This window comes from Abrus precatorius, unplaced genomic scaffold (assembly GCF_003935025.1).
Source record: "Abrus precatorius isolate BTA unplaced genomic scaffold, Abrus_2018 Scaffold3, whole genome shotgun sequence".
NCBI lineage: Eukaryota > Viridiplantae > Streptophyta > Magnoliopsida > Fabales > Fabaceae > Abrus > Abrus precatorius.
Genome location: NW_020874373.1, coordinates 12344311 through 12416399, shown reverse-complemented (window position 1 = coordinate 12416399; position 72089 = coordinate 12344311). Strand labels below are relative to the sequence as shown.

The window sequence follows — 72089 nt, the reverse complement described above, 5'->3', positions numbered from 1 at the left end:
CCTTGCCAATCTCAGTTGCCTGTCAAAGTTAAATTTTCATAATTAGAAGACTCGCTAAAAAGGGCATTGGACAGGCAAGACCAAATTGCCCAAAAGACAGAAGAGATGGTAGGAACATCGAGTGAGTGAGTAGTAACAAGGAAAGATTCAATTCAAACCTTTAGAATGTCCACGGTGAGTTCCATCAGCTGAAGCATCCTCAATGAATCAAATAACGCAGACTCAGACTGTTGCAACATGAAACAGAACAACATGATCAAGAACCATAGGAAACAAAACAACTCAAATCATCAAACAAAAATCAAAATGCCATCCAACAAAAATCACATTTCTTTCTAACAAAGCACCTCATAAAGTCAAAAACCTTCCCTTTTAAAACCCTCCATTAAATATTAAAGTAAATTGCAACACCAAGTACAGAGAGAGAGAGAGAGAGAGAGAGGATATACCGCATCTTCACGGTTACGCAGAATTTCTCTGATCCTCAAAATCTCTTCAAAATACTGAGACTGTTCTTCAATCTCATCAGTCAATGCTTCAGCTTCCCCAAAGCTATAATTGCTAACACGGTTCACGCCCATATCTCCACAACTATTAGCCTTGCTTTCTTTGCTTGCCCCTGCTTCAAATTCAGCCCCATGTCTTTCAAAACCACTCTTGCAACCTCCATCGTCATCACCATCATCATCATCACCATTTACATTCTGGCAATCCCCAGACACAGCCAACTCCACACGGTCACACCCCAAACAACGAGTCAACCTACAAGAGAACAACCTCTCCGCAATCGCATCCCTTCTCACTCTAAACTCCTTGGGGCAATCCGAAGCTGCCACCATGATGGCATGGTCAATTATGTCAAATATATCGCAATTCGCTGACCCAAAGTAATTCCTCCACTGATCTAGTGACCCCAACTTCATGGTCATCTCCACAAAACAACACACCCAGATCCCAAAATAGAACCAAACACCGAATCCAGCAATCACCCACGACTCAAAATCGGGTTTTATTCATGTGATCGTGGTAGACAGCACTGTGTTGAGACCAATGTCAACGGCACAATATCTTGATGCTTCTTTCTCAGAAATCACTTAGATGCTGTTGCCTTGATCCCTGAACACAGCAATGATGAAGGGGTGAAAAGGGTGATTTTTTATGCAAGATTATCAAGAATCAAATATTATAGATTTAAAAGTTTGTAAATTTATTATTATTCTTTTATGGGGTGTCCCATTTTGGCAAGGTTGGATTGGGTTAATATTCGGCAGGGAAGAGGATATGCTTGGGATTGGGAGGGGTACGGTAACAACAGAAACCAGAAACCAACACATAAGCACACGTTCGTGAATGACAACAAACGTCCTATGTTTGTATTCTTGTGTTGGTGTTTCAGATTCTGGCGTTATAGACCAAAACCTCAGAAAGAACCCTTTTTCTCCCTCTGATCTTTTTTTCTCTAAACAAAAAAGAACAGAAAAAAAAAGGCGATATTTATGGAAATTTGGACCTCCGCAAATTAATCAGAAAAAATAGCAGATTCTATGTGACAAAATCTTAATCTACCTATGTAGTTCGTAGTAGTGTCTACGTAATGTTGCACTGTGATGACAGATACCGGGTGCTTAAGAAACTTGGTTCTTGCACAAAAACCACTCTCTTGGAAGAGAGCGAAGGAGAAAGGGATTTCTTTTTGGGTGTGTTTTGACTTCGATCAGAAAGACGCAATGGTTTAAGGAAAGTTTAGATGAATCGTAGAAAAAGAGAAGTGAGTGTTTGCGTCTATGTGCTCTTTTTCTTCCTGAAATCTTTTATTTTAATTTTAAATTTAACAAATTATAAAGATGATAAGAGTGGAGCATGAAATTATAAAAATATAAAAGTAGGTAGTGAATGTGGCACGCTATAGATAATAAGATTAGATACGATCGATGAAGCGGTTCTGAGAGGGAGAGAGTTATGTGGGGCCCTCGACTCAGCGTTGGGAGCAATATGAGAGTTTTTTTATTCAAATCTTTTTATCCTAAAAATCATAATATCACAAGATAAGTAGTTTTACTGTTAGTTTTAAATTTAAATTTTGTCTTCGTAAAATTTTCTGATTGTTAGGTGTTTTTTTTTAAAAAATTCAAGAATAACTTTTATATGAGATAATATTTTTTTAAAATAGAAATATCTGCAACATTTTTAGGCGGTATTTGATATAAGAAATATGGTCATTCTCAATTAAACTATCCCCTTTTATCTTTTAGAAAAAGAAATATATTATTTTAAGAATAAGATTCTCAATAATGTTTTAAAAAAATTATAAAAACATTTAAACACTATTTAAAATTTTTTAATATGATAATTACATTCAATTATAAGAAAATCTTTCTTCCGAAATTAAGGAGAGAAAATTTTATTGTCACTTATAAATATTTTTCAGAATCTTTTACTTTTGAAAAACATTTTATTTTATTTTTGTTAAAATGAAAAGTTTTATTCCCACCTTAATTGTTTAAGAACATTAAAAAATTGTAATATATGTAATAAAATAATTTTATTATAAATATAATTAAATACACTGACAATATAAGTAATTTTTACACTAGCATCTCATTATAGATTACTATATCAGTAAAAATCATTTAGTTTTATCATAATTGATATAAAATTTATATCACACTATTATAATTAATTATCAATTATTCAGAGTCCATGAAAAGAAAACTCTTTCATTGTATGGAATAATTGAAATTAAATTTTCAAAAAAATAATATTAAAAATATTTATTATGATAATCTTGGAGGTAACAAGTAATAATGAATTTCTGAGGTGTAATATTGAGATCGAAATATGGATAGAAAAGGTTTCGCCATGCATTGCTGAGGCTGTCTCGTGAGAGTTGTTATCTATTTTGGTGAGTTGAATTTAGCAGTTTGAGGTCAAAATAAAAACATTAAAGAAAAGATTTTGGTGAGACACCATTTACTTATCATTGTCGATGTTGTATTAGGGCACGCGGTTCAATTCAGTTTTAGACGTAAGATCCTCATTCTTGTCCATGTTACTGTTTTTCTCCTTCTTGATAAAACAGTTATGACTTAGTTAAGAATAAAAACAATATTTCAATTTTGTATTTTATCCCTTTTGATGAAAAACGGTGATAATTTAAATGGGATAAAAATAAACTCAAATTTATATTTTAAATTTTACTTTCCAAAATTTGAATGAAGATTTTGGGGTGGAAAGTGAAACGCTTTGGGAGACACGTAGAAATGGGTAGGTGGTGGCCAAGAAGTGGACGTGTTGTTATTTGGAGGTGACTGAGCAATTAGCGAGGGCATGTGGCGGTGCTAGCGATTAACCAATCCCAATATTTATTTTTCAAACACCTTTTTAACTTTTTCAAAATTTTAAGTAATTTTAAAAAAATTAAAAAGATAATTTACTTTAATAATTTGTATTGTTTAATTAAATATCTTGTGAAAAATAGCAGGAAGAGAGTAGAATGAAATGCGTTGCTGGACCTTTTCTGATTAGGACTTCGTCGCTGCTCTAGATAAAAAACAAATAAAAACACAAATTCTTCTGCTTATTATTATTATTATTATTATTTGCATGGTTAGCTTCATTTCTTTAATATTTTATTACATTAAATAAAATAAATTAAGCAATAATTTCTAAATTTTTTTAAAAATATGATGAATTGAAATTAACAAAATCTTTTTCAATCTTTATAGTATGGCGTGTTTAAATTAAAAATTAAAAAAAAAAGATTGATTAAGATTACTACATTAATTATGGAAAAATTATTCACACATGCGAGTTAATATCTGCTATGGATAAAAATGATGTACCCATAATATCTGCATGTTTAATAAATAAATTTCTTTTTGTCTACTTATTAATGAAACTGGTACGAGCATTAAGGTACACGTATACATTAAAGCTATTAAAATATTCATATGTATATTCAAGTGAACATATTCGTAACTTTGTTCATAACTTTAATATGTTCTTAAATTGGTTATTATTTTTTAAAAAAATATTGTACTATTTGTTTTATTTAAATGTTTTGTTTTTTTAATTATATATATAATATTAAAAAAGTATACGCGCCTTGTTTACATCCTTAATAATAATTTGAAAATTTATTTTATCTAAAAAGGAATCATGTCTTTAATTTTATATAGTGTATATCAAGACTTAAATTTTAAATTAAATTAAATTTGAAATTCAACAAAAAATATGTTTAAAGGAAATGAAAATCATATAGCCAAAAAAAAAAAAAAGGAAATGAAAATCATAAGCCTACTACATATTTGTTTTGAGTTAACATGAATTGATATTAGGTATTAAATTTCAAAAAATTATACTTTCTATAATATTTGGTACATGTAGAAAAAATTAAGTGTTATCAAGACTCTTCTTATGACCCATCAAAACTCCTCAAAATATAGCCTTCTTTTAAAAAAAAAATAAAAAATGAGGCTCTCCTCACCGTTCTCATAAAAACGTGTTGAATAGAAGTTCTTTTGACAATATTTTAAGTTTTAACTTTTTTTATTAGTTCATGACTCGTCAGGGTATAGAAACCTAGGGTTCTCTTTGATTTTAGTCGAGAGATGTATCCATATCATCAATCTTTAGAGTGTGTTTTTCCTCAAAAAGACATAGTTTATTTCCTATCACAAAAGTTTAGTAAAAACCTTTGTAACTTAAAGAAAAAAAATTCTTTTTCCTCAACCAACAATGTTATTAATACCAACATAATATGTAGAAGCTATAAATGGTAAGCTTACTAAAATTTAGACAATTTTCATAGTTGAAGTTATGATTTTTTATTTTTTTTTAGAATTCTCTCTCCCTCTCTAAAGTATCAAGGTTTAATTTTAAGAAATTAAGTAGCAAATTCATCAAATCCTAATAAAGTATTTTCTTTTTTTATTTTTTCTTTTCTTTTACCATATGTAATTAATTATTTAGGTTAGAGAATGATGTATCCAATTTAAATTTCTTGTAAATTGTATTCTTACATGTTAATTCAAATTTTTTATTTCAATTAAATGTTCATTTCTAATTTTAATGTTTTTATACATTGTTCTGCTTATTGATATTAGACTTACTTTTATGATTAGAAATTTAGTTAATTGATTAGATTTTAGTGTAATTTATCATATTAGTTAATGTTTTAGTGATAAAAATTAATAATTAAACATGTTTTATAAATTATTGAATTTAATGCTTATTTTAATTAAGAAATTTTAAAAAAAATAATTTTAAGACGAAAGAAATGAGTTAGATATTAAGAAATTGAAATTAGTTGAATATAGTAAATATGCTCTTTGAAGGTTGAAAATTGTGTTAAAGAGATATTTGATTGTCTAAAGTAAAATATGAGATTATGAGTTAACAGTTAAGTCCAATTCCTTACTTATATTTTTTTTATTACCTAGAGCTGAATGAAAAAATTTATGAACAGTTATGAAAAATAATTAATAATTATCATAAGTTATTTTTGGTTTATTTTAATATATAGCTTATTAAAATAAGTTGTATTTAGTTTAATTCAATACATTTTATCATTAAATTATAATATTATTTAAAAAAATTATTAAATAAATACTTAAATAATAAATTATTTAAAAGTAATTTACGAGTCAATTGTTTTCTTATTATTTTTATAACTTTAATAGCCATGCCAAATGATCACCTCCAATGTTGATAGAGGAAACCATTTGCATAAAATGTCTTGTTTTTAGGATGTAATTGAAAAGAAAGGGTATTTGGGTTATTACGTAGACACATAATTAAGTTTAAATAATGTTTTAATCCCTATATTTGATTTAAATTTGTAGTTAGTTTCTACATGTAAAAAAGTTATAAATTATTTTTAATAGGTATATTTATTTTTTATTTAATCTCTATCATTAAGTTTAGAATAAACGACGTTAAATAAGTAAGAGAATAAATTAAGAATAAATGTAATATGAGAACTAATTTATAAATTTTTTATATGTAGGGACTAACTTACAAAAGTTTACATATAGATACTAACTCACAAATCTGACTCAAAAATATTTTTATAAATTTGTAATACACTTTTGATTTGAATCTTGATTTTGCGATTTACCCACACTTACACCCACATCCACACTCTCTCTTTTGTCTCTACCTCTAATTCTACTATCTTCATTCTTTTTCTTCTTCTACATAAACTTCAATAGAGGCTAGAGTTTGACTAATTTACAAACACTATGTCAAAAAGGAATTGTAAGAGCGGTTCTATTTTAAATTAAAAAGCTTTAGAACTGTTCCAAAATATTGTGCTATCCAATGTGTTACATTTAAAAGAGCGGTTGTTTAAACCACTCTAAAATATTAAGATTAGAAAGCAGTTCCACGCAGAACTGCGAATTTGAAATTTATTTCTTTTTGAGTTTTCTAGATCTGTTACAAATTAAAATAATTTATTATTATGTTTAAATTTTAATTTATAGGTCTGACATTCAAACTTTCTTCATTTTTTATCACAAACTAAAATTGAATCTTGAGTTTATATGGTTTGTTAACCAAATAGTCCACACCTGCATGAACCAAACACAAGTAAGAAGAGAAAAAAGAATAAATTAGTAGGATGATTCACTGTTAATAAAGAGAAAAAGAAAAAAAAGAAAGAAAGAATGATTCACCGTTAATAAAGAGAAAAAGAAAGAAAGGAAGAACAGAGAGAATTATGAAAAAGGTACTTATAGATGTAAAAGAAGAACAATTTATTAGCGTATAGAAGATGAAGAGAGAATAGAAGACGAAGAGAACCTACATACGTAAAAAAGATGAAAAGAACTAACAAAAGTAAAAAAAGACCAACTTTGTTAGCAAGACGAAGAGGAAGACATTGATGAGTTGAGTGAGCTTTATTTATAAAAGTTAAGGACTTTGGAGAGTCGTTCTCTGTTAACTGCTCTCCAAGATTGACTTAAAAGAGTGGTTAATAGAGAATTGCTCTTAAAAGTATAGATCTGAGAGCAGTTCAACGCTAACTACTCTTTAAAGTATAATTTTGGAGAGCAGTTAACAGAGAACTGCTCTCTAAATGTATTGTTACAGAGCAGTTTCTACTAACCACTATCTAAGTTAGCACTCCAAAAACTCGTTTCTGGCATAGTGAAATCTGAGTCAAAATAATTTTTATAAATTTGGAATACACCTTTAGTTTGTATCTTGATTTTGTGATTCACCCACACCCTCCCTTTAGCCTCTACCTCTAATTTCATTATCTTTATTCTTTTTCATCCTCTGTGTAAACTTCAATAAAGGTCAGAGTTTCTTTTTCTTTTAGCTTATCATCCCCAAAGCTCAATTAACTCTTAACAATCTTCACTAAATTCTCTTCTCTTCTCAATCACTTTACCATTTTCACCTTTGCTCTTACCCACACCTACATCCACACCTACCTACTCCAAACCTTAATCCCTCATCAAAACCTTCTCTGTCCTTGAATGCACCCTTATTGGTGTTGTTAGTAACAGAATTAACAACACATTCATCTATGCCTTTATCCACTCTCTCAACACCATCAAAATCAAGATACAAACCAAAGATATATTACAAATGTACAAAAATACTTATGACTTAGATTTGTACGTTAGTCTTTATATGTAAAAAAATTATAAAAAGTCATCGTACTATATTTATTTTCAATTTAGTCCTTTACTTATTTAATGTCGTTTACTCTAAAGTTAATGGCATGGATTAAATAAAAAATAAATATACGTATGAAAACTGATTTATAAATTTTTTACATGTAGAGACTAACTTACAAATTTGAGTTAAATATAGGGACCAAAATATTATTTAAACCCACATAATTATAGAATACTATGTATAATTAAACTTCCTTTAATTTTAGGTATTTCTCTTTGATATCTAAATATTCGCATGATTTTTAGTAGAAAAATCACAAAGTTTTCAGCAGAAAAATCACATGCAGCTAGTTTGAAAACGTAGCCCAAGTTTACTGTGATATTTACTTTATCATTTCATCCCATACATAAATAATATGAGTATTGTAATTAATTTAAGAGTTTCATATTAATATAGTGGTAGTATAATTTTTCTTTTTACTTTTAACTAATTAAAAATTATCTCAAATATAAATTTTAGGATAATTATTATAAAATAATTTTAATCATACGATAATTTATAATTAAATAACAGTGTATTTTTTATATAGTGTAGTATAGATAAATTCTTAATTTAAAGTAAAGTATTCATACGTTGATTTTGAGGAAATTTGAATAAACTTCTTATACAATTAAAATTAACGTATGCATTCCAATTTATTCAGAATTTATTCCATTTGACTCTATAAGCACTTAAAAGCATCTTAGAAAAGGTGAAGAAGCAATAGAAAAAGGTTATGAACAACTAATGATTTTCTTAAATTATTTTTTACTTATATTTTATAAGCTTATTGTTATAATTTATCAAACTAATTTTTTAACTTATTTTAAAAAATATATAATCATGGCATAAATCTATACATAAACAAAGTATTAAATAAATATTTAATTAAATCATATACCCGAAACACATAATAGTAAGGTTTTTCAATTAAAAAGCTCCTTAAGCTAAAAACGAATTAAAAAAATTATTGTAAAAAACAAATGTGATTGCTCGTCCCAACGCCCAACTGCTATCTTCCTATCTTCATTTATCACAAATTCCGAATCCTTCCCACCAAAGTTGACTTAAACCGTTAAGCAATGTCGCCAAGGATTGTTTGCAACTCTGGATGTGATTGTCGAGCACAATCAGCTCCTACCTCTTATCTTATTTTTTCAAAAAAAATAACAATAACTATTTTCTGTAATTATAAAAATAAAAAATTATACATTAATTATTAAATTTTTTATACTCTTATTTATTATAAAATTTATGATATCGAAATATTCAATTTTTATTCATTTAAATAAATAATATTCAATATATAAGATGACAATTTAATCATTTAAATATGACTAAGTAAACTACCAAAAATAGTCCGATTTAATTAGCAACGGTGGCCAGTTTCCCATTACAAAATTAAGAATTTAAAACTTTATTTCATGTTTAAACTTTTAAAATAAAAGATAGGATATTTAACATTGTCTACAACTAATAGAAATTCATATTAAAATATACATGGGAGACTTGTTCACACTTGAAATTTAGTTGTGCTATATTAAGAAGTTAGTTCATACTTCAAGTTTTGAATTTTATTTCTACTGTTATTTTTTTTTATTCATTAGAATGAATTGGAATGTAATGCATTTTATCTCTTCAATGAGCAAATTCTAATTTTTAAATTTAGAGAAAATAGTGTAACTTGAGCATCTCATAAAAAAAGTGTGTAATTTAAGGGGACTTTATGTATGACTATAGTGTAAGAAAAATGTCGCAAACATATGTAATTTCTTTTTAAGAGGGGTACCAAAATATAAAAATAATACATGATAACGGGAGATCTATAGTATTTTGTAAAATAAAAAACTATAAAAATGATTAGTGTGAATGATAAAAAAAATAAACGCATTTATCTCTTTAACTAAATTATATTATTATTTATTGGAAGAATGCATGATCCACACATAAAATTATGGGAGAGTTGTAAATATATATATTTTTTTAAAAAGGGTGTAAACTTATAATAATAATAATAATAATAATAATAATAATAAAAATGCTATAAAAAATAGTAGATATATATATAATTTTCATAACAATAAGATTAAAATTGTAAATATAATTAAAGATAATATAATTATCTCTTTGATTATAATTAATAGGTATTGAAAAATGGAAAGGAAATATATTCTCTATGATTAGGTAGAATCTAGCAAATTTTTATGCCATTCCTTTTCGGTGTTGTTTTGCGGTGAAGGTGTGATAAGATAGAAGGTCATTCCCTCTGTTTATTCACGAATTGGAATCCTATCCAAGAGGAATGGTGCAATCAGAATATTTTTATTCACCCACAGCAACATTCTCTATTTCTATTATTCTATAACTAGCAACAACAATCCAAGGCATCAGATCTTTATGTACTATATTAAATATATATCCAAAACTTTACTGTGTATATTGAATATATGAATTAAATAGCCTAAAATTATATTAGTTCAATTAATGACTTCAATTTTGAATTTTAAATGTGTTCAGAAAGTTCATCATGATCTATCTTAATCGGAGCTGAAAAATCATCTATCGTTAAAGGATACATATAATTTAAATAAGAAAATTAACGTGATATATTTTTGAATTAATGAGTGTTACTCATGCCTATGCCTTATATATTCATTCACAACACTAATTCTTATAATACCATTCCGTTCAAATATTACAAACAAATATACCTTAAATTTTTTAATAGTTTTCATTGATATATTAGCTTTTATTTTTATATTATTTTTAAAATGAGAAAATTAATTTATACTTCTAGATTAACAATATTTAACTTGAATTTATATATTATTAAATTTTATGAATTTTTATGTCAATTTCAATGTTATTTAAAGTAACTAATTAATGAATTAATTAAAATAAAAATAATAATTTTTTAAAACTTATTATATTAAACTATAGATTAAATTATATTTTCTAAAATGAGATAATTCTGTAATAAAAATTCAGAATTTGAAATTAAGTTTATTATAGTGGTTGGTGACTGAACGATTTAGCACACCTTATAAATTTAATATATTAAATTAATTATATTCAAATAAGTATAAACATTCTTGATTTAATTTTTTTGAAATTAACTTATTTTTTATAATTTTATGGAGCAATTTTTTTAAAAACAAACAATTTTTTTGGGAGAAAAAAAGTCATGCAAACATACACTAATGTGTATGTGCATTTGTTTTTCAATAAGCTCTAATAAAATTCATTAGAATACCATTACATAAATTAGACCTCGCATATATCCTCCTTAGCAGTACTTTATCTTAATTTGAAGAAGGTGTTCATGAGGATAAACTTACGCTCGAGTACAGCAAACAACACAAGGCTAAAAAAAAAAAAAAACACATGAATGGAAATATTAGATACATTTGGTTTGCGAGAATTTTTTTTATTTTAAATATTTATTAAGAAACAGGGAAAAATATTAATTTTACTATTTTTTATATAAATATTTTAAAAATAAAATCGTAATTTTTTTATAACATTAATAAAGATTAAAAAAATATTTTTTTGATAAATCAAAGCACCAAATATGCTCTTTCCTTTCTCTGTTAGAATTTTGGGAAGTGCATGTTCAGTTTTCAGTTTAGTAGAATTTAAAAGATATTTAAATTAACTGTTAACAAATCTTTTTATATTTTTGTTCTCTTAACATATTCAATGGCTCTTCAAAGAGTAACCAAATACTGTTTAAGGATTCCATGAACTTATGCTCTGAGCGGAAATGGAAGGTAGAAGAGAAAGGAACCCGTGAACTTGTCCTCTGTGTTTCAGTATACACCATTGAAGCAACTTCTTCTAATTTTTCCATGGCTTTTACCCTTTTTTCTATTTGTTTGAATTTTTTCGCCTTAATATATAGAAATATAACATTTGAACGTGAACCCTACCATAGAGGGTTTAGCTAGTGACGGAAGAAAGTAAGAGCGTTTAGCTGATAATTAAAATATATTTAAAGGGTAATATTTTTAGATATAAAGAATGCTAAGTTTTTTCTTTTGTTTTTATACATATACACCAAAAGGGTAAGATTTTGTTTACCTTGAAATTTCATATTATGTATTTTTGTTTATTTTTTGGGACAGAATAATTTTTTAATATAAAATAAATATAAGACTTGATGAGGTATTGATCACCTGAGGCTAAAATGAAGAATAAAGTATTCTTAATACGAGGGATATTAAATACCATACTTTCTAATACTTTCTTTTTAATCTATTTTAATTATTAATTAAAAATTATATATATCACGTTTTCACTATTAAATTAATGTTTTCTTTTTTTATTTTTGTAATTTTTAATAATAAAAAATTTGTTAACAAGAAAGTGTATTGCTAAAATTAAGATCCTCTTTAAGACATCTAATTTTATTTTTTAAAATGAATTTAAATGAAAAAATTTGTTTAATATTTCACTTAAACGAATCTGCTGAAATATGTAAATCATCTCCCAACGCCTTGTACATAGATGTAGTTCTAAATTTTGATTTCTTAGATGTTGTAATCTTAATTTGTCATATATATAGTATATACACTTGTTTTACTTTGTTGATGCAATTTTTGAGGTAAAAGATGATTTGGAATCAAAACGATTCATGCAACAACATTGCTAACTAATAAAGGGGCTGCAATAACATCATCCTATTCCATACTCCATGAGACAACACATTGCTAATTCATGCATGACCCCTTTCTTTATACTTTTAAAATCCCAAATTCCGAGCAAAACAACCCAAATTGTTAAAACTAAAATTAATCTCATGAACACTACCATCTAGAGTGGGCCTTCAGCAATGGTAAAACCAAAACCAAATAGAAACTCAAAGACTTCAGCAACTAGCATTATCTTATAAAAATAATAATTTTATTAATTTTTTTATTATGTATATTATTAGTATATAATTTTAAAAAAAAATTTCTTATATGCATTTTTCCTATCATCTTCTTTCCTTTTTCCTTTTTCCTTTATCTTCTTATTTTTTTCCATTTTTTTTTCTTTTTCCCTTTTCGTCTTCGAACTCTAATGGAGGAATGATAGACGACATTTTTGTTGCCATTATCAGTAATAAAACTTCTGAAATTCTCCATTGTCATCAACCAACTTTTTTCTTTGTTCGATTAATTTGCTATCAATCTCTTTAATCTCAAACTTACTCTTATCGTCTAACTCATGTCTTGCTGAACTCACTTCTATATCAGTGATTCCTCACCTCCATCACTGCCAACAAGATCAAGAAGACATTTGATGTAAAATTTCCAATAAACCAGTAATAGAGATATTCTCTTTTTTCTTTTTCTTTGAGTGACAACAACATCATTTTGGTAAGAAGAAAAAAGAAAGATAAGAAAAAGAAAATAGATAAATAAGAGAAAGATAAAAGAGAGGAAGAAAATGAAGAGGTGAGAGAGAATTGAAATCAGAAATGTCAGGAGGAAGATGAAAAATATAATAACATTAGTACATGTAATAAAAAGACAAAAATAATTAAGTAGAGTTAATATTTTTAAATAACAAAATCTATTTAAAGTATTTTTAAAAGTTAAAAGACTAAAATAAATTAAAACTTACATTCAAGTTAGACAATTAAAACACAAATTTTATGTAAAAATTATTATAAAGCTAAAAGATATATATATAGTTTAATTCTTCTACTTATTTAAATAGTTAAAAGAGAATATTTTACTTATTTGATCTTATTTATAAAAAAAAAAAAGATTGATTTGTAAATATATTAATTATTAAATTTTTACATTTTAATTTATTATAAGATATGTATATACACCATTTTTATTTATGTAACATATAAATAGACACATATTTATTTAATATGTAATTAAATTTTTTTTTATAGGCAAAATAGATATTATTTGAGAGAGTTCAAGGGGAACTCAAAACTCATATACACAGAAAAAAAATTACTTACTCAGAGAAATAAAAAGCAAAAATATACTTATACAAAACTAAGACTGATGCAATTTCGTGGGTGCAAATACCAATCAGCTAACAAAATAGCTTCTCCCTTACTAACAAGTGATAGTCATTTCCAGGATATCAGAATAATAGAATCTAAGACTTCCCCCTCATCCAAAATACCATTAAAAAACATAATTCTATTTCTATGTAACCACAAAGACTACACTGTACTTACCTAAACAATTAATAAGCATATATCTTTTCTTTTACTACAGCCAATACCAACCTAAGAAAGCAAGTGAGTCGATAAATCTAAAGGCAAAACCAGTGAGAATACAAGCCAATGCGCAGTCAAGTACCAGAGTTAAGATGAAACTGAGCATGTTAAAAATAAATGAGTTAGAAGTTTCTCAAAACCATAACAGAAGCAGCAAGTTATATCATCAATTTGAATACCACGATCAATCAGCAAATCTTTACAAGGAAGTACATTCAACAACAATTGTCAAGAAAATACCAGACACTTAAGAGGAATCTTTCCTCTCCATAGCCTTTGCAAGACATCTGCCGTACACTGTTCTACACTATTAGGACCACTAAAAAGTTCAAATAGCCATGAATACGCAGATTGCACTGAATAACAACCTGAAGAATCTGCCCTCCATACCCATTTATCTTCTTATAGTAACTTAATAGAAACTCCATCCACAAGTTCCAACAAAAGATTAAAGCTTGAAATCTCATGTTGAAATAGTCTTCTTCGCCAACTAACATTCCAGACCCACCTATTGCCATCATGAAAACCATTCTCCAATACACATGATTCAGCATTTCTCGCCACCGCAAACAATCACGGAAATGCTTCACACAATCGCACACCGCCTACCCACTTATCTCTCCAAAAAAGAGTGTGTAAACCTGCACCCACACTCCTATCAAACTTCTCATCTAGCCATGAATTTCCTTGATGAATAACCTTTAGCAAATCACGCCACCACAAAGAACATCTGTTGTGAACTGATGAACGCTGAATAGAAGAAGCTAATCTACCATATCTAGATTTCAACACCCGCACCCACAATGAACTAGAACAATTAACACCTCTTTTCTTTTTCTTGTGGCAGCGGAAGGGTTAGGAGTTCTTATGCAGAAGGCAGTGGCTTGTGGGTTGTTCTCTGGTGTGAAAATTGGGGTAGGAGGACCAGATATTTCTTTGTTGCAGTTTGCAGATGACACATTGATTATGGGAGAGGCTTCGGTTCAAAATTTGTAATGTCAGGTATGAAAATTAAGTTTCATAAATCTTGTGTATTGGAGATTAACACTGGTGATGACTTTGAAAACTTGGCTGCAGAGTTCCTACATTGTAATATTGGTAATTTTCTATTAAAGTATTTTGGGTTACAGTTAGGTGTTAACCCAAGAAAGCCTAGTGCATGAAAATGTGTGTTAGAGGCTCTTAAAAAAAGATTAGCGTCATGAAAGCATAGATATTTATCGATTAGAGGCAGGGTGACTTTGATTAATGTTGTTCTTAATTTTATGCCATTGCACTCGTTATCTTTTTTTAAGGTGTCGAAGTTGGTGATAAAGAAGATTGTCACTATTCAACAAAATTTTTTATGGAAGGTGTTAAAGATAAATCTAAAATTTTCTGAATGAAATGAGAAACGGTATGTAGACCGTGGAAGAATGTTGGCTTGGGCATTAAGAATGTGCAGTGATTTAACTGAGCGCTTCTTGGTAAATAGATGTAGCGAAGTGTTAATATGTAATTAAATTAATTATTTAATATTTTAACTATTGAAGATATAATATAAATTTATAACATAAAATCATCTTTTATTACTCTGAATAAATTAATTATTTGTTTTTTATAATGCAACCGAAGATGAATGTATTTCTGAAGGTCAGAGAAGGTGGAACAGGAAGCAAAGCTGCCATGGAGCTAAAATTTGGCCATTACAATAAAGCACACTATTGTGTTAGCTATAGTTTCAGAGGTATGCGGCGGCCACGTGGCATGGCGTTATCCATTTATTATTAGCGATATTATCATCTCATCTGCGATTGAACATCCAACGCCACGAGGATCGTGCTAAAAGAGACGTCGAAATTTGTTCTATTTAATGGATGAATATTTATGCGTTTTTTCCAAAAATATAAAGTCTCCGATATTAATGAGGAGCATGGATCAAGAAAAATAAACTAAAATTAAAGAGAGAATAGAAACGTGAATTGCAATAAAAACGAAACAAATGGCTGTGATAAAGAGTGGGGTCGGGAATGTCAGAAAGTGGGCCCCACGCGGTGGAGAATGCGATTGTTTTTTGTGCCATTTTACGTAGCCATATGTCTGAAATCCGACGGCGAGGAGGCTCAACGTGGGACCCACGTCACACACAAACTCGTGGTCTATCAGTCAGCCCTTAATTTAAGCATATAATTCACATGACTCCTATTACACCGACTCACTATGTAAATTAATCATTCCAAGACTAAATTAAAATTAAAAAAGCTAGCTAGCATTAAAACGAATTACTTTAAAATTTATTTATTTAACTATAGTCTATAGATGTATATTCTCTTTCTGACGTCTAGTACGCCAAAATTATTGAATTTAGTTACGGCCAATTTAGCACGTGTTTCTCAACTAGGTAGAATGGTCAAGAAGGACAAGTTTTTATTTTCTTTTTTGGCAGAAGGATAAACTATTTAGGATTATAAAATGCTCAATAATGGACTATCCCCTGCCTAAATACAAAGTGAGAATTTCAAGTTTTGAACACAAAATTCAATTAGCCTTCACTCTTTCTGTTTTGAAAAATTTAAGTCTTCGTTTTAAACGCTGGTTGTTATGATTGGCTTCACGTTTCCTTAACATTACTAAGCGTGGCAGTAATGATAAGTTTATCTGTTGCCTAAAAGTCCTCAGACAAAGAAGATACGGTACTTCGATAAATCTTTTAATAAATCATTAAGTAATAAAATAAAATATTTTTTATGCATTAAAATTTATTTTATTTATTATTTTTTAAATTTTTATAATTTAAATTCTCTAAAATTTAAAAAGATATATATTTTTCTATTAATACAAATTGAATGATAACTGCTGACTAGACGTACTTATCTATAGTTGTTTTCAGTTACTAAGTAAAGAAAGATTCAATGATTGATTATTACAAGATAATAACTTTGATAGATTATTAAATAATAAATTTGTAACTAAAATAAGATAAAAACAAAAATAAATTATTAAAATAAAACATTTATAAAATATTTTTTGTCACGTTACTTTAACTATCAATTTTTATGAATTATGTAAAGATCAACACTATAATAAAAAATAAAGAAATTTTAGAAGAAGAGAGGAGAGTTAAATCTTTTATGTGGTCAAACTAGTTAATTTGAAGCTTAAAATCAGACGTGGTCATTAATTTAACAACATTTGTAGTGAATGCAATATTGACATTTTCACTTGAAAATAATTTGGAAGAGAAAAAAATAAACAATTTTTATAATAAGGTTATACAGTGTTACATTCTACTTTACTTTTCTCAGTTAAAGGTTTTCACTTACTGCTTTGCCTTTTTAACCATATATATTGTTGGTCAATGTTGAAGTTCCATCACTAGTGCACAAATTGGAATGTTGATGAAGGAAGAGAATGAGCATCACGATCATAATCCAATGGCAGAGAAAACTCAGGCATCAATGAAAAGCTTACTCAAGATAGAGCCAACTGCATTTAGACTCGATGTAATGAGAGAGAGAGAGAGAGAGAGTGATAGAGCCAATCGCTTTTAGACCAGATGTAATGAGAGAGAGTGCAAGAGCTGTGGAGTTTGAGACGATGCCAACAAACTGAACAATGGTGAGGCTGTAATACATCACGGTGTTAATACCCACAAATTGATGAGCAACTTGAACTGTGATGCCAAAACAAAATTATTTTTTTAATAATAAAAAAATATGTAAAGTCTGACACTTAATTTTTTTAATAATGTCAGCGTTTAAAGTGATATGATAAATTTATCCAAAAAAAAAAAGAGAATGTTTTATAAATTTTCTATTTTAATAATTTGTTTTTGTTTTTACCTTATTGTAGTAAAAAAAGAACCCATTAAACAAAGTCTATGTTGATTAGGGATTAAATTATCTATCTATTTATGTTTATTATTTTTTTTTTTGCACATGACATATAATCTATAATGTGTAGTTGTCATTGATCTAAATATAACATTAATTAAAAGAGTTTTCCATACATTATCGAGAGTTATTTTAAGAGTCGATCATGTATAGAAATTAATTAGGAGTTAATTCTGAATAACAGGTAATTAATTTTGTCTTAAATAATTAGATATAAAATTATTACTCATCAATATTTATTTACAAATAATTAATACCTATATAAATCATAGATGATAATTAAGAGATTCTTTCCATGCATATTACTAGGAAAAATTGAAAGAGAAAGAGCTTGGCAGAAATTATTATTATTATTCGTTATTTTCATTCACACTTGATTCTTGTAACTTTGATTTTAGTGTGATCTTCTCAGCCGATTGCTTGTGACATCCTTATGTAATATCTTTATTTTTGTTATTTGTTATTTTGCATTTTATGTTATTTATTTATGCATGTTGTATGAAATTTGGAGAGTTTAAAGTGTGTGAATTGTAGGATTTTTTGCTGCAACGATATATTTCTTGCTATAGCGACAGAGATCATCCAGAATCAAACTCTCTAGAGCCTCTCTTTGTAACGAGAGAATTTCGCGGTAGCGAAAAGTGAATAAGGGTAACTAAACAACACTCTCGCTGTAGTCAGAATGACAGACATCAAGAGAAAAATATTGTTTGATTTTTCCACTATAGATAGAAAAGGGCTCGTTGTAGCGAGAATGTCACGATTGAGGGATATTCAAAAGCTTTCAACTTAAAAAACTTGGATTACAATCTATGTTTCAAACTTCTCATTTTCTCTCTAGTTTCTCACTCTTTTCTCTCTCCAAAACTCCAACTTTTCTTCAAATTTGGACTTGGAAGTTTACCTCAATCGACTTTAAGTAAGTTCTTAGACCCTAGACCTCCAATCTTTGTTTGTTTTCTCTGTTTCTTACTTCTCAAAATGCTATCTTTTATGATATTTAAGAAGAACTCAATTCTTTAAGTCTGATTCTTTATAAATCTTTCTCCAAAATTTCATCTCAAGGTAAAGGGAGCTCTATTTCCATTATTGAGAACATGATATATTTTGTACTTTTGGAAATATATTATTATTTGTTCTTTGTTTGTAAATATGTCCTTGAATTGATGATTTAATTAATTGATGATTTGAGGTACATGTTGTATTGAATATATATGTTTTGGACTAAGTAAAGAGGTGTCCAACTTTCGGCATGGTTGATTGGTATGTGATATAAATAGTAGACTTGAATAAAATGGAAAGGGAAAAGGATGAAAATACGTTATTATAAAAGTGATAAATTTATAATATGATGAAAAATGAAAAAGAGGGAAATTATTATGAGAAATGAAAAGAGATAAGGATAAGTGTAGATAGTTCAGAGATTCACTGGAGTGTGCAAGATGGAAGCGATTTTGGAAATCTTGGAGAAATAAGGGTGTTGGATATTTTTCTTGATTATGCATAACTAATGAGAGTAAAAACACTATAGGTCTCACACTTATTTTTTAACCTAAATTCTTGACCATGTTTTTACTAAAAGGGATCGGGTCGGTACACGTTGTATCCGTGTTGCTACAGCTAACCGACAACTATCTAAACTAAGGAATACCTCAAGGGATATCAAGAGCAGTGAACGATTGAGACAAAGACTTGGAATTGTCAATAGTGACAATAGAATGAATCATAGTATTAAAGAATATTGTGTATATAAAATTGCTATGGAATGTACTTGTTATTTCTGATTGGTTAATGTATTATTCAATTATGTATGACTTGACATTATTGCTAATCACGTTTGGTAGTAAGAAAAAATGTTTATTCTTACTAAATCTTTTAGGAAAACAAGATGACCATCTAGATAACAGAACCTGCTAGGTTATATGAGTGGTTGGTTAGCAATAGATTAAATCATGTCTTTAGATAGTGGCAGCTGTAAATTTGTTGCAGACTATAGTAATGAAGTAGAAGATGTTTTTACCTTAGAAACAATGATGAAGTATAATGTTCCTTATGATTATCCTATCAATAATAGGATCCACCATACTCTTAGTTTGTGTGTGTGTGTGTCTATATATATATATATATATATATATATATATATAGAGAGAGAGAGAGAGAGAGGTATAGTTAAGACTCCATTACTTATGAATTTTGTATATACCTTCCATAATCACAACTACTTTGTAAGACCAACTTGGTTTACCTTAGAGTAGGAAACTGGTACTGAAGTTATGGTCGATATGAGTGATTTTGGTGATGACAATGATCTAACCTCAAAAGAATTAGCTAAGATCAAAGGCTGGTTTGGGAATAATGACTAGGATTGTTCTTAATATTTTGGTATAGAGATAACTGCTCATTAGGACTTAAGCTATTTTGTTTCTTTTGTAAATTATGTATATAAGTTCTAATGTATTTTGAAATTATGGTTTGTAATTATCTAACTTTTATACATTAATAAAGGTTAATATATGTATGTTTTATTTTAGTCTTGACATAAACTTATTCATAAATTGTGATGAAATGACATATGTATACTTATCTTTTATCTTTAATACTTGTAAATTTTATAAATTGATTAATAAAGATGAAGGTTTTAAATTTTATCGAATTTTGTGCTATGAATATAAGTAAATTTATTTTAGTTTCTCTTTTCAATATAAAAAACTATTTCACAAAATTATATTAATAAAATAAGGATGTTTATCTCAAATTAATTGTACAATTTATTTTAAAATTTAAAAAATATTTATTTAATCCCTAAATAATAAATGTTGCTATTTTTATTTTTAAATAAAAAATTATTTGGTGAAATGTTAGTTAGTATCTTAAAAAAGAGAAAAAATTATTTTGAAAATTGTTTTGACTCGACAAGTTTGGTTCTTGCTCCTATATATTCCTAGGTGCAATGAAGAACTCAGAGTCATGTAGTTTTATTGTAAAAATTTTAAAGTTGGTGTCGTAATTGGGTTGTTGCAACGGTACGGCAAAAACGTGTTTAAGAAAAATATCTTTCAAGAATAGAAATATTTTTCTAAAAAATCAGAGGAGTCGCCACCAAGGTTTATTTTAAGAAAACCTTGAAAAAAACTTTTTAAAAATAATATGATCTTTGAAACCAAAAATGAGTTCGGGAGTCATTTACATGTAGAGAAGATATTGACATCCTATAACATCCGTTTAAAAATATTTACCTTAAATTAATTATGCAAATTCGTTTTAATTTTGAAAAATATTTATTTAACCCCTAAACAATTATTATTATTATTATTATTTATTTTAAAAGAAGACAAATTATTTATTAAAATATTAATGTATACCTTAAGAAATTATTTTGACTTGACGGGTCTGGTTTCTGCTCCTACGTATCCCTGAATGCAATGAAAAATTCAAAGCCACATAGTTCTGTCTAAAAATTGCAAAGTTGGTTGATTAACATTAAGTTTAATAAAAGAAAATTTATTTTAAAATTAAAATTATTTTCATAAATTATAATATTTAGGATACAAGATAACATGGTTATACATGTACCCTACGAGAAACAATACAAAAGGTAAAGGAAGATCACACAACTATATTGTAAATCATTAAAAATATTTTATTCGTAAATGAAGTATTTGAAAGAGAATTTAAGATAACATAAGTTATACATAAATCTCTTATAATTTATTGAATAATCGAAGACAATGTAAATTACACATCGATGTTGTAAAAATTTGTATAAATAAATAAAAAAATGTTTAATTATTTAATTTATCAAAATTATAAATATGACTTAAGAAATTTTAAAATATGAAATTGATTCTATTTAATGAAAGGAGTAAATGTATTTGAATTGTTAAAAAAATAAAATTATTTAATAAAAATATTTAAACTTTGTTTGATAAATTTATGTTGTATAGAACCCAAGGTAACGTTGGTACATATAAGTTCTAATAATTTTTAATACGTAAAGGTAGAGTCGTTACGCATTAGCATTATAAATTATTGCATTAATATAATAATTTCTATTTAAATTGATTGATTAGTAAAATAGTGATTATAGAAAACATATTTTGATTGATTGTTAAGATAATTTTATGATTAATTAAAGATGACATATAATAAATTAATATTGCTTAAAATTTTGATAACGTAAGTACATGTAAACTTTGTCAATTTATAACATATAACGGTAAAGAAGTTACATGCTAATGCCATAAATTAATGTAAATATTATGTTATGTTATTTACTTATCAAATTGAAAACATTATTTATTCATCATCAAATATTTAAAATTATATAATATAATAAATAATAATAATATTAAATACATAAATAAATAAATATAAATGCAAATGATGAAACAACAAAATAAATAAATAAAATATATTAAGATTAAGTCAATTATAATCATTCCTTATTATTATGCTAATTATGATTATTTAGAAAAATAAAATAAATAAAATAATAATAAATGAAGTAAAATAAATAAATAAACAAATAAAAATAAAAAAATTAATAAATATTAAAATATTGCATTTGAGATAAAATATATAAATATGAGAAATAAGAATCTTATTTTTTTAAGGAAAACAATAATAATAATTTGAACTAAAATAATAATAATAATAATAATAAAATAAGTAAAAATAACAGTACTAAGTTTAATCGACTAACTTCAATTTAATACTTTCTATTTTTTTAACTCTTATTTAATATTTGTTATTAAATTATGTAGATAAAAAAAAAAGGATAATGTAACGCAAAGTTTGATATGATTTGATAGGTGCAGGGCGCATGTGATATGACAATTGAGGTGAGATGCGACAGAGCTTCGAGTCTTACATTTGCTTTTCTCTTTTCTTTTTTTAACGTTATGTTTATAATTTTTTAAAAATATTTATATATCTTACATTAAAAAAAATTTTATTTTTATTACAAATCAAAATTGATTCTGTCTCACGCATTGAAACTTGAGTTTATATGTTTGTTAACCACATAGTCCATATTTGAATGAACCAAATAATAGTAAATAAAGAAAAAAAATTAGTAGGATAGTTCATTGTTAATAGAGGGAAAAAGAAAGAAAGAAATAATGGAAAGAACTATGAAAAATGTATTTATAGATATAAAAGTGACTAACTTTATTAGCGCAAAAAAAAAAAAAGAAATTCATGAAGTGTGAGTTAAATGTGCTTTATTTGTAAAATAGAAATTGCTCAACATTTTAAAATTTTAATTTGTAAAAGAAAGACTTAAAAAAATGATTTTTTATTAACCATTTTTTAAAAGTGACTTTAGACAACAGTTCTTTGTTAACCACTTTCTAATAGAAAACTGTTCTCAAAAGTATAAATTAAAAGAATAATTCTCTATGAACTACTCTTTCAGAAGTGTACATTAGAGAACGATTCAATACTAACTACTTTTTTAAATATATTATTACAAAACAATTTCTACTAACCACTATCTTTATATCTAGATCAATAATAGAAAATTTTATTTAAGTACACTAACTTCAATGTTTTCTTGCTTACTCGACCTATCACAATAACTTTATATACGAAAGTAAGTTACCAATGTTGTAATAGATGAAGATAGTATTCAAAATTTAAAATGTTTAACCAAGTAGAAATTTAAATAGTCTTTTAAGAATTTATGCACCATAAATAACAAAAATGTAAGAGAAAATGTTAGCTCGTATACTTACTCAAACTGACACTTGATCCTTTTACATAAATAAATTATGCCAATTTAATAATATTTTTATTTAGAAATAATTTATATTTAAATATTGTAAATAAAATATTGAAAGAACTTATATAGTTATGTATAAAAACAACCTTGTTAAAGAAGTTAAATTATAATTATTATTCAATTAGACTAAAATCATAATAAATCTAACGATTGAGTTACATTCATTGGATTTTACATCTATAAAAAGAGCATTAGATACTAACCCTAACGTGTGTGGTTATATTCACTCATACACAACTATTAACATAATGTTAACAAGTGACTTTAGTAGATTTATATGAATGCTTAAAGGAGATGTGAATGTAATTGTCACATTTTCAATATTAGATAATTATAAAATCAAATATATGCATAAATATGCATGCTTTAAAATATGGTAATTGCGTAGACATATAACAGTTATGATAGAATTATGATTTGTCCTCAATTTTCTCCCTCAAAGGATAACATCCTTTGTTGCATAATACTTTACTCTCATAATTTTACAGGAACTTCCTTCAATATATAAGTTAGTCTTGGATAGGAGATTTATTTATTTTATTTTATCTAGAAATTCAGAGTTTTTTTTAATAGTATAAGATATTTATAATGATTTTAAATCAATCTCTAAAATTTTGTTTATGATAAAATTGTTTACCAATTTTTTTTTAATTTTATCAAAACATGCTAAATTATTTTTGTAAGACTTTTCATCTATAAACACTTTATTGGTTTAAAAATGTTTGATCCTTCAAACATGCACTTATCGAGGAAGCTTTTGGTTGCAAGCAAGTTGATACCTATGAAGCAAGCTTTTGGTTCCGATTCCGCGTGTTATTCAGTCGAGAATCGAGATGTCAAGCTATCCAAATTATTAACAGTGTTTGCGCGTTGGTCAAAGAGCATGCGTTCAATTTAATCGAGGGCAGAGAAAAAGTCAATTTTGTGTTGAGCAATACAATATTCATTTTAGTTGAGACTTCAGACTTTCTTTACATCATAAATAAATTTTCTGCTGTGATCTAAATATGAAGGAAAACAAAATCATGACTAGATTTTAATTAGGGCTTTAGAATTTAATATAAACCTTCCGTTTTATGTTAATCTAAACATTATTAATTATTTTTGCATTAATATTTGTATTATATATCTTTAAATTCACTTTAAAAAATCTTACTTAAATAGTATGAATATATATATGTGATATTTAAATGTATTTGGAAAAGAGCAACCATAATTAATGAAGGCCTAATTAAAGCTGATATCAAGTTTACTTGATTATTTTTTGCCCTTATTCCGTGTGCGTTATGCTTCCGAGACTATTCATTATTATTATTATTATTATTTATCGAATAATAATAAACTTGTGATTGATAAGTTGTGTTGCAATTAAGCTTTTTTTTAATGATAATTTATAATATTTAATTATATATAAAAGTATGATTGGACAGTTAATTATTTAGAATATGTTTAGAAACACAGTTTAGTTAAGTGGTAATTCAACAATTTTTTATAACATATATGTGATAATATTAACCATAAAACTTCTTAGAATAAAAGAAAATTTACTTTAATGTGATATACACAAATTTATTCAAGAGATTCATAAATTATTTTTATAAATTGTTGATAACTGTCTTGAATGAGTCATTAATTAACAAACATCGTAGAAGTTTAGATCATAGAAGACAAGAAGTCCTCAACATAAATTGAAGAGAAATCATACTATTTTTTACAATTAACTAAAATTAATTGAGACTAATGAAATTATGTGTTATTTATTTTTTAGTTAATGAGTTTCAATTTTAAATTTATAATAATAAATATCAAAATATACATTTTTGATATACAACACAAAAAAAATATTGACGAAAAAAAATGTGACGCATTATTAGTTTAGTTAGTAACCTCTTATCTCTAACCAAAATTAAATTATGAGTATAAACACTATGGGTCTATACTATGTAATACATTATATTAAGAATATGATATATAATACTATATATTCATTTTCTATACTAATAAAATTATTTATTAGTATGATGTTGCATGGCCTTGATAAAAATCTATAATGTTAGAATTACAGCTTAATAGATACAAACCCATAATGTAACTGTTAATATAAGCCAATAGATTTTGTAATCAAAATAAGAATATTTTCGTTTTTAAATGTTAGGACTCCCCGAAGACCTAAGTAAGATATTTAGTAAAGACTGCGAATGTCCGTCCACATAAGGGGAAGAGGAATGAAGCAAAATGCATTGTGGGGATCAGACCCACACATTTTGTTGTGTTTCATAACTATATCAAATTATCAACATCTCATGGGGATATTTTTTACTTGCAATTTAATTGATTCATTCGACGTTGACCTAAACAAAAAAGTTTCTATAAAGTGTGTGATATACAAGCACTTCTTTAATATCATCCCATTAAAATCCCAGTAAATAAGATCTTTTTTCGGGTAAAAAAATCAATTATCTTGTACATCAATAGATACTACTACAGATTTTCAAAGCAGTGAGATGAAGACCAAAACCCAAATTTCATAAAATGAATATGCATGAGTTTTGATGTCTCGATGAGGATAAAAAACTTGTGAAACCAAATATATATTTTTTACTTTAAAAAGTAAAGGCTTATTGGACCTCATATGGATCAAGGAACTAGGTTTAGATAAATCCTTCAAGGGTAGATGCACATATAATAAAAGATTAATGTGGGAAAAATCTTGAGATTAGGTTAGTAAAGCAATCACGAATGAATATTAGCACTTTCAGAACCTTTAATTTCAAATCATATCAGACAAGATTTAAATTTAACTTGAATGTTATTCCTCAGCACCCACTGATTCAAAAGTCTAAAAACTTATTACGATACACGCTCAATAAAAATTCCGAAATCATCCAACAAAGCAACTTCAATGACGTCATCAAATGTGCCATTCTAGCCTGTATTTAAATATGTAGAATTGAAAACTGATAAAGAAGAAAAGCTGTTTTTATATATTTCACACTTTTTTTCAGATAATACAATGATCTATTTATAAGATGAAAGATTTAAATTCTATTAATAGTCATAAATTACAATCAAAATCTATTATAATCATTTATCAAAATAACTACTGACTCTTGACTTTTTATTTTAAAAAAATTGATGAATTAAAACTATTAAAATTGACATTTAAGTTTATTCAACAAAACTCTCTCGTAAACTTAAATGTTTCTACCATCCTTCATGCTGATCAATTTCTTGTAGTTGTCAAAAAGTACCGTCAGTAGCAGTTTCGTGAAAATATCTGCAACTTGATCTCAACTTACCACGTGCACTAATTTCACATTTTTTTTCCTTCACATGATCTCGGATGAAATGAACGTGAATGTCAATGTATTTGATTCTCTCATGATTCACTGGGTTCTTTGCTAATTTATCACCAACTCGTATCATAGTCGCACCGATTTATTGTTGCTCGAATTTGCCTAACAGATTTCTGAGCCATATTGTATGACATACACACCCAGATGCTGCCACATATTCAGCTTCACATGTCAAGAGCATCACAATTGGTTGCTTCTTTGAAAGCCAAGTAAAAGTCGTGTTACTCATGAAGAACACATATCCCGATGTACTTTTTCGATCATCTAAGTCTCTGCACCAGTCATTGTCGGAGTATCCAATTAACTTGTAATCTTCTGCTTTCGAATAGAATAACCCGAATGATATTGTTCCTTGGATATATCGTAGAATTTGCTTCAACACCTTCCAATGTGAATAAACCGGCTCCTCCATGAACCAACTTAAAATGCCAACATTTAACGAAAGGTTTGGCCTTGTGCATGTGAGATAGCGAAGGCTTCCCACTAAACTCCGATATTTGCTTGCATCGACTCGTTTTCCTCCATCAAATTTCGAGAGTTTTGCACCCAGTTCCATTGGTGTTGATATAGGATTGCAATGTGTCATCTTGTATTTTTTTAAAATCTCCTTTGCATATGTCTTATGTGACACAAAAATACCTGTCTCTTCTTGTCTTACCTCCAGACCAAGGAAAAAGTTTCATCAAACCCAAATCTGTCATCTCGAATTCTCGTGCCATTATGCTCTTAAACTCTTGTATCATCTCATCATTGTTCCCCATAAAAATGAGGTCATCAACATAAAGAGCAACAAATAACATATTACCTCTACTTTTCTTCATGTAAAGAGCATGTTCATAGGGACATTGTTCAAACTCGTTCTCCTTGAAGTATGTATCGATGCGAGAATTTCATGCCCACGGTGCTTGCTTCAACTCGTAAGGTGCTTACTTCAATTTCAGCACCTTCTTCTCTTCTCCACTTTTCATGTACCCGGGTGATTGTTCAATGTAGATTTCTTCTTCGAACACTCCATTCTAGAATGCTGACTTGACATCCATTTGAAATATTGGCCAATTGAATTAAGCCGCTCAATGAGCAATTAGATTCTCTCCATTCTTGTAATAGGAGCAAACACCTCATCATAGTCAATTCTCTCCTTTTGCTTGTATCTCTTTGCAACAAGTCGTGCCTTGTACCATTCTATCTCGCCTTGAGCATTCATCTTTCTCTTAAACATCTATTTCACACCAATGGGCTGACTTCCTTTTAGTAACTCTGCTAACTCCCATGTGTTGTTGCGGTCAATTGCTCTAATCTCCTTGTCCATGGCAGTTTGCCACTTCTTGTCTCGCATCGCCTCTTCAAAACTTATATTCTTGGAATCTGCCAAAAGATTGACAATGTGTACATTTATCAAATCATACAAATCTTGCAAACTTCGCATTTTGGGTTGTTGCAGTTCATTTTCATCATTGGTAGTTACAGGATTTGTCGGCATGATTGTTGGTATAGCGGTTGATTATTCTCTACCTTCGTTGATAACCTCCATTGAGTTACTCCAATCCCACTTGCTTACTTCATTAACTTGTACATCACGACTCACCACAACCTCCTTACTTATTAAGTCTAGTAGCTTGTATCCTTTTGTTTTCTTGTCATATCCAATAAAAATATACCTTTTGTTTTTGTCTTCGAGATTCGTTCTTTGCTGATTCGGCACGTGCGCATAGGCCACATTGCCAAATACTTTGAGATGAGAAATTGTTGGTTTTTGTCTACTCCATGCCTTTTGTGGTGTTTGATCATCCAGCTTTGCATGTGGATAACGATTTTGCACATAGATAGCGCACTGCACAGTTTGCGCTCAAAATTTCATCGGCCTCTTCTTACTCTTGAGCATTGACCGAACCATATCAAGAACAGTCTGGTTCTTCCTTTTAGCCAAACTGTTTTGTTAGGGAGAGTATGGTGTGGTTAGAAATCGCCTTATACCTTGCACCTCATAATACTCCATGAAAGCCATCAAAGTATACTCACCACCTCTATTGGATTGTACCGATTTGATATGTCTATCAATTGCCTTTTCCACCACCATTTTGAACTTTTTGAACACCTTGAATGTCTCAAAATTTTCTTTCACAAAATAAACCCAAATTTTTCGTGAGAAATCATCAATAAAAGAAATGAAATACCTCTTACTGTTAAAAGATTTGGGAGTGATTGGTCCACATATGTCAGTATGAATCAATTCGAGAGGTTCCTTAACACGATATTCTGCCTTCTTTTGAAATGTAGTTCTCGCATGCTTGCTGAGCACACATTCATCCTAAAAAAATTTCTCGTAGTCCATGTCCGATAGCCTATGCACCATGTTCTTCTTTGCCAACTTGTATAGACCACCATGATGTAGGTGACCAAAACGGAGATGCCACAACAATGCCTTGTCTTCTACGTTGACTCGCAAATATTTTTCTTGAACGCTTCTCAAATTCAGTTTATACATGCAATTTCTCCCCATTTCAACTTGAGCAACCAAATGCCAATGTTTATCTTTCAAGTGTAATATCCGGTCTTTCATAAGTACCGAATAACCTTTCTCCATAAGTTATCCTATATTCAAAATGTTGCTCTTGAGATCTGGTACGTAATATACATCTTGGATTGACCTAACTAAGCCATCCTTTTGTAAATAACAAACCGTACCTTGGCCTTTGACTTCAACCTTCGACGCATCTCCAAACGACATATGTTCAGTTTCAACCTTTTGCATCTCTTTGAATAGGTGCTTGTGCCCACACATATGATTGCTTGCATCCGTGTCAAGGTACCATATCGTGTTGTTGTTGGTGTTATCTTCGTTGTATGCTATCAAGAGAAAAAATCCTTTTGCTTCCTCATCTTTCGTGACTAAATTGGTTGTCTCTTCCACCTTTTTCTCGACTCGACATTCTTTCGTAAAATACCTTACCTTGCGACAATTGTAACACTTATCGGAGTTGCAATCCTTCGCATAGTGACCATATTTGCCACACTTGTAGCACTTGATGTTGGAATAATTCGATCGACTGCCTCTCCAACGGCCACGTCCTTTTCCACGCTAATTTTGCTGGTTGAAATGTTCTTTCTCCTCGTAATATCCTTCTTGGCCGCGACCTCTACCACCACAACCATTTCCTCGACTTTCACGAACACGTCCTCTACCTCGAATGTTTTGAGAATAGAGTGTCTTTTTGCATCTTTGATTGATGCCTTGGTTTGAAGTGCTTGCTCAAGTATCTCCTCCCCCTTCTTCTTCTTACGTTATTCGTGTGCCTCAGGAGAACTGGTGAGCTCGTCAACCTTAAGTGTTGTTAGGTTCTTTGACTCTTCTATAGCACATACGACATTCTTGAAATAGTCAATTAATGACCTCAAAATCTTCTCCACAACTCATGCATCAGTTAAAGCTTCTCTATTTCGTTTGAGTTGGTTCACCATGGTTTGAACACACGTGATGTAGTCGAAGACCCCTTCTGACTTCTTCATCTTCATGCTTTCCAACTTGCCAGGAAGAGTTTGAAGGCAAACTTGTTTAACCCGATCAGCTCTTTTGTACACATTCGCCAAAATGTCCCACTCTTCTTTTGAAATTGTCGTATTCGCAATCTTCTCAAAGCTCGACTTGTCAACAGCTTGAAACAACATGTACAAAGCTGCCTTATTTTTCAATAGTGTCTCTTTCAACGTCTTGTGTTGAGCTGCCAAATATCCCGTGGTAGTTTTTAGTTCTTCGAAACTTTCTTGGACCACCTCCCAACCATCTTGAGACCCAAGAAGAACTTTCATTTGGATGCTCAATTCTCATAGTTTGCCTTTGTTAGTCGGGGGCAGGGGCACATTATTAGTCACACTCGCCATAAGCTCTTAATACCAAATTGTAGAATTGAAAACCGATAGAGAAGAAAAACTGTTTTTATATATTTCACACTTTTTGTTAAACAATACAATGATCTATTTATAGGATGAAAGACTTAAATTCTATTAATAGTCATAAATTACAATCAAAATCTATTATAGCTATTTATCAAAATAACTACTGACTCTTGAACTTTTATTCTAAAAAAAACTGCTAAATTAAAAGAATTAAAACTGACATTTATGTTTATTCAACAAAATATACATATAAAGAATGTCCATATCAGCATCAACAGGAACATGATTGAGCCTCTTCATCCATTATGGATTAAATGATATCAAAGACATATGTGATCAAACCCAAGTCTGAAACAAATAAATTATCCTTGGCTATTTTATCACTGTCTCCAACGTTGGTTGTTGTACCTCCAGCGTGAGCTACTGCGGTTACAATCATCTTTGGGAATATCATATTGCTCCGGAAGGTACCTTGTGCTCCTTCTAGCTGTTGAAATAAGAAATTTGAGTTACATTGAATTGTAAAAGGGAAGAGTTTAAAGTTAGAAGCCAGAAATTGTTTAAGTAGAATTAATGCTTGAAGAAAGAAGTTATTGATATATATAGAGATTTCTAGACTTCAAGAAAACGTTTGAGAAAGAAAAGTGAAACTGATGTAGCAACCTCTTTCATGTGCTTGGTATCCTTGTTGAAGTTTTATCTTTGAGGTTTCAAGCTTCTCATCCATTATTGCAACATAATTTGATGACCATCGTGACTAAGGAAAGAAATAGGATAAGACAAGATGAAATAATTAAGAATAGAACCAAACAACATGCTCCAGCTTGAATTTTTGGAAATAATCCCTTCTTTTATCAAACTTTTACGAACTAGTAAAATAAAAAGCGAATATTCTTTCAAAATAAGATGAATCAATTAGGCAAATTATTCCTGTACTTACGTGTGGAGCAGCATTTGATCTTTGATGAACTTTGTCCTTGTCCTTCTTCATAGTACTCTTTTGATCATTTTCAGCATCTGTCTGCTCCTTTTGTTTTCTAAACCTTTGTAGGGAACATTCCGTGTCTGATGATGTATATTTCATTTGGTTATTGCATTTCTCACTGGATTTTTTCCATGCCCTTTTTTGGCGCTTGTTAGTTGGGATGGTTTTTGAGTCGTCTCCAAGTTGCAACTCCAGTTTTCTCTTGTTTTCAGTTATTGGAGGATATGTTTGTGCCTCATAAATCACTTCAATTTCAAAGTTTTTGTGTGAAGGTGTATTGTTTTTCGGACTAATCAATTTGTCAATGAGTTCTTGCTTTTGTTTCTGGATGGTCTTGATAGATGCATCTTCACCTGCATGGTTATGAATTATAGGATCTGCTTTGCATAAAGTGCATACGATTTTAGAGAGTCACAACTCAGCTAGAGGGAAGAAAACCAAAACTATAAATCCTCAGAAAGTAAGAGACTTACTTTCATCATTGTCTAACTCCTCAAAATACTTCTCTCGGACAAGAAATTAAGCAGATCACCAAGGCATATCGGCCAAAAAAAAAGGGCATTTCATTACTTTCAATAAAAAATAATGGAAACAAAATCAAGCTTACGTACAAATAAATAGTTATTTACCGTTGCTAACTCCACTTTATGTATGTTGCCAATGTGAGCTCCTTCATCCATTGGAGGATTAGACAATACATGTTCATCTAATGTGGTAGGAGGGTCAGTCCTTCGCTTAAAATGTTAGCCACTGTTGGTTCTAGTTACTGTCTACTTTCAGAATATGATAAATTGAGTACTCGAATGTAAGTCAGGTGAATTACTACTATAATCTTAATTACCTGACAGGCCAGCTTTTTCATCAATTTCATTCTCTATGATCACCTTAAACTTACTGCAGTAAATAAATAAGATATTATACTTTATTAGCTATTTCATTTTAAAACCAATATTTTGTGTATACTATATATCCCTAGCACAAATACTGGGAACTTGAGATAACTTATCTATATTACCTGCTCCACTGGGAAACCCAGCCACAATATTAATTACATACTGTATTGTTTAATTAAAAATGCATTCAATTCAGAGTACAAAAAAACGAGGGGAAATGGATCTTTTAATACTATATTAATTGTTTCATGTTGTCAAGCAATAATGTTCCTTTTGATGAGCTTGCTTCTGGATTTTCAATCAAATCCATTTGCTTATTATACATAAATTCCACTCATCATGATGCATATTTTGATGTGGATTAAAATTCCACAGGCTTCATAATGACTTCACAGCCGTAGAGCAGAAAAACCCAGCACCTAGTTGGTAAGCTCTTAAGTTCATGTAGACATGCATATGTTCCTTAATTTAAGGCTTCAAGTATTTGAACTCTTCCGGATCTAAAATTTCAAATTTAGTGAGATGAGAATAATTAAGCAAGCAAACACAGAAAGCTCTCCTTCATCCATGTAATTGATATAGAACCGCACCTTTAGAAACTATCTAAGATTTCGTTTTCCAATGTAGTAAAGTTTAGTTGTTTTAGAAAAATGATTCATCAATTTTTTATTTTTTTTAAATTAAGTAGACAATGAATAGAACAATGCAATTTCTTGCTGCAGGAAAACATCTTTAATGTAAAAAAAATGCTTATATATATATGGTCTTAGCAAAAAGATTAAAGCTCAATTTGGGTAAGCTTCTGTAAGAGTGTTTGTAACAAAAATTAAAATAAGTAATTTTTTATAAGTTAAAATCTTATATATCTAATTGCTTTGGAAAAGTAACTTAAAAAAAATCTAAGAGTATAAACTAATTTTAACTTATGAAAAAAAAAATTATTTATTTTATCTTTTTATTTCTTTTTCTCTAAAAGTACTTTTACAAAATTTTATCAAAATTAAACCTGAATCACTAATCTTTAAAATCCCCACTGTAGAAATAAAGAAAAGCCAAACTAAAAAACTTGATGAAGACATTTCATGCATTTCATCAATCTCTACCTTGTCAGTAAGGCAAAGCGAAAGAAAGAGAGAATAAACAAAATTTAGTGACAGGGTCAAAATTTGGATAATGGGAGATAGAAAATTTTTTATTTCAACAACAACAATTAAATTTTATTTTCCTAAGTAATTAATCATACAATACTATTAAATTCAATCAAAAATCAAAATTTCAAAAATAAAAAAACCTCTTACTCCACATTAGAAAAAAAATGTGTCATTTTATTTTTAACAGTATCCTATTATTATTAATCAATAACAAGAGGATTCAGAAATATTGAGACGTCTTAGTATCTAAACTTAAATAAAACATTCACTAGCAAAGGCACAGGACTCTTACTCAGCAACCCTTTTTGCTTCTCGAATAACCCTCTTCGACCAGTGCAGTTGAAGATCACATACCGTCGTTCCTATATCTGTAACCTAAAAGGAGACAGATGGAAAGAAGAGATGTGAGGTTCAACATAAACGAATGATTGAGAAACACAAATGAAGACATTATCTTATACCATCAGTACTGACAATGGTATCATTTTTGTTTAAAATTAACCTGACATGATTTGGAAATATGATTGACTCTGCATATATAATATAATAACAATATGAATTTAATTCCTTTAAAGTGAAAGATATATTTTATGAGGAAAATGTACTTACAACCTTAATTATAAAAGAAAAAAACTGTTATAATTGTAATAAAATATGTACATATTTATAATAAATTACGAAGTTATTAAAGTTTTAATGGTTAGATTTTTAATTAAGAGCACTAACTTTGCTTCACTCTAAGAAGACAAACCCTGAAAATAAATGATGTTTTTTGTGATTTGCTAATATGATCAATGAGTTTGATTAACTTCAGTGATCGATATATTTAAGCCTTGATTGATGCATAGTCAACAACCATGAAGAAAAACCAGCCAAAATAATTAGTGGCTTTTGGGATGATATCTTAGGCGTATTTCTTTGAATACTTTGAAAGAAAATTATAATACATAAAAAAGTTAGAAGTACCGAATTGAAATGGCTTGTTAAAACGCTGTACAAGAAAATAGAGTTAACTTAATTCAAATTAAATAAGAGGAAAGAAACTTAACAGAAAAGTCAGATTCCTTTAGAAAATTGATCAATAAGCATATATAGTAGAATTTGGATTTTGGAATCTGTTGGTACAGAATTCAAATCTTATCTGTTGCTACGAACTGATTCATAAAAAGAAAATAATAAGGAAATATACTTAACATAAACCCTAAAAAAAAGGGTAGGGAGAATCAACATTCATAAACCCAAATCTATTCATTCTTACCATTAAATCCTTCAAAGAGCATACAATATATGTCAGCATCTGCAGCCCAACTACTAATTCTGTCTCCGTCTATCAAAATAAATCCCAGCACAAACTAGTCAAAGTCAAAGGAAAAGTTGCAACAGCTAAGCATAAAAGCAGGCAAGCTTATACATCCATACTTACTCATATTCATATAGATTATATACTAACAATATTTATATCTCTCATTTTTGTTATCGTTTTTTTTTTTTTGAACTTATCGTATGTTTAACTATTTCTTCTATTACTATCACTGCTGCTAGTGAATACATAATAATCATTTTTCTTTCTTTTGGATACACCATATATTGCATATATACATACACAATAATTAATCATTCTTCATTCCAATAAAGTATAGAACCAGCATAAGATTAAATTATGTTAATAATTGGTTAAATAATCGAGTGAGACTGACCACATTTTCGTTGTTGACAAGTAGCTTCTTGATCTCCAAAATATGATTAATGTTCTCTTGCTCTTCTATGTTGTCATATTCCTGATCAGTTCCTTCCATGCTGCAATTGCTCTTTTCCTCAAAACTAATTATTTCAACATGTCCGCTTAAACAATATGTGTTGTTGTCTAAACTAATTATCTGTCGATCATCATTGTGAACATCTAAATGAAGCTTACTAGAAGCACATTCAATTTTCTTGTCCATGAACTTTGGTGTCTTCTATATGTAATTGATGCTGATCCATTCAATTGCTGCAATAACGCACCCTGAATTGGCACGAGTAAAGTTGCTCAGCAATTTGATCTCTCCGGTTGGAGTATATATTAATAAACACACAACAAAAAATGTATTTTTTTTACAACAAACATCTTCATAGTACTGCTTGTGAGCATTGGATTCACACAGATCACAAGAATGACATTAATCAAAATCTATCAACTTGTTATGATCTATTATTTCTGTTAGGTCGGAATATCCCCCTTCTACTCAATCATGTATATATATATATATACACACACCCACACTTTGATATGATCTAAGCAGTAGTTTCACCGAGCAAAGACATGAACCTAGAGCTATACCAAAAAATCTAGCATGCAATTGATGAAAAACGAGTTACCTCAAAAGATGAAACGGGGGAAGAGGGTCGGAGAATGAGAGTGAAAGCTTCTCATGTTGGTTTATGGGGCTGGGAGAGTGAAAACATTTGGACAGAAATGATACATAAGAGAAACAAATTATGACCAACAAAATCAGTAAATTCCACTATTTAGTTTGGAAGAGCGGTGTGATTTCACTTCTAAATCCTGCTAATTTGGTAATTTTGTAGCGGATTCGTGCTATTAATCTTTAATGCCTCCAAAAATTTTTCATTTCATAGCGTTTATGGATACATAGTAGGAGAATGTTGAGTTGTTTTAAAATTTTAAAATGGTTACGTGCAAATATTGATAATTTTCCTATTCAGTAACGTTCCTTCAATAGAATGACGTCCCTTCGTTTGAAATCATTCTTACAATAATTAATGAACCTTCTATTGTATACCTTTCCATCTTAGCTTTCACCCTGGTGAAAACTCTGAGAGATACTGTATCCTTAATACAATTTAATCTAATAATATGTATGGTTATAGTTTTAAGGTGTTTTTGTTTTATATATATTAAAAAATTTGAGAGGATATGTATCCATCTAATAGAGAGATAGTTTTTAATTTAAAAAATTACTTGGAAGTACTTACATTAGCATGAGTTATTGTTTTTGGTTAGCTTGAAGATATATGAAAGAAATTTACTGGCTCAGTGAAATTGGAAAGTTATACATGCTCATTTTTCTCGGCAGGCAATGCGCGCAACAAACAGTTACCATATATAATTGGACACATTCATAAAATGTTTAAAAAGGACCATAAGAGCTACTTTTACATTAAGTGGATAACTATGATATGTACACAAGCGATGCATTATTTGGCATATATTTAGGGAAACATTTTAGGACAAAAATATTTCAGTTATGACACATTTCAAAAATTTTACAATAAGATTGATAAAAATAAATAATAATAATAACAAAATTAATAAATACTAGTACATATTCTATATATTATTATTACATTATAAATGCATTAATATTAAAATCATTTTTATCATCATCAAGAAAATATTTTTTAATCAAAATAGTTAATTATAGTGTTTTTTAATAAAACAAATTCATTTAAATTTAATAGTAAAATATAGTTTTGATATTTCATGGAAATTTTATATAAAAAGGTAAGCTATAATTAGCAAATATTTTTTCATCTCTTTAAAAAATTATAATTGAAAAGTTTACTTACTACTATTATTCCCATGAGTTATTATTATTGTTATTATTGTTTCATCTCATAGAATTAAGATAGGTGGTTAAAATAGAAAAAAAATTATCAAAATTTAATATAAGTCATTCAATTTTTACTTTCTTTAACTAATTTAAAATATTTAATGAGATATATTCAATAACTTTATGCCATATATTCATGAGTATATTATTATTATTAAATCTTTTGGGCAAAAGGAAAGTGAATTAATACACACTGAATACCAGATCTTGGTTGAATCACCGCACTCATATCATTTTGGTAGGACTCACATCACGGATAATTAATGTTATAATAATTTTTTTATCCTATTAATGTTATATTATTATTAATTTATATATATATATATGTATATATATATATATATATACATTTGATATTTTAAAAAGGTAATTTAATAGCTATTTAATAATTCAAAAGATTGTTAAAAGAAAGTCGTACGAGGATTTGAAATTATTCTTCACATCTCAACTCAAAATCTTAGGACAGTGATAGAAATGCAAAGTTTTTCCATATCCGTGGAGATGAGATGGAATTATCTATCTTGAACAAAATGGTGGATTAGGGTTCTTTAATCAACGAAGGTCCAATGGGAAACACAGTTCTTTAATTCTTTATGCATTTCAAGATTTATCTTATTGAATTTAGATTGCGAGTGTGGTATAAAATGATTCTGTGATATATATATATATATATACACGATCAATTGAATAAACAAAACATAAGCGTTTTAAAATTATAATGACTAACTATAAGCTCGTCCAATACTATAAAAAAATTTAAATTATATAAATATTAAAAAATATATAATAATTATAAAAATTTAAATTAATCTAATAATTTTAACTTTATTATATTTTATATTTTAATTAATAAAAATTAAATTTTTATACTATTATATTTTATACTTTAATTAATAAAAATTAAATTTTTATACTTTTTAAATTATTTAATAATTGTAAATAATCAGTAAAAAAGAAGTAGAATGAAGAAAAGTTATTGAAATAATTTGTATAATATTAAATAAAGTGGTAAATGAGAAGCTTTATTAGAGTATTAAAAATAATAAAACTCACACCACTTTAATTTTTTTTTAGGAAAATCTATAAGTAATATAAGCCCATTTATCAAAGAATAGTAGTTTTTTTACACTTATTTTTTCATATATATCATTTTCACCCTTTTTTTATTTTTATTTTTTGTTCTATTACATCCATTATATCTTTTATTTTTCTTTATCATATCTAGTTTACATCGTTGACAGTGTAAAAGATATATATATAATACCAATATTATAGTCAAACAAGTTTGTAAGTATATTAAAAAGAAGTGTTAGTTATAATAACTTGCTAGCCACACTTTGAGTTAGAATGCGAATCTATCATCTATGGATCGTAAATATGTTTATACGATAACATTACACATTTTACTTTTTACACTTACAAAATAAGGATACAATAATTAGATTAACCTCTAAATGAAAAAATTCGATTGGTTTATGACATCATTTATGATTTAAAAATAGTTATTGCATAAGATAAAACTAAAGAATTAGAGTTATCCCAAAGTCACCAAGCATGCATGCCGACTTATGACTTTCTTCTCCTTGAGTAGCATCATCGGTGAAGTTCTAAAACATACACAATGTGCATGGATTCTAAACAAAAATATGGATACAGATTCTCTATAATTTACACGAGTACTATGTGGTAAAAAAAATTCTACTTAAGTGAATTTTGATATGTTTAAATAATTTTTTTTTTAACTTTCACTTAAATGAACAAAAGTTTAATCAAGCAATAATTATATTAACTTAAGTAAATATTGAAATTAACATAAAATAGTATTAGTAACTCTCGCTTAAATAAGAACAAATATATTTAAATAAATATTAAAATTGTTAATTAAAAATTGGATTAAAAATATTATATTTCAAACATTTTCCTTCATTTAAGGAAAACACTTTTCACTTAAGCAAATCTCAATTCGCTTAATTGAATTATAAATTTCTTAAACAAAAATTAGATAAAGAGCACCACATTTCATAGATCCTTATTTGTTTAACAAGTGCTTAAGTAACTTAAGCAAATCATGTGTGATTTAAATGAATTTTGATTTACTTAAGGAAAGTTTGTAGAAAAGTTAAAAAAGAATATCAGAAATTGGTCATCTAATACAAAACATAAGTCAATACAACAAATTTTAAAAGAGAATGAGATATTTTTATTATATATAAAAATTTCATAATCAGGTTGTAACGGTGAGGTATCCCTCAAACAAAATACATTATGAAAATAAATTAAATATGAAATAAAACCTAAAATGAAATAATGAAAAAACAAACTAAAATCATGATTCTTGTGTAACATTATCATGTATAGGTTGATCCTCCTTCATGTGGTCTCTTCCCTCCATAATATGTTGCTCTTCATGACCCTAATCCTCTTTAGCTTGATCCTCTTCTATGACTCCTTGATAGGGATTGCAATAGATAAACTACCTGATGGACACCCATAAAATTTACTTACAACGAATAAGGTATTTACTCGCTATCTAGATATGGATACTACCTAAGTATCTAAGTACCTACTCCACCCTATACTTGCATAGTAGAACAATTAATATAGATATATATATATATATATATATATATATATATATATGTGTGTGTGTGTGTGTGTGTGCTACTTATATAAAGTTATATAAGATTATTATAAAAATATATTCAATAATAAAGTAAACCAAAAAAAAATATTTTGGTTCATATTTTTAATAGAAAATTTACTATTTTATATCATTTAACTAGATTAATACAATTTAATTATTACATAATTCATATGAGATTGACATTTTTTTTAAAACATTATTTATATGACACATATACAATATTTTTCATACAAATATTTTTATTAATAAAATTATATTGATATTTAAATCATAAAGTGAATGATAAATAATAAACATATTATAAATTTTATGATCACTTACTATTATCGTAAGCTTATTATTTATTGATAATATTTAAATTTTATTTTTTATATTTCAATTTAAATTAATATTTTTTATGCAACATGTGCATTATAAGTACAACTATAATTTATTAAATCTAAATAATATTATATTTACCATTTATTTATATTTAAAGAAGTTTTTAAAAAGATAAAATATAAAAATATCATTAATTTTTCTTGTTAATTTTTTCTTCTGATAAAAATGTATAATTTTTTATATACACGTATATTTTTTTATTATAAAATTTTATTATGACTATTTATCTTTTATTCAAATTCTTTCTTTTAAAATTTATATACATTATAAATATTTAATTCATTAAAATAATTTTTTAAAAATTTGTATTTTTGAAAAAATAGTTTGCGTGGTACATGAGTTAAAATACTATTATTAATATATATATATATATATATATATATATATATATATTATGTTATATTATTTTAAATAAATCAATTATTTTTCTTATAATTTCATATTTAAAAATTTTAAAAAAAATGTATTATGTATCCCCTTCTTGTTGTCGTTTAGTACTTGAACTTCTTTATCCTAACCCTACTCTCATTCTCAATATCTGCTTCATTCAAACATATTGCAGCAACCATGAATAGTTACTCGTTAGAGTTAGTTGTCATTATTGCCACAAGAGGTCACCAAGTTTTTTCACACAAAAGGTCACTCATTATGTATATCTATCTAGTCGTTACTCTGTTATTGTTGTTCGATCGAATCTCATACAAAATAGCGGTCATCGTCGACACAAGTTTTTAATTTCACTTATAGCTTCTAAAAATTTTAGTTTAAAAAATTGTTATATTAAGATACATTTAGTACTTGTAATTTTTTTAATATTTATTTTCTATCTTCTTGTACCTTATTCAGCAACTACGTATTAAATTTTTTATTACTATATTACTTATGTGAAGTTATATAAGCATATTTTTTTTTATAAATATTTTTTTTCTCAAACAAGCGTGGGTAATGTGTACGGGTATGGATATGCAAGTATCCAGAGAGTACGAGCACAATGATTAATGTTCATACCCACGCGATTATGGGACTAGGTACGAGTATTTTTTTTTTAAAAATGCGAGTATGGGGATGAGTACTATAATACCTTACCCATACCTACACATTGCCATTCCTACCCCTTGATTAGTATAACTCCCATATTCACCATTATCACTAGCATGTGATTTTTCTTCTCCTTGTTCATATATTGCATCCTCTTCATATTGGTTGAGGTCATTTGAAAATTGAGGGGTGTCTCTAGGCCATGAGACTTATGCAAAAAATTATTCAAGTTTAGGCCATGGGAATGTTGAAGTGTCTCCTTGATGTTACAGTAGGAGAAAGCGGTAGAATGATTAATTGAGGTATGTGTATGCTCGATAGTTTGCTGCCAGCTGGTGATGAATATGTGCATAAGGTTGATGATTGGCCTCTATCTGTTGCTATTGATAAGTCTGTATTTTAACATATTTTTATTTTTTGCCATTATTTTTATTAGATTTTTACATTAATTTCTATTATTATTGTGAAGATTAATATGAGAATATTACATTTAGGTTTTTGGGAGCATTTTGTGCTTAAATTGGTTAAAAAATAAGGCTTCATAATAACTAACATGTCTATACCCCAACACAAGCACGGGTGTGCTTCGAGCCACATGCACAACCATGCTTACCTGCAAGAAGTCCAATTATGGACAAATTTTAAGATTTTCAAATCCTGTTAAAAAGACATCACAGGCAATGACTTTTACACATCCTTTTGATATCATCCTTTCCACTTCTTTTACACATCTATTTCACATCCTCAATCTTAGTGTTTGCCAGTTGTTAATGACTATTGGAGCTTTGGGAACGCGTCTTGGAATCAAGAGCTTTTCTCATCTTTTTTTCATTGTAGACTCCTCTAATTTGCATTTAAATTTTAAATAACTATGGATTAATTTATTGTTATTTTTACTTTCTTTTATATTATGTCTAGTTAAATCCATAGTCAGGACTATATTGGATTCTTTGCATGACATTATGGAATCTTTATGATTTATAATAATTTCACATTTCCTTTCTTGACTAGTGTTTACCTTATTATGCTATATTTATATGTTCAGAATTAACAACTCTTAAAATACCAAAATTAATTATATTGTAAACGATTATATCACATATAGTTAATGGATCTATAAGGTAAAATGAAACAAAAGATTAGGTGGGTCAAGTTTAGTTATTATCTTTCAATCATTATTAAATTAACAGTTCATAGGCTCTTTATACTTTTGTTTCTTTTTACTTTGCATGATCATTGAGGATAATAGATTTAGTATGAGTGATTGACAATTCTAAAAGAACTAAAATTAAAATTAATCAAAAAGGGAATATAGAAAAGTGCAAAGATGAAACCATATGCCCTAAGTTATTCTCAATTAGTTTATTATTTTCTTGGACACTATATATATAGGTCTTGCATTGTTCTCAGGTTTTAACCATTATAGGGGTATAATGATTTTTTGTGTAGCTTTGTGATATAAGATAACTGAATATTTTAAATGATTGTTCGAGACATTTTTAAAAGCACACAATCAGAAAAAACTAATAACAATATTTAGTGAACAAGATTAGGCAATGGCTAAGGTCCTTATAGAAGTCATGCTTGAGCCACATTGTATTTTGTGCAATGACACTTGATGCAAAATAAAATAAAACACCTTAGTAATTTGATAAAATTTGGAAGTAATTTCTTAATAGATTTCAAAAAAATACATATGACTTTGATAAAGTGAGTGAGTTTGAGTAAGTTTGAACCAATATCATGGAGGAATACACTGTTTCTCACAATATTCTCATTTTAAGGTTTGTATGAAGCTTGGTGTTGACAAAATAATTTTTTGCACACTTTGAACATGTGATTAAAGTCTAACTTTACAATGAACTAATTTGTGAGATGACTCTCATACTAATATAAATGGGCAAAATTTACACATACTTTTTGAACATATTCTAACACGATTTTTCTTCATTTTGGTTTGTTACATATCAGAAAGGAATGAATTTCCCTTCCTTCTTTATTTAAATATGTTTTTATTATAATCGATGTAGACACATCATTAAATGTATTATTTGATTATGTCTTAAAGTTTATATGTTGTAGCAGTAGATAATTTGAAATATATTGCATACTTTGTTCCCATACATTAAAGGTTTTTGAAGCAAATGATATCAAGGTTGCGCCTAAAAACACATTAATAAGAGATGGACAAGAGAAAGCCTTTGTGGAATTATACACAATGTCAAAGGAATAGAGGTTCAGGAGATCCTAAACTTGCTACCACACACAACGATACTAACAAATACGTTTTAAAATTATTAGACTTGTATTTGAGGTATCTAGTTCAAAAGAATACTCTTGGTTAGTAGATGAATGTGTAAATGCGTTCTCTCGTCAAATCACACAACTTTGATTAGAAAAACAAAAATAGTGAGAGTCACAATGATGATGTCTCTACATTAGTCATTAATAATGGTACACAACTAAAAGGTTTCAAGCACTGCCTAAGCATAAAGATAATAACAGGCTTATTAAGATTAGTGTTTATGTTAGTATTATAATAACAGGCTTGGCTCATCAGGGTCACATATGTATCCTTATAAATATAAGAGTTTCTATATATTTTATAGTATATATCTAATTCCAACATACTAATCTATTTCTCTCTCTATATATGCTTTCTCTCTCTTAATTCTACATGGTATCAAGAACCTCTTAAGGTTCCCCCTCGCTGCCGCTGCCGTTGTCGCTCTAGAAAAAAACCTAGCAGCTTTACAAAAGGCCAAGCATGACTGCTGTAGGGATGAAAATATTTTTGGTGGCCAAAATATGTAGTAATTTGACGTTTACAGTTTGAGTGCGGCATTTTTTTTAGCCATTAAGACGTAAACTTAGGTAGTTCTATCACTATTTTTGGATATACAATGTCTGAACATGATTGTCAGGATGTGCAGATACATATCATAAGGGGACTGTTATGGAGATTGTATCTCTATCCAAACTTATCAATGTTAAGCTAGATGAGGACAGTACAAACTATATGGAGTGAAAATATTTGATTGAGATTAGCCTGGGTGGAATGGGAAAGGATAATCATTTGACTGAAATGACACCTATCAATCCTAAGGATTTTGACACATGAACGATACGTGAGAAAAAGATCCTTGTGTTGCTAGTAAATTTTGTTGATAGGCCGATTATTACCCATTACAAAATCGTGAAGGAGTTGTAAGACTTCTTGCAATTAAATTTTGAGAAATCTAATAATTTGAATCAGTTGTATGCTCTTGTGTAGGAAATTTATTGGCCAAGATAGAATAAGCAGAAGCTAATGGACTTTTTTTTTTAGTTTAAGAAGCATACTAAGGAGATACATCTATTTTAGCCTGCAAAACCATTGATGAGATGATAGCGCAGCAATGAAACTCATGGCTTTGAGTTGGCTCTATGGACTTGCTCCAAAATATGAGGTAGTTCGGTCTCACATTCTGTCAAGTAAGCAAGTTGATAATCTTACCGATGTCTTCTCTAGAGTTATGCAGTCTCCTTTGAGGAACCCAAGAACACTACAGAAAATGAGTCTCCTAACCACTCTGCCTTGGCAGCCTAATACGATAACTGTGGTGTTCGCAATAGTAGTAGAGGTAGTCATGGCCGTGAGCATATTGGAGGTTGTAGTAATGTACAGTGCTACAATTATGGCAAATTTGGCCACTATCAAAATTAGTGCACTCATCCTCCACAGAATTAGTCGATTTCTCACTTACAAGGTAATTCTCGCTTTGCTAACTCAGTGTCTTAGCCTAATACAGCTACGCAAGAGAAAGAAGGATATACTGTACGTATGAATGATGAGGAAATTATTCAGTATACTCAGTTTCATATTTCTCAACATTCATATACATTCTCTACAGTCACTTTTGTCCAAAAGGGTAATCTTACTGCATGTCTTTCCTCATCTTCCAAGCATTGGGTCATTTATTCTGGCATTACTAATCATATGACTGGGGATTCAAGTATCCTTTCCTCTTTTTGTCTACCCAATTCTATTCTTCTATAACACTCGTTGATGGTTCTAGTGTCCATATTAAGGGAAGTGGGTGTATCACTATATTTTCAACCTTACCTTTATCTCCAGTTTTATATTTGCTTCAATTCCCCTTAAATTTGTTGTCCATTAGCCAAATTACTTCATTATTAAATTGCTTAGTAGCATTTTTTTTATTCTTGTGTTTTCAGGATCCGGTGACACAAGGGATTATTGGTAGATGTATGGTATCTAATGGGCTGTATCTATTGAAAAAAAGAAGGATTCCTGCAAGCTTTTATTGCTTCTACAAATGAAAAAATGTCTCTTTTCCAACTTCATTGACGTCTAACATTTTTTTTTAATTCTTGTGTTTTCAGGATTTGATGACACAGGGGATTATTGGTAGAGGTATGGTATTTAATGGGTTGTATCTATTAGAAAAAGAAGGACTTTCGCAAGCTTCTATTGCTTTTATAAATGAAAAAATGTCTATTTTCTAACTTCATTGCCGTCTGGGTCATCCGTCTTTAGGAGTTCTTAGGAAATAATGTCGTAGTCTAGTGTCTAATTTTTATTGTGAGTTATATCAATTTGCTAAAAATCATCGTAATGTTTATTTACCTTGTTTAAATAAAGGGACTCATGCCCTATTTGAAATTGTTTATTCTAATGTTTGGGACCCTTGTTCAGTTACTTCTAAATTTGATTTTAAATATTTTATTACTTTCATGGATGATTATTCTCATGTAACATGATTATTATTTTTTTATGAAATTCAGATTTGTAGTTTTTTCTATATTTTATAATTTTTGTGTTAAAATTAAAACTCAATATAATACTTGTGTGCACATTTTTAGAAGTGACAATGCTAAAGAATATTTTTTGACATCTTTCACTAGTTTTATGAGTAAACATGACACACTTCATCCATCCTCTTGTATTGTTACTTCACAGTAAAATGAGGTCGTTAAACGTAAAAGTCGTCATCTTATGAAAGTAGCTCGTGCTCTAATGTTTGAAATGAAAGTTCTTAAACCTTTTTGGGCTAATGTTGTTGTATATTTAATTAATTGCATGTCATCATTTGTGTTATATGGTGAGATTTCTCACTCTATACTTTTCCTATCACAAACTCTTTTTTCTTTACCTCATTAAGTTTTTAGCTACACTTATTTTGTGTTTGATGTTTGTCCTCAAGTAACTAAACTTGATCCAAAGTCCCTAAAATGTGTGTTTTTGGGTTATTCTCAATCATAAAAAGGTTACCGTTGTTTTTCTCCTAATCTTGGTGGTTATCTTATTTTCTCTTATGTGTTTTTCTTTGAAAGTCTTCCATTGTTTAATTTCTCATCTTCAGAGTTCACGTATAAGGTAGATGAACTTTTCTTGACTTACACTATTCTCCAATATACACATCATGTTGCACCTCTAGCTCGTGTTGATACAAGTTTCAAGTTTTTTTAGCAAACATACTCTCGCTAGTAGAAATAGCCTTCAGAAGATGTTCCCTTCGTCCCTAATGATATTCAAGATGGTACTCAACTTGTAGCATTATCTCCTCAAGTGTCAATAGATACTATGTCTAACCTTGACCTTCTTATTGCTATCAGTAAATGTAAGAGATCTTGAACATATCCTATTTAATCTTATGTTACGTCTGCTTATTTATCCTCTACATCTAAATATTTCATGACTAGTCTAAACTCTCTTTTTGTTCTGAAGACTCTTACATATGCCTTCAGTCATGATGGTTTGCGACATGCCATGAAGGAAGAAATGTTGGCTGTTGAGACGAATGATACTTGGGATTTGATTTCTCTTCATAATGGAAAATAGGTTATTGGTTACAAGTGGATTTACACTGTGAAAGTTAATCTAGATAGTCCTATGGCTCGCCTAAAGACACGACTTGTTGCAAAAAAGTATGCCCGAACTTATGGCGTTGACTACATTGATACGTTTTCTCTTATTGCTAAAGTCTCATCTATATGTATCTTCATCTCTCTTACGGCTATGTATCATTGGCCATTATTCCAGTTAGATGTCAATAATGCTTTCTTATATGGAAACTTACAAGAAGAGGTATACAAAGAGCAACCACCTGGCTAGCTTTATTGCTCAGGGGGAGTATGGAATAGTGTGTCATTTAAAGAAGTCATTACATTGCTTGAAACAGTCACTTAGGGCATGGTTTGAGAGATCAATGACGTGATTTTATAATTTAGATTAGCAAGGAGTGAGAGTGACCATACAGTATATTACAACCAGACTATCCTTGGTTGTATTTTACTTGTTGATTGTATTGATGATATTGTTATTATAGATAATGACAAGGAAGGAATCAATAACCTAAGGAAATTTTTTCAAACCAAGTTTCAGACAAAAGACTTAGGAATGCTGAAATACTTCTTGAGTATTAAAATCATGTAATACAAGCAAGGAATCTTCCTTTCACAGGGAAAATATGTCTTAAGCTTATTGATTGAGACCGAACTAAAAGGAGTTAAACCATGTGAGACACCTATGGAGCTAGGAGTGAAACTGACTGCAGAGGGAGTTCTTTTTGCAGATCCAAAAAAATACAAAAGATTAGTAGGCAAGTTGAATTACTTGACTATCACAAGTCAAATATTGCTTTTCTAGTGAGTATTATTAGCCAGTTCATGTCATCTCTGACAGATACTCATTAAGAAGCACTAATCTGCATTGTAAAGTATATGAAGAAAGCACCGGGGCAAGGAATTGTATACAAAGATCATGGACATGCATAGATAGAGGTGCTTTCTAATGCTAATTGGACAAGATCTATGGACAAAAAATCTACTATCGAATACTGTGTGTTCTTTGGAGGTAATTTAATTTCATGGAAAAGCAAGAAGCAAAATATTATATTGAGATCAAGTGCAAAATCAGAATACAGGGCGATAGCTCAGACTACCTGTGAGTTAATGTAGTTAAAACATATGTTGGAAGAGATAAGATTTGGTATCACTAAGCCTTGTAACTTTGATGTGATAACCAGGCAGTGATATACATTGCCTCAAATCTAATTTTTTATAAACAAATTAGTATAACTTGTCTAAATTTTTTATTCAAAGTGGTCCTCTAGCAAAACTTAGCGAAACTTAACATTATTCAAGTAGGAATTGGTATTTATCAAGAATTATATGGAAACAATATGCCATGTATGGCTTTGGACTATGAATAATTATAAAATTTGAATAGATCAATGTTGTATGTTTGAGTTTTGTTCAAGTGCAATCCTTAAACCTTTGTCTATAATTGGAGTAAGGAACAAATACTATATTTTTATCATAATCAAATAGTGGAATACCCATAGAATATGAATAAGTATATCTGCTCCCACTACTGCAAAAATCTAATCAATGATGATTTTACAAGAAATAAGAATGGTGTGCAAGAGTAAATGAAAAGAGACGTAAAGAAAAGATTGAAAATAACATATATAAGAGAGGGAAGGGAGTCATATTAGGGGCATATAGTAAGAACAACTCAGAACAAGAAAAATGAGATAAAAATTAAAGGTGGAGGTTTTAGGGGAGGATTTTTAGTTCAGAGGAGTTGCAACCATTTACAAAAGAAGCTTGCTTGAAGATTTTGTTAAACCAGTTTCCTTAAACTCCTATATCATTGATCGTATTCACATATTATTCTAACTTTGTCAAGAAAGACTCAGCCACGGATCCTGACGCTGCAAATCTCACTTTTACATTATTTGAGTATCAAGTTCTTTAAATTTTACTTTCTTATTACTATATGCATGCTTCTTCTTTTTTCATATCCTATTTTAATTCAATTTACAAGTGTAGTAGCTAGCTTCGTAACTCATGATTTGATCACGTTAAATGCTAACATGTTATGAGTTATGAGTTCATCCTGTACAAGCCTCTCTCTCTCTCTCTCTCTCTCTATATATATATATATATATATATATTTTTTTTTTTTTTTTTTTTTAGCCAAAAAATATCAATAAAAAAGAAATTATATATGAGACTAGTCTCCTCTTATATTTTGCTTAAAACTTTTTATCTCTTTTAATTAGTGTTATCTCTTTTAATTAGTGGTAACATTAATAAGATAGGTATTAATATCATTAAAAATTAAATTTTTGTTAATAATCTTCATGTAATTATTATTATTATTATTATTATTATTGTCGTCGTCATTGTCTTCATTTTATTTATTTATGTAATTTATTTATGCATTGATCTTGTTATCTTTATTGATATTTTATCTTTATATAAAGTTAATATGATTTAATTTCATGATTAGTAAATTATTTTTTAGGCAAATAATTATTATAATAAAATATAATAAATAAATAAAAGTCATGAAATGATTCACAATAAAATCATATAATTTATCTGTTATTATTCGTTATAAATTGTTAAGACGCATGTGTACCTATATTATCCGGAGTCTTATGGAATAAAAAGTTTTAAAATATTTTAACTTTAATTAACTAATGATTATTTTATCAATAATTTAAAATTTTATATTTAATATTATTCCCTTAATTATAAAAATTTTAATTATTTTATTAAATCAAAATAATTTTACTAATGCAACACGTTGTATAGTAACTCTACCTTTATGTGTTATTAATTGTTCAAATATATATGTACCTACGTTATCTTATGTCATATGCGCTGTCAATGTATTTAGAAAATGAAAGAATATTCATTTCCATCTAATTATATAGTTTATTAATCAATTAAAGTATTTTATTTATTTATTTATTTTATTAAAAAATCAAAACATATTATATTTTTATATTCTATTATCCAATGTAATTTATTAATTATGAACTTAAATTTAATTCACTTAATTAACACGGATATTTATAATATCAATATGTATCATCTCTACTTTTATGCATTATTAATCATCGAAACTAATATGTACCTATGTTACCATTAGTTTTATGTGTTATAAATCTTTTAAATTAAAAATGTCTTATTTTTAAAATTAAATAAATATTTTACCTTTTAAAATATACTTGTTTAAATATTTCTGCTTTAATTATCAAACAATCAATTTATTAATTAAGTTAAAAAATTAATTATCATCTTATCAATACAATAATATATAATTCATTTTAAATTAGTTAAATAACTACTTCGTTGATTAATCTAAATATTTTCTTTTAAACATTTCTCTTCTCGCGTAATAAATAATTAAGCAATAAATTTAGTAACTAAGCTAAGTACAATGATTTCTGACGTTAATAAACACCTCTACTTTCATATGTTATGAATTGTAAAATAAAAATATAAATCTTATATATATTAATGTCATCTTAAGTCTTATACAATAAAAATTTATATTTATAACTCATTTAGTTAAATAACCATCATTACTAAGTAATATAAATATATTCTTTTATCTAAATATTTTCTATTTTATTTAATAAAATTAATTTTAATTTTAAAAGAATAATAATAAATTATGTTTCTAACTATAATAAATTAAATTTATTTTGTCATTTTATCATATAATATTTTACAATACTAATGTGCGATTAAATTAAAATATATATTAAAATACTTATTTATAAATTAAAATAGTTAGCCTTAAATACCACACTCTTCTATAATGACTTATAATATGAATGTGTAATTCTTCTTTGTCTTTCATATTGTTTATTGTAGGATAATATATATAGTTACATTATCTTATATCCTAAAAGATATAAATTATTTAAATATATATATATGTAATTAATCTTAAAACAAAGTCATTTGAAATATTTCTATTAAAATCTTATAAATTTCAAATTAATAAAATCATTTCATGATTTTTATGATACAATTATGTGACTTTGAGTTCTCTATTATATTAGGGAATATGTAAGAGCAAGAATTGGATATGTCGAGTCTAAACAAATTTCAAAATAATTTTTTTCATTCTAAGATACTATTAATATTTCAAGAATAAAATGTGTTTTTTTAAAAATAAAAATATCAATAATTATTGTTTAGGAGTTAAATAAATATTTTTAAATTGAAATAAATTTGCATAATTAATTTAAAGTAATCGTTATTTAAAAAATGTTTCCTTACACGTAATGGACTTCTAAACTTGTTTCTGATTTTTCTAAATTTTTTTTAATAAACTTTGATGACGATACCTATAATTTTTAGAAAATATTTTATTCTTAAAAGATATTTTTCTTAACACATTTTGTCATTTGTGACAATTATATAAACGGTAGAGGTTTTTTAGCATCGTATAGAGGTTCATACTATCATGTGGAGGAATGGGCACAAAGAACATAGGCCTTATGACCACAAAAAATACTTTATCAAGAAGCACTTCTCAGCTACGAATGTAATTGAGCATTGATTTAGGTTGCTTAAGAAAAGATGTATAATTCTAAAAAGGCCAACATTTTATCCAATTAAGACACAAAATCACATTATACTTATCTGTTGTCTATTGCAAAATTTCATTCAAAGAAACATGGAGATTATTCCTCTAGAAAACTCAAGTCTTGATGGTGATCTTGTGTCGACGGGTGAAGATCCCACAGATAATGTCAAGATGATTGACTGTGTAGAAAGTAGCTTTGAGTGGACTCAAGACAAGCCACTCTTATCAATGAAATGTTTGAAGAGTGGAGAACACATCATATTATGTAGAGGGCTGGCTATTTTTCTAATTTTATTTTATTTGATTTATGTTATGTCGTGTAGACACCTAATTGTTTTTGCTTTAATAAAGAATAATTGAGTCACTTACTTTATTTAATTAAGTTGATGTATTTTATATATTGTACTTTTATTATAATTGGATGAATTCATTTGGTTTAAATCCAAAGATTTGTGACTCATGAATTTCATACCTTCACTATTATTGTAGTTCTGATTGTAAGTTTTCTTTTGGTGCATATATCATGTAATGTTCATATGTTCCTAATTTATTAATATGTATTTCAAGATGGCAAGAACATTGCCACATCAATGGATAGACATTAAGATTGAGCATTTGATATGCTTTATGAAGAAATGATGGTCGATAGATTTCAAGTTGATACAAGTCAATTTAAGTTGGGAGCTTTCCAAAAGCTTGCTGACAAAATGAAGGACAAGCTTTCTAGATGTTGGATAAATGCAAATCATTGTAAAAACAAATACAAGCACTTAAATAAAAAATATCAATATGTTGTTGAAATGTTAAACTACAATGGGTTTGTATGGAATTCAAAAAACATTGTGTGAAAATAAACAATAGAAATGTCTTGGTGGAGTGGGTAAAGCTATGTTTATAAACTTTAATGTAAATTATATAATTAGTGTTTATATATATAGCGATTATATAATTAAATTGTTATATATTAAAAGATCACCAAACTTCCTTATTTAATGACTCAATTTTGCAGAGTCACCCCAAAAGTTTATACACTACTGACAAACCATTTCCCTTGTATGAGCATTTGCGAGACATTTTTGGAAGAGATAGGGTAATTAAATGTGATGCTATAAGTTATAATGATGCAGAGGAAGAGCTACAAGCAAGGTTGGCAATTGAAGATTACTTAGACGACCAATTTGACTTTAAGGCATCTCTAATGGAGACTAAATCTACAACCGTACCACTGTAAGCAACATCATCAGCAAGAGAATATAGCTAGAAGCATCGACAATCAATAAATGATGCAGCTCTTGATAGGTTAGCTGATAGTGTTAATGATGCAACAAAGACTCAACGAGACAAGACACAATTATAGGCATGAATTCAAAAGTTAATAATCTATGAGCAACATTGACTAATCTTGATTTCACATCAAAAGAGATCATGCAACTTGGAGTGAAGTTCATACCCAATCCAGATTTGATGTACACATTTTGGAGCATAGGTGAGCACAAAGAGGGATTCACAGGAGTTATATTGGATAACTAGATTTTAATAAGTTGTTTGTGGGGATGTGTACCCACAAGTTATTTAGATAACTAGGCTTGGTTGGTTGTATATTTAGAGTTTAGGGTTTGTTATTTTGGATAGCTAGAAATACCACGTGATTTTGGTATTAGTTATCCATAATTTGTATTCATAAAGCATTAAATATTAGAATTGCCACTAAAAGCAAACATTTATGGTTCAATAAAAAAATGGTATTCTTCTCTGTTGTTATAAATGTATATAATCTTTGAAAAGTATTCTCCTTTATTACATATTATAAATGCATTGAAAAGTATTCTTGAACATCTAGAATGAAAATGTAGAATTGAATGTATATAATGTAGGGCATAGACCAAACAATTGGCTGTTTACAATTGCTCGCACCTAATTTAACATAGTACATAACCAAAGAAACTACTTGAGCTAATACAAGTGTGTTTGACTTCATCCTCTCAAGACGCAATATTTTTTTTTTATCTTCTCATTTTTCCTTTGTGATTCTTCGATCAATATAGTTTCTTAAGAGAGTAGTGATGTCATCTCATCTGCAGTTGTTAGAACATCATATGTATCTTCATCGTTAACTCATTTAAAATGATCACACGTCTTATCTTTGTTCTGCATTGAATATGCAATGAATAAACATATTTATCACAATTGTGTATAATTAATAAATCTATTGAATTTAGAACATAAACTATCTGACTTAAAGTTTATATTGTCATTGTCTTGACTAAATAATTCTATATAAAAAATAAAATCAGGTATAGGAAAAAAAATTTATCTCAATGTACAAACAAAATCAATTACAATGCCATGCCAAACAAAGTAATGAAATCAAACAATCAAAACAGAGCTTTGTTATCAATCTTACCATCCAATTGAAACACCTCCAAAACTTTCTTTCACAATTGGCTGGCTTCTTTGATACCATTAAAATCTTCCTATCTCCACACTCCCAAATGAATCAGCCAAACATTGTCTAATTATAGAATTTCATAATTTGCAAAAATTACAATCATTTAATTGTACAAAACCCAGTACCAGATATTCCCAAACCTAGATTGTTATTCCCAACATTTACTATCTTAATTTAAAGAACAGTTGACTAGGAGTGGCAAAATGGGGCTAGCCTAACCCACCCACCCACCCTACCAAAAGCTTGCATAAAAGTGGACTAGCCCAAGCCTGCGCCATTCAAAAAATGGGCCAGATTTTAGAACTCAGGCCGTTTAAGAGTAGGCTAGCTCACCAAAAACTAAAAAAAAAAAAAGGAAGTGAATGAGTCATTAGATTAATGAGCTAGCCCATAAAAAATTAACCAAAAAATATAAAAAGTTACAATAAATAAAAAATATATTTTTATATTAATAAAAATTAATATTTTATGAATATTTAATTATTTTTTATTTTTAAAAAATAAAATTTGGGCCCGACGTTCAACCCATCATTAGCCCATATTTTAGTGGCTAAACTGGGACGGGTTAGGCGAGCTAGTGGATTTATAGCATTCAGCCTGACCTATCAATTTTGGTGAGCTGGGCGGGCTAGTCCATTGAGTCAGACTCATTTTAACACCCCTACAATTGACTCAACACTCACACTAATTACTACTGAAATGTGCTCTTCTTAACTTTTTGTTTTTAACTGAATAACTACAGCAAAATATTAATGAGACTAGAGAAAATATACAAAGCTAAATATCTTAGTCAAATGCTCAACAAAGAAAGAATTACATATACCAAACCATGCAATAGTTTTCAAATGCCATAAAATCTAATCATTTTTTACAATTATCATTTTAAGAGTCATTATTTATTAATGGCATAAGCTACTTCGAAAATGTAATACTTGAAGAAAGTATCACTAAAAGTTGTTTGATACTTATTACTTTCTTTATCGTAGTTTCTTGCATATATCACATTACTCTGTTATTCTTATTACAACTAATGATTCATATGTTATTGTTGCACAATAGAGTTCATGTAAGTAGGCTACATTATATTTTATTGGATTGCCTAGCACCTAGTTTTCTTAGTTAAAGAAGTGATTCAAGATTCTAATTATTTGTTGTCATAAATTATATACCATTTCAGGTATGTAACAAATTATTATCATCAAATTAATCGTTTGTTAGCTCTGTAGCTATGTTAATACATATATTAATTGTTTGAGCAAGTAATTATTCTTAATTATTATATTCTTTTTAAGACGTTAATGCTTGAGAAATGCAAATTAGAACTATGTACATAGTTCTGATTCTTCATTACAAATAAAATTAGTTTTTGTACGTTACTTAGATCTAATTCTCATGTAATAATAACACAATTTATTTATTTTTCATCATATCAGTGGCAAATTAAAACAAAACCAATCGAAAACTTTGATAAACACTTGAGATTTTAAAAATAAAAATTAACAACAATCTCACCATCAAACAAAACATTAATTTGGTGCTAATGAGATATTTCAATAGATCCAATGGATTGAAATAATGATAATCAAAATAAAAGGAACTCAACTAGGGAAATAGAGTTGTAGTTCAATTACTTAAGGTCACATGACAATGAAAATTAAATTAAAGAGAAACACAAACTTAATAAGAGATAAAAAGACTAAATTCTTAAAATTTCTAGAAATGTTGGTCCAAAAATAGGCAACTATGCCAGTAGAAGGACAACTCTATGAAGATGACATTTCTATGTGTGAATATTGAACACGAGCACTAATTTCGCTCTAATTTAGAAGTCCTATCTTAGTGGGAATGACAACGGCAAAAGAGGTTTCAAGTTGGAGGGAAGTACGACGAGAAAAAAAGTCAATCACCGCAATGAGGTTTGGAGTAAAGGGTTGGGAAGAAAATGGATTAGTTTGAAGGCGGAGGGAAGACAAAAGATGGAGACAAAGATCACGACAAATTTTTCAGACACAAGAGTGACGAAAAGATGATTATTTACATGTCAAGGCAAAAAAAATATTTCTTTTCTTTTATTGTTTGAATTGTACTTGTTTTTAAAAGTTTTTTAATGCCACATCTCTAATTAATTTTTTTTATAATTTAAACTTTTAAATTTTTACTTAAATCTATACCATATTTGAAATTTAAGGAGTTTAATCTAATATTAAAAAAAATTAGCTTAAATTTGAGAAAACTATTTTTTTAAAATATTTTAAGCAATTTTAGATTGACAGTTTTATTTATATAACTTTTGATTTGTAGCTAATCCATTGATGTAAGACTTAATATTTCAATATAACATTAAAATTCTCCTTTGAAATAAAAAAAAAATTAACAAAAATTTATAGCTCTTTATAATCTTTGTCATAAAAAAAGGACTTTACATTCGATCGAATGAGTTTTGTATATCAAAATGTAGTAAAACAAAAAGCATCGGGAGATAAAACAGACAAAAATTTACATTGACTACTAAGCACTAATCCAGTGGCCCACAAAGTAGACTCTCTAGCTAGTCTACTAATAGGAGACGTAGATCTTCGTAGCTCATGCCATATTCCTTTGATCCACCCACAGGAGGTTCCTCGGTTATTTGTTTCCTCTTCTCCTGCAATGCCAATATTTTCTCTTCAATGCTGTTTTTAGCTATGAGTCTAAAAACTTTCACAGGCTCTTTCTGACCGATGCGGTGGAGACGATCCATTGCTTGTTCCTCAACTGCATGGTTCCACCATGGCTCCATAAAGTAGACTCTAGAGGCAGCTGTGAGATTTATACCTGCACTTGAAGCCCTTAGGCTTGCCAGCAGAACCACTGGCCTATCTCCTCCTTGGACTTGAAACTGCTCAATGACACGAGCCCTGTGTTTCGCATTCATTGTTCCATTAAGATGCATAGTCTTGAAACCTGCTGCATTCAGAGGCTTTTCCAGCAACAACAACATCTTCCGAAATTGCGAAAATACAACTGACTTTACTGCAGGATTTTGTTCTCTTGATTCAGTGAGAAGTTTTATCAGAGCTGATGCTTTGGGAGATAACCTTGATCCTGATGAGCATAGTTCAGTGCTATCTGAATTGAAAGATTCAGGAGGGGCTGAGAACAACTTGGATTCTGAGAGGGGTCGCCGACAAAGAGGACAAGGGGCTTTGCTTCGCTCCATAATTTTCAGAATACATTGTCGGCAGAAAATGTGAGCACAGCTTGTGATTACAATATCCGTTGGAGGAGATATACAAATTGGACACTCAAGATCTTCACCATTTTGCAGCAACCCAAGTAATGTTTGCAGTAATTCAGGGTTATTGGAAACTTCTGCTTGCAAATGAATTATGTGCAATCAGTAGAATAATAACTTTATGCTATACAAATTTATAATACACAGCCTCAATACAAGTTTAATAGTAAGTTTCACTCAGTAGTATAACACAAATCCATATTTTGTTTAGTGACATATACTTGGTTAAATATCACTTTGCTAGTATCAGGCCCAGTGGCAGGGATCTTTTTGCAAGTTGTCAAAGAAAAATTCCTACCTTCCTATCTGTTAGCATAATATGAAAATTCCTAACATTTTAATTTGAAAGCATCAGCATCAGCATTATAATTCTAAGCTTGTATGACACGATTTTCTGGATTGTCATACAATCTTATCACTGTTCCATCCAAAAATATATATATATCAATTTACTGATCATAAATAAAGAATATTGATTAACTATACCTGTTTGTTATTGTTGGTAAAAATTCATTTGAAATCAAATGATAAAAACATCTTAAAAACACAGTACTTTTAAACTATACACATCCAGAAGCATGGAACTAAAGAAGGAAGCCCGAGAAACCGAATTGGACCCAGGTAAACAAACTATTAAGTAACTATATACATGAATCTGATACAAAGGGCAAGAATATACCTTCAATATTAAACGAAGGGAGCACTGACTTGTGATTTAAAGGCAACAATTCCGAATCAGTACAGATTTGGCGAAGCAGTAGTAGACAACCTAGTAAAGCAGAATAATGGGTCATTATAGTTTTGTGAGGGTCATAATTCAACAGTGGCTTTGCTTGCTCTTTAATTTGATCATACAGTTCACGATCTACCGAAGAAAGTTCAACATAACAAATATCTACGGTTTTAGGTGGCAGCCCTGCCAAACCCTTTTCTTTTGTTCTTCGCAATGCAATTGCACCCATCAAAATCTACAAAATAACCACGGAAAACCATACAAATAAGCTTCTAAGACAGAAAAACACATAAGAAAAGTGGCAACCTTTTGATAACACTATGAATAAAACTACCTAACACATTATGATACCTGCAAACGCGAGAGTCCATTGTCCCTGCCCTTATTAATAGGGCGTTGCACAAAGTCTCTCCAACTACTTCTGACCGAAAATGGTTCGAACCTTAGAAAAACCATTAGAGAAAACAGATCAATGCAACCATTTAGAATCGGTGTCCCAGTAACAGCCCACCTGTATTGAGCATTCATCCTGCAAACTGCTGAAGTCTGTTTAGTAGTGAAATCCTTGATATGGTGAGCTTCATCCAACACAATCCTCTTCCATTGCATTTTCTTCGCCGGCATTTCATCATTTTGACGTTCAATAGACAAAGTAGAGTAAGTACTCAACACCAAATCATATTTCTTAAGCTCCTCGACATCCTTGGTCCTTCTTTCCCCATAATACATATAAGTCTTCAATGCACCACGAAAAGTGTGCTCCTCTAACTGCTGTATCCACGTTGACATAACAGAAGGAGGACACACCACTAACGTTGCCTTCGTTTTCACGCCACCAGAAATAAACCTATGAATATCACGCTCGCGCTGTGAAGCACCCACCACGTAGCTGCTTCTTTTCTTTTTGGGGATACCCGTTTCGTTCCTTTTATCATACGCAATCAAAGAAAGCAAAGTTAGAGTCTTTCCCAAACCCATCTCATCAGCGAAAATGCCACCGCGAAGGGGCTCTGGTCTTTTACACGTCTGGTAATCGGTTAACACGTTGACGAAGGTGCCGTCTCTTTCTTCCCAAAACGGCGGCAACTCGGTGGTATTTTCGCGGCGAACGAGCCACGCAAGGGCTTCCTTCTGGTGTGGGAGAAGCTGGGATTTGATGATGCGGGAGGGAGGGTCCAAGGTTTCGGCGACGGTGGTCTTGGAGGCGAGGTTGTCTTGAACGACTTTAAAGATGGCATCGATGGACTTGTACATTTGGTTGGATTTCGTTTCTTTAACGGCGACGGACTCGGAGAGGGTGAAGGCGGGGTTGGAGGGGCTGATGAGTTGGAGGTCAGCCGCATAAAGGGTAACTCTGACGGCATTAAAGTTGTGGGGTTCAGCGAAGATGTGGATTTGGGCTGGGATGTGGAAGTTGCGGGAGCGCATGGATGGGAGGATGGCTTCAACGGTGATGAGTTCGGCGTCGATGAGGGGGGAAATGACGGCGGAGACGGAGCGTTCGATGTAGCCGATGCGGAGGCGTTGGATGTTCAAGACTTGGATGGCGTTGGGATCGTATTGATTGAGGGGTTCGCGGATGAGGCCCACCATTTGCCGGCCGCCGACGAGCGCGACGGGGTAGTGTTTGAGGCCCACTATGTTGGCGTTGATGAAGCCCATCAAGAATTTCTCTTCTATCTCTGAATCCATTCTTGGTCTCTCAGAAGGACACTGCAAATGGAGGCTCCTTAAGTGTCTGTTATCTTTTGAATTCAATTTCAAACCTCTCTCTCAAGGCGGGCATCGCCATTTACCTACTCCCAAACTTCTAAGCGCGTGCGTCTCCACGTGCCTTTCTGCCTTCTAGGATTTTTATTTTTTTATTTAATTGAAGGGAAAATTAATTTTATCATTTTATGTTTCGATTAATAGAAAAAATGAAAAATAATTGAACAAAGAATGAGATAAAAAATTTATAAATTCTTTCTCATTTTGGAAGACATTTTTTATTTTTTAAATCAAACAAAAAATGTGTTTTATTTTATTTTTTCTTCTTTTCAAGCATATAAGAGAAAGAACATATGAAAGTTAATATTATGGTCTTTGTACTTTTTTTTTCTTTATTAGGTTTACTTTGCTTAAAATATCACATGCATGATAAGAAAATATATATGAATATGGTATTATTTTATTTGATTAAAAAATATTTTTATATTTAGATTAATAGAAAGAAAATGAAAGAAGAGAGGAGAAAAGAAATTATGTTTTTGTTTTTGAAAGCTTTTTTAAATTGAAGAAAAGTATATCATTATTCATATTTTTATTTAATTTTTCCTTTCAACTAAGCAAAATACAAGAGAAAATGAAGAGTATGGTTAAGTTTTGGGGGGGGGGGGGGGGGAATTATTTATTTTTTATTCAAATTTTTAACTTTTCCCCCTCACTTCATTTATTTTCACAGAATCAAATATGGGATGGGCACGACACCCTTGAAAGCAAAGGTAGGAGTGTTCTTCCATTTCTCATCTTATATTCCATTTTTTTAATTTATTTCCATCTTCAATTCTTGTTTTCATTTCTTTTTACGTCCTATTCTTCTTCTCCATAAGTCCCTTTGAAAATCCTAATACTTGTATTACAATTTGGCAACATTAGTAGGTTTTTTAAGTTTCTTTTTCTTTTGTACATTTGTTTTAAAGTTGTTCTTAATGGAAATGAATTCGTGTAAAAAGTTAAACGTGTAATGTTATTGTATAAACATATTTGCGATCCATAGATGATAGATTCGCATCCCAACTCAAAGTGTGGCTAGCAAGTTATTATAACAAAACACTTCTTTTTAATATACTTACAGACTTGTTTGACTAAAATATTGATATTTAATTAAAAAAAAATTTACACTCCGTCAACCATGTAAAGTAGAATGAGAAAGAGGAAAAAAAAAAAGATACAATGAATGTAATAGAACAAAAAAAAATATAAAAAAGTAGGTGAAAATGAGATATAAGAAAAAAAATGTAAAAATATTACTATTCTATTATAAATTAGCATATATTACTTATAGATTTTCCTAGATGTTATTTAAACAAACATTTGAGTTTTATTATCTTCAATACTTTAATAAAGTTTTTCATTTACCACTCTATTTAACATTATATTATTTATTTCAACGATTTTTCTCCTTTTTTTTCTTTATTATTGTTTATAATTATCAACTAATTTTAAAATTATAAAAAAATATTTTTTATTAACTAAAACATATTATAATAAAAAATTAAAATTTTAAGATTTATTTAAAATTTTATAGTAATTGTAAATATATTTAATATAATTAACTTATTTTTTATCTTTTTGACTCATTTAAATTATAGATAAGCAGAGAGTTTTTTTTTTATTATTAATCTAAATACCATATTTCTTTCCACCCTATTCTTACTTTATTTTTTTATTCTCTCATTTCCTTTTAATTTATTTTATTTTTTCTCTAGTTTACCCTTGATCCAAATAAAACATTCAACGTTTAATTGACATTTTAACTTTCAACGTAATGTAGCCTAAATGCATTTTTAAATATCAGTTCAAAGTAATTTTCAGGTTGTGTTTATTTTGAGCTAACTCTTACTTGATATGTAATCAAAATTATGGATGATATTTAGGATTTAAAAAGCATAAAAAATGGTATACTACAATCGATGTTAATAATCATAATATATCAATGAAAAAACTTTACATATATATTTTCTTAACTTTTACCAATGAATCTGAGCTAATTTCATTTTGGACTCTTCCCAGAATTGTTCCAAAACTACACTTAATGGGCTCGATCTAACATCATGGACTAGCCCAACAATCTCGTGCTATTTCCATTCACTAAGAGATCACCAATGTTAAGAAAAGTTCTCTTAATTTTTTAGAGATTCAATATTTTTTTATAGAGAAGCATGTGATGTTAAATCTTGTCTTTAGTTATAGTTTTGATGTGTTTGATTTTCAAGATTGTTAAATTGTATTTAAATTTAAGTATGTATGTTTGATTTTATTTTTTTCTATTTGTTGTGCACTGTTGAATAATTTTCTAATTTAACATTGTTGTCTTTGTAAGTGCTTTTTAATCAATGATATCTGGACAAAAGAAAAAAAAAAGGACAAATAAGATTTCCTGACCTGAAAAAAAAATAGTATACGCATACTAAAGTATAAATTGTCTCGTCTTGGGTTTGCTTTTATCATCCCTTTTTTTCTACACCACCATAATTTTTTATTCTAAAAAACATTTAAATTAAATTAATTTTTAAATTTATATTTTCAAATAAGTTTCCAAAATAATATTTTTTTTGGAAAAGATTCCAAAATAATATTTTACACTTTCAGAAATTGATAATTGATTTATGAAATTATCAACCATTTTTTTAAAATAAGTTTCCAGAATTAAGGTTTTATATTTTCATAAATAAGTTTCTAGAATTCAAATTTTATGAAACTTGTTTTTAAAATGTGTTTTTCATAGTTTTTAAAATTATTAACTATTTCTATAAATAAGTTTCCAGAATTGACATTTAACTCTTTTAGAAATAATTTTTAAAAATTAGTTTTTTAACTTTCAAAAATTAATCTATGAAGTTATTAACTATTTCTGAAAATAAGTTTTTAAGATCACGATTTTACATTTCCAAAATTTGTTTTTCAAATTATTTTTTGTATTTTTAGAAATTAATTTATGAAATTATTAACTAATTTTAAAATCAAGATTTTGTACTTTTGAAAATTAATAAAGATTTATATTTTAATAAATAAATTTTCAGAATTAGGATTTATACTTTTAGAAATTAGTTTTTAAAATTAATTTTTAAGCTTTTAAAAATTAAGATAATGAATTCAATCAACTTAAATGTATGCGAGTATACATGTATGTATGTACGCAAATACATGCATATGTCAAATGTTTGAAATTTGATTACTCAAATAAAAATGGTTTCAATTATAAAAATTAACATAAATGAAATATAATATTTTTAGAAAAATAAAAAATAATATAAATACATAATAAATAAAATTTATAAAATATACTAAATGATTCAAAAATAAACATAGAAATTTCAAATGAAATAAATTAAAAAAACACAGTACACCGGAATAAAAAGAACTAACTAATGACAGAATGTCATTAGAATCTTGGAAGACCATCACAATTTTTTTTATTTGCCCATCCTCTCTCACACTTTCTCACGCTTGTGTACTCTGCACCCACTGTTGGCAAGATGTTTTACACTCATGATTTTCTTAGGCTTCTTTCTTTGCTGACCTTCGTTGGAGGGAAAGACACTTATTTTTTCAGTTTACATCTTGGTTACTAGGCTTCTGCTTCTTTCCCTCTCATGATTTTCTCACACTTTTTGAGATTTGTTGAAATGTAATTTTGTGATTTTTATTATGTTTAAAGTCCACATCATCCAAACACTCTTAGAAATCATAAGTGATATTCTTGAATTAAAATTATCCAAAATGTGTTCATGATTTATTTAGTTTAATAAATATGAATAGTGTATTTTATATAGAAACTAAAAGAGAAAAAGAGCTTAACCTCTTGAGCATGGAAATCAACGTTTAAAAAGTGAGAAACATTGGCCAAAATTTATTAAAATTAAAAAAATATATATGAAATGAAACATTAATTTAAATTGAGACTACACTAAAGTCGTTAAGTTATTGTTGCAGCAAAATATCGTTGTATAAGCAGTAACAACTACAAAATTATCGATTAAAGATCAGCAGAACTACACATTGTATTAGATTAGGTTCTAAATTCAAATTTGTCCCAAACTTGAATCAAAGTCATTAATTATTACATTTGAAACCACTTTTTTTTTTCACCTACATTTAGATTCAATGAACAAGGTACACATTTTGCTCTTTTATTTTTTTTTATTCATTTTTGGAATGGTTGAGATAAAATGTGTTAGTATTTATTTTTATTTTTATTTTTGTAATTATTATTTTAGAAACCTTACATCAAGTTTGCGTGTGGGTTTGATGGGAACTTCATCCATAAGTTTAATAGTCACAAAAATGATAATAAAAGGCTAGATATAAGAAATGGTTACTTTTCTTTTATTTGATTAATGATAACACAGTTATTTCTTCTTGCAAGATTGTTGAGAGTATAAGTGTACCCATCAAAAAATAAAAACAGGTTATTAAATTAAGTTTATGAAATATCGTCCCACAAAGATTAATTTTTAATTACTAAGAATTTTTTAATTCAATTGTTTGAATTTTAAAGATACAAGATTAATCAAAACAAGAGTTTATAAAATCAATTTTAAAAACTAGAATAAAGAACACAATGCACATCTTGGTTGAACTTATCGAAGAGAAATCTAGGACATATGTATTGTCTCATTCAATCCTTTATGTTATTTTTCTATTTAACTCTAAATTCGATTTTCTTGTGATTATTAATCATTCATATGAATACTATTAATATCCAATGGTCATGCAATATTAATATTTTTTTCTCTAAATTAACATCATCAATAGTCATGTAAGACATCAATTTAAGAAAGCTTAAAAAACTTATGAACTTGTTAATTTAATAATGATTGGAAGAGAAAGATTAGTTTGGTCTACCTAATCTTTTGTCTTATTTTATCCTATAGATCTATTAACTAATCGAGGTACAGTTGCTTAACGATATAATTAATTAGGATTAAGAAGGAAGCATAATAGGATAAAATCTAATCACGAAACAAAAATCAAATTTAGATTCAAACATCAAAATTTCATAAATTTATGAATAATAGTTCCCATAACCCTAGTTATGGACTTAGTTACTCATGTTAAAGGAAAGAATTAAAACAATTATAAACAAAGTTATAATCAAAAGAAATAACAAATTAGAGTGTAAGATGAGTTCCCAATCTTCAAGTATGATTGCTCAAACCTCTGAGTCGTGCTAAAAGTATGCTAAGGATCCTATGCAAGAGAGACAAGATGAGAAGTATATCGGAAAGTCAAAGATAAGATGTAAAACGGTCTTCGCTGGATGCCTAAGGTTTCTCTTTTATAGGGTTTGAAAACCCTAAAAGCTCTTTATAATTGAGCTTTTCATAAATGAGCACAGTCGTGCAAGGTCTTAAGCATGACCGTGCATGGGCTCGAAACATCCTCATGCTTGTTGAAAGAGTTTGGCCGTGCTGATTACTGTGAGGTTCTAATTTTCCATCAATTTAGGCTCAAAACACACCCAAAATCTACTTGTAGCTTCTTTATATTAAACTACACAATTAACATAAAAATTAATGTAAAACTCAAATAAAATAAATATCAAATATAAATATATGGGTTATAAAAGATAGTGTAAATACAAACTTATCAAAGATCAAATAAAATATGAAAATAAAGAATGAGAGTTTGGTTGTATTTAAGTTTAGGAATAAAGTTAGTTCTAAGTTTGTGGCTTGTAACATAATTAATAATAGTAGAATAAAAAAATCGAATGTATAAGGTTAAACTAATAATTATATTCAGGTGTTTGGTTGTTGATTTGTTTTCTTTTCTTCACTTACATGAACAAGTTATTTGTTTGTTAAGAATTAATTATATCCAATAAAGTGATTGTTTGGTTAGATGTATTGAATATAATACATTTAAATAAATATTGCACCAGTAAATATAAGTTTGAACATGTATATATTCTCTTAAATATTTTAACTATTACCCCTTCTACCTTGAAATCCTTTTCTTTAATTAACGATTCTACATTATTATTTTATTTTTCTAAGATAGAATTGAAATAAATATCATTAAAATATGATATTTTCTTAAATTTTTATATTTTAAAATTAAAATAGTATTAGAAAAAAACTTTATAATTGTGATAAAATCACGTGAATTTTTTATATTTTTATAAAATCAAACACTTGAATTCCTCATATTTTTATGTAAATAAATTGTGTCCATTTTAAAGTTAAATTTTAAATGAATAGCTTCAAATTTTCTTCTGTCTTTGTTTTTATTTAATTTACTTTAATTCACAAAATAATTTATAATAACAATATATAATTTATTTTTATCATTTATAAGTTATAAAATTATAAAAGTATTAATTTAATTACATTATATAATAGTTGATACAATGTGAATTATTTTTATTTTATTTAAAAAGTAAACATTTTCAATTTTATTATTTTAAAATAAATTATTAAAATTCTTTTACTAATAATATATATATTACTCTATCGTTCACACGTTAAAAAATTAAACACATAAATTTTTTTTCTATTTTATGATAAAATAAATAATCAAATTTTATTTTAAAATAAAATTTAAATGATATTAGTTAATTATAATTTTTTTAATGTTTGTTTTTGAAATAAAATAAATAAATAAATTTTTATTTTTTATTTACAACATAATTTATAATGATGTATAAATTAATCTATTATTTATATGTCATAAAATTGTAAAAATACTACTTTAGTTACACTAACTAACTAGTATCTTCTACACTTAAATCATTCTAAATTTATTTTTATTTCAAAATACCATGTTTAACTTTTAGAAAAATTAAAAATATTTTTTTAATTTTTTAATTCAAATTTTATTTTATTGTTCTTCAATTAAGATTATTCTTCTATTTTTCGGCTTTTATATTAAACTTGAGATGCGATAAAAGATGGGATGTAAATATTTTGAGGTAACGTTCGTCCGTCAGAAATTTCTCCATTATGTGTACCGTGTGTACGTGCACTGGGTGTCTTATCTGCAAGAGAAAGGAAACCAGTGAAAAAATATATGCATGTAGTAAGATGGACTAGCATGAGTTAACCAAAGATAAACTAAAGCTTTTTACGAGTAATAAAGTATTATGAACAACATACGATTCATCCGAAACTCATTGAAATTTTGATTTATTCACTCTAATTGTCTACATCTTATCCTTTTCGGGACATGATATTTACTCTAATAATTTTCATATATATATATATTATTGATTTTTAATATAATATTTAATCTTGCAGACAAAGTATAGTTTTGAATAATTATAAAATTAATTAATAAACTAAAACTTGCTCTTAAAGAGTAACTACCCTGCTTCCAACATAGAGATACAACAATTTGATGAATCTGGACTAACAGGATGAACTCCAAGTGAGGGAACGATTGTTCAAAGAATAACTACATTCGATGGGCTCCATCTGACATCATGGAGTAGCCCAACATCCTCATGGTATTTCCATTATGCCCCCTACACCTATCCTCCTCTCGCTGATCAAAATAAATGTCAGTTTTTGCGCAAGTGCAATGACAACAAAGAAAGAACATAATTGTTCCCTGTTTAAGGGACCATTAATATTATATAGAGTGCCCAAGCACAAGTTGTTGAACTAACAGGCCTATGGCTAATTGGCTAATGGCTATGCCCATTTTAATGGTGTTCATTTCTCATACTTCGCTTTAACCTGCCCGGACCATCCTATCTCTAGTTACTAATACACTTCGGTCGCTTATCCACTTATGCGTAAACCTTAATCTACGGAACAAAAATTTCTGTTTATCATAAAAATCTGTGAAATGTTTTATTAATTATTAATTATCATAAAAAAACTAGCACATATAATTTATATACAATTTTCAAGAAAGAAAAAGTAACTCAAAACTAGTAGGGACAAAAGTGTTCATGGAAGCTCGTCTACTTACAATTTGAATTGGGTGATTTTTTAATAGTTTAACAGATCAGCCTATTTAAGTTAATAATATAATAATAGACTTATAATAATTATATAATCATTATTTGAGTAAATTTATACCTATAATATTTTGAAAATCATATACTTGTTAAATTATTCAAAGATGTAAAATTAATAGCTTACATATAAATTTATCCATTAGTATTTAAAACTATTTGTTACGTTATTCATAATATCTTATTATTAAATATACTTTTAAAAGAGTCAAGACGAATTTTAAAAATATGCCTATATAGTTAAATAGGTTTAATTCAAACTTCAGATTTGAAAAGCTGGTCAGATTTTAGACAAAAATCTAACCTCAGAAAACATTTATTCAAAGAAATGTATACCAAGTAAAAAATAGAATAGATAGAGAATATATATATATATATATATATATATATATATATATATATATATATATATGGATATGATTCATTAATACTTATACCAAATTTCAATCATATAAATTAGTTAAAATATATAAAAAAAATTAAAAATTATTATTTGATTTATATGGTTAAAATTTAATGTAAGTCTTTGTCAATAGATTTTATATATATACGATAAGTAATATAATATGGTAGATAAAAAAATAAAAAAAAAATAAAGATACAAGTGTATAAAATCCAAAACTCATGAAAAAAGGGCAAAAAAGCCATTTTTATTCTTTATTTGGTACATTTGATGCAATGCAAATCGATTTTTGTATCCAGATTCCGTAATAAAATTCAAATACTAGAGTATAAAATGTGTAAGAATCTGACATCTCTACAGTTTTACTTTTTCTCAAATTTTAATTTGAACATTTTATTATCATATTAGATACGATTTTTGTTGAATTTTTCTAAAACATTACTACTGTTGTTGTTATTCTAATATAATATATATTTTTTTGGCATCATTAAAATGATTGTAAGATTAAACATTTTTATTAATTCTTTAGCAAAGAAAAATATATTTTTACTTTCAAAAGGACTGAAAAAAAAATGATATATGATGTTTACAATTTAATTATTTGAACATAAAAAAATTCACACCATATATGTCATTATTATATTTGTCAATTTTATCTTATTTTATACGTGTATCTTAATTATCTTTTTTCACACGTCTCTTAAAAATACATCTCAAAATTAAAAGAAAGAACATTTATTATTCCATTTTAATATTCACAAAACCTTTTCCTTATGTTTAATGAGAAAGAGATCAGTATTATAGAAAGCTCACTCGTGCAATGATTGCTATGTACAAGGCGAACAAACTTTCCGCAGTACTTATTATTAAACCATTGTCTTAAAAAGAATGGCTAAGTTTCATCGCAAGTAATAATGTTATTACAGTACTTAAACCTTTGTCCAGAACAGAATGACAAACTTTCGTTACTAATCATGTTTTCACTGACAAAGTTTCGTTGCAAGATACTAACCCCAGATTCTTTCAAGTTTCAACCTTTAATGGCTATGGTTTCATGAGTCCATGTATGAGTAACTCAAATTCTATAATGTTTCTATTATGGAATATTCGAGATCAGCACATTGATTTATTAATGGCCAACTCACAAGCTAGTAAAGGTTTATGTGACTCTTTTTTCTTGATGATTCTTTGACTTTTTATTGAGCTCAGTGTCATGTTTGATTCATGAAGTTGATCTAGTGGAATAAGGCTTTCTTGTTGTTATAATAATAGTTCCTTCATTATTGGTATTAAATTCAAGGGGTTACTTACTCTGTGTTATTCAAGAATTAAGGAGTTGATATAAATTACGATAAATTAAGCATATTATAAAATTGTAACTTTATTTAGGATGAGGAACTGAAACAGTCGTTGATTCTTCTAAGCTGCTTCAACGACAAGAAAATACAAGATGGAATCATGGGACATATGATTCTTATGATTAATAGCCTAATACTATTGAACTAGCATTATGTATGACATAACACCATGTAGTACCACCAGGAAACAGGAAAAGTTAAAATTAGAAAATCTTTGTTGTTGTTGTTGTTGTTGATGGCAGTTGTGGGTCACTGGAGGTTCAAATTCCTCATCCTACAAATGAAAGTAAAGGAAAACAAAATATTAAAATCAGGTAGATCAAATAAAAATGTTGATTTCAGAGTTAGAAGGTACAATACAATTAACTACAGCAAAATCAACTTCTGTCTTCTAGTTGAAAGATTATTTTTGGAAAACTTTGATGGGTATTATGCATAGAATAGATATGAATAGGCAATTCAGAGATAGCGGCATTGTTTGATAAGAAACATGTTGGAATATGAAAATATAAAGGGGCCTTAGATTATGAATGATACCTTTTCTCCTCCTCAGACCCTGCAGTTTTCTTGTAATTAGGGAATGGCACTTGCCCTGACTCAATATGCTTAACATCCTGAACAAGGAGTTCATAGTGCCTCTTCACTTCCTCGGGTGTTTTCCCACCAACAGCATGAGCAACATTGTACCAACGGTCAGGGGTGTCCTTGTCATAAACAGCTAGAGCCTTTTCAAAGGCTTTGTTGTCCTTAACACTCCATGAGCCAGAGGCTGACATTGAGGTGGATGCCATTTCTTAAGAGCGGTTAGAATTAGTTGTTGTGCTTTGAGAATCACTATAGAGAATGGTCTAAGGTTTTCAAAGGAAAAAGTGAAGTTGTAGCTCTTAAGAATGGCAAAGGGTGTTATTAAGATTGAAGAGTGTCTAAAGATCAGACTCAAAGGAAGAGCTGATGTGCTGAGAGGTAGCAGTGCCTGCTCCTTTTATAAGCAGAAGACGAAGGTATGAGGTGGGGTAGTGCCAGTTGGCATCAAAATCTTGCCAAAATGAAGTAGAATTATTATGATTTGTCTCCTTAGGAACCACGGAATTGAGCAGGCCCAAGAAGCTGAGCAGCAGCAATGTGGGAGAATCGGTATCTTCATACAGTAAAACTACGTGTCTGTACTAATAAGACTTGCCAAAAGTTTTTTAGAACCTTTTACTTTTTCATTTTTTTCTGTTTTCCTCTTACCCTTCCGCTACTCTTGTTTGATATACATCATATAAAGTGAAAAGTTTTATTTTCTTAAGTTTGAAGTTTGTAGATTTAAGAGCTAATGAAAACTCATTACTTGATAAACTGTTGAACAAAATATGACCTGTAAACTAGTTTGGTAGATTGAAATTGCTTTTCGTTTTAGGAAATGGACACAGTCAACCTCTTGGTTTTAGACAGGTTGTGGTTCAAAACATAAGAACGTATACAGAAAACACTATCTGCTGGGTCAGCTAATGCCTATCTTTATTTTATTCTCTTACTTGCAGGGTCTTCAGTGGGTCCAAGCTCAAATCCACTGAATCCAAAGCAGGTACAAAAGGGAAATAAACTATGTGAGATAGGTGCATAATTTGGACCACTTAGAAAAAGTTAAAGTGGGACCAAGTGTTATCCAACGGCTTGCATGTATGTGAGGACTATGTGAGTGTAAGTCTGTGCATGTATTATTAATCGGTGTAAAATCTTCCACGCATGCAGCAAACAATCGCAATATCTTGTTCAAAACATTTCGATTGCATATGAAAGCTCTTGTGTTTTCATCCTTGGTGGTGGTGATCTTGTATCTGTACTTTGTCCTGAACAACATTCCAACACTCTTGCTGGCCAGTTGTGTTCGTGCAATTATTGTTGTTTGTTTTCTTTTTACTCAGAGGAAAGGTTAAATAGGTTCCTCACTACTCTTTTAGCTGTTGGGACCCTCTTTCCCCTTCCATGATTCTTGGCTTATGATAATAAACAGATAAAGATTTTGCTTTGATCTAATTTACTTAGATGGCCAAAATAAAAATGTAGGTTATGATGTACCGAAAAAATTAACTCAAGCAAGTGAATCCATCTTCCATCCACACAACCTCGAGTGTGTTTGGATTCACGTTTAAATGTGTTTAGAAACGCATTAGAAAACATATAAATGTGGATTCAACGCACAAGTTATGACTCGTAACGTTGAAGTAAATGTGATCCATGACCATGT

The 72089-nt window shown here is 28.6% G+C and overlaps 4 protein-coding genes across 5 annotated transcripts in view; all 4 read right to left on the bottom strand.

Moving 5' to 3' along the window:
* LOC113862761 (probable mediator of RNA polymerase II transcription subunit 26b) overlaps positions 1 to 1828 on the bottom strand; it is a 4164-nt gene extending 2336 nt beyond the window's left edge. Inside the window, exons 1-4 of one of the 2 annotated variants that reach the window (XM_027495939.1) lie at positions 1567 to 1828; positions 450 to 1116; positions 159 to 227; positions 1 to 19 (exon numbers count right to left, since the gene is read on the bottom strand). The exon at positions 1 to 19 is cut by the window's left edge and continues 64 nt beyond it. In XM_027495939.1, the coding sequence (XP_027351740.1) occupies positions 1 to 19; positions 159 to 227; positions 450 to 929 (568 nt within the window). In that variant the 5' untranslated portion in view covers positions 930 to 1116; positions 1567 to 1828. The remainder of the gene's footprint in view (positions 20 to 158; positions 228 to 449; positions 1117 to 1566) is intronic. The other variant, XM_027495940.1, reaches the window with a different exon arrangement.
* Positions 1829 to 31184: 29356 nt separating this feature from the next.
* On the bottom strand, positions 31185 to 35776 carry LOC113862191 (probable mediator of RNA polymerase II transcription subunit 26b). Its single transcript, XM_027495307.1, has 7 exons — positions 35531 to 35776; positions 35092 to 35160; positions 34126 to 34208; positions 32631 to 32683; positions 31745 to 32142; positions 31468 to 31561; positions 31185 to 31291 (listed from the first exon to the last, which is right to left on the bottom strand). Exons 1-7 carry the CDS (start codon positions 35774 to 35776, stop codon positions 31185 to 31187), a joined length of 1050 nt encoding a protein of 349 aa, XP_027351108.1.
* Positions 35777 to 56909: 21133 nt separating this feature from the next.
* On the bottom strand, positions 56910 to 60060 carry LOC113862190 (putative SWI/SNF-related matrix-associated actin-dependent regulator of chromatin subfamily A member 3-like 1). The gene is given in 3 exon segments (XM_027495306.1): positions 56910 to 57712; positions 58243 to 58603; positions 58720 to 60060. Coding segments are annotated over 3 exon segments (2505 nt in total).
* Positions 60061 to 69985: 9925 nt separating this feature from the next.
* Positions 69986 to 70786, bottom strand: LOC113863547 (protein RADIALIS-like 2). Its single transcript, XM_027497176.1, has 2 exons — positions 70394 to 70786; positions 69986 to 70130 (listed from the first exon to the last, which is right to left on the bottom strand). Exons 1-2 carry the CDS (start codon positions 70645 to 70647, stop codon positions 70106 to 70108), a joined length of 279 nt encoding a protein of 92 aa, XP_027352977.1. The 5' UTR covers positions 70648 to 70786; the 3' UTR covers positions 69986 to 70105.
* Between the last annotated feature and the right edge of the window lie 1303 nt (positions 70787 to 72089).

Bases quoted from the DNA above. Each gene is read 5' to 3' on its own strand.
- LOC113862191 (XM_027495307.1), bottom strand. From the start codon at position 35,776: ATGGACAAGAAAATTGAATGTGCTTCTAGTAAGCTTCATTTAGATGTT. The intron at 32,143-32,630 runs GTAATTAAGATT...ATAACCATGCAG, and splicing joins TGAAAAAGCTGGCCTGTCAG to GTGAAGATGCATCTATCAAG. The intron at 31,562-31,744 runs GTAAGTACAGGA...TTCTTTCCTTAG, and splicing joins GATCAAATGCTGCTCCACAC to TCACGATGGTCATCAAATTA.
- LOC113863547 (XM_027497176.1), bottom strand. From the start codon at position 70,647: ATGGCATCCACCTCAATGTCAGCCTCTGGCTCATGGAGTGTTAAGGAC. The intron at 70,131-70,393 runs GTATCATTCATA...TTTCATTTGTAG, and splicing joins GGGTCTGAGGAGGAGAAAAG to GATGAGGAATTTGAACCTCC.